Genomic DNA, 72,089 nt, shown 5'->3' with positions numbered 1-72,089 from the left:
GGGTGTAGGCTGTTTCAAAGACACCTTTCAGGGGCTTCATTTCCATAGGGTCAGCACTCTCTACCAATCAGGCTCCTTTCTGCTGTCTCTAGTGGGGGGCTCCCGAAATCACCAGTAACTTCTGTGAAAATGCACCTCGTTCATCATATCTGTGCTCTGCCTTCCTCCTTCCGGCACTGGGGGCCTGGGGTAAATAGTCCTGCTCCAGAGGTTTAATACTTCCCATAGGTTTATTGACAGGGTAGGCCCTAGAGTTGGGTTTCTTTAAAGAAATATATTTCTTAACTCCTACCAGAGTCCTGCCTCTTCTTATACTGGCTACTAATCACCAGCCACCCTCTCTAACCTATTCCGGGCCCAGCTAGCTAGGAACCCAGGCCCTCTCCCCAAATGGAACTAACCATGTCATTCCCCTTTTCCAATCAAATCAGGTCTTCTTCCCCTTGCTGCACACAATCCCTCTGCAGTTTGCTTCTACCCTCCCTCCTCCCATTGCAAGAGGATTTTTAAAGCAGTGGATCTCAATTCTGGGTACATAGAGGTCTCCCAGGAGGTACCTCAGCTCATTTAGATATCTAGTTTTACAACAGAAAAAGCATTAGCGAAGTCAGTACCAACTAAAATTTCATATGGATAATGACTTGTTTATGCTGCTCTATATACTATCCACTGAAATCTAAGTGCAATATTTCTATTCCAATGGATTTATCTTATAATTATATGGTAAAAAGGAGAAAGTCAGCCATTTGTCAGTACTAGTGGGCTGTGACACTTCTGTATTTTTATGTCTGATTTTGTAAGCAAGCTCTAAAGTGAGGTGAAACTTAGGGGTACGCAAGACAAATCAGACTCCTGAAAGGGGGACAGTCATGTGGAAAGGTTGAGAGGCACTGTTTTTTAAAGGGCAGCTTGTGACCTTTAGACTTGGGTGTCCTAATTAACCTGCAGTAACTTCTCTCCGTTTATAGGGGCCTTTAACCATTTTCAGACTGATACACCTGCCTTCAGCCACCCTTCTACAAGTGTCAGGTCTGAGGAGCTGCGACACACTTAGATCTGCCCTTCTTGAGAAAATACAGCTCATCCTCGTTCTTCTTTCACAGAGCTGATGGGTCTAAGCGCAGCACGCAAATTGTTGCTCCTGGAGCAGACACTTCACTACGTGTCCCATGAAATTCTGCACAAGGCAGTTTTGCATCTGAGTAGCAAAAGCTAAACAGCAGGTGAGACAGGTTAATCATCTGGGCATGGATGTGTCTAAAGCAATGTCCAGGGAGTTCTGAACACAAACGCCATTAGCAATAACGGGTTTAACGCCCCGCACTGCACTGAAAGCCTCAGCCCCCAGAGTCAAGTATTCTAAAGCTTATTCAGTGATCCGATTCACTCTTGAACAGGCATGTGTGACCTAAGGAACTAGGAATCCTTTATTGTTTTGAAATCTAACTTTTTAAATCTCCTCCCCCTTATATCCTTCCCCTGATACCCACTTTTGACCAGAACAAACTACTTTTAAGCATGCTATAACCCTGGGTTTACACATGTATGGAGCCGGTGTGTTTCCTGCCTGTGTCAATTTGAGCAATGTACTGCCACATTCACCCACAGATGCTGGATGACCTGACAGGGTTAATGATTTACTGCCTCCAATAGCTCTCAGCTTCCCAGTTAAGGGAACAAGATGTATCTAAACTCCAGGCTCATTGTAAGACACGTGAGGAGGGGGTTGGAAGGGAGTTAAATATAGATCGGACCAAAAAAGCCTTTTGAGTTTAAAAACGAGGAGGGCAAAATGTGTTGCACAAGCTGTTTTCCCACAACGGTGGCTGCCGACATTCTTGGGGGTTATAATCTAGCAATTTTACTGCTGCAAAATGGATTGATTCCTGAGCACAGTAGTCTGCACAGCCTAGCGCTTCCACGTTGGAGCTGTACTGATGCAGACCGATGCTTTACATACTTTCCAACTGGGACTAAGGCACATTGGGAAATTTGCATTTTCCAGTACTGAGCCAGGGAACTCCAGGAGTTAATTGCAACCCAAGTCCCAGCCCTGCAAACGGAATAACTTTACATACACAGTTCAATGGGACACTGCGCATATGTCAAGTCATTCATAATGTCAATGTTTGATCTTGCCCTGGTTAGGTCCCAGGCCTACAAATGTGGGGCATTCCTCAGATGCACAAGGGGCCAGCACCACAACATATTTGGCAGGTGCATTGGCAGAGGCCTGGCTGATGGGAGAGACATTCTATCAGCATGCACCAGAATCATAGAATCATAGAATATCAGGTTGGAAGGGACCTCAGGAGGTCATCTAGTCCAACCCCCTGACAAAGCAGGACCAATCCCCAACTAAAAGAGAGGGTGTGGGTTGTGGCGGAATTCGCAACACCATGGCATGGGAGACAGAAGAGAATAGTGGGAGTAACAAAGTACTTCCTACTGCCAGCCCTCTGCGTGCACCCAGGAGGCAAACCAGAGTCAGAGTTTCTGACCGTTAGAGAAAGAAAGGTTTTGGCTCCGTGTGCTGAGTTGCAGCAACATCATGCGATGGGAAATTTTGTGCTGCCTGGGGCTTTAAGTCCACTGGCATGCAAAGCAGGCCAATGGACTCAGTACCAGCTTTGCAACCTGTCAAGTGCCAGTTACCCTAACAATGGTATCGGATCATTCTGGACTTTCTAATAAAAAACCATAACAGGCCATGGTCTTGTTGTAAACCACAAGGGAAGTGAAAGTGAGACTGGAGTCAGACATAGCACTTAGCGGGAGGAAGTGCAGTCTAATATTAGAGTACAAAATGGAGTGTCAGGCATTGGGAATCCATTTTAGGCTCTGCCACTGACTGTGTGACTATGGTCAAGTTACCTAATGGGGGCCTCCCCTCGCCCATCGGTGTGAAAAGTCACATTTATGTGAAATTGTACCCAGGAGGAATACAAGGAACACTTGCAATGATTAGAACTGGAAAGCCAATGGAAAAATATCTCTGACCATTTGGTTTCCTTGGTGCATGTGACAGCATTTTGTGTAAAGGCACTCACTATGTCTTCAGGGTAGTCTGTTTCCTCCGTAAACCAGAAAGCAGACAAAAAATCCTCGGATAGAAGTTAATGGAGTTGAACAATTGCTATTTAAAGAGATCTCTGTTAAAAGCCAGCTCACTCTAGATAGGAAGGTAATCAATTTGAGAAAAATTCATGTTGACAGACTCCCCCTCTGTAAAATGGAGCTAATGACACTTCCTGCTCTTACAGACCTGTACGGAGGAGCCATTACTTAGGACTTGTCCAAGTGCAGAAGTTGCACCCGTTCAATTAAAAATCTAATTACCAGTGTAGCAACACCAATGCAAACCTTTGTTTGGGCACTCCTGGATTAAACCTGGATCATATTGCATTTGCTTAACTCAGTAAGGCAGTCTACACACAGATTTACTGCTCTAACACGGAATCATAGATTTCACAGCCAGCATGGGACCATTGTGATGTCATTATCTGACCTTCTGTATCACACGAGCCAGAGAACTTCCCCAAAATAATTTCTTTTGAACAATAATGTATTTTTTGAGAAAAAAAGTCTTGATTTTAAAATTGCCTGTGATGGAGAATCCACCATGACCCTTGGTAAATTATTCCAGCAGTTAATTCTCTCATTATTAAAAATGTGTGCCTTGCGCTAGCCAGGTGTAACTTCATGTTTCACTCAGGTCTTTGACCAACACTTCATAACTGGGTACCTAAAGTTAGGCTCTTAAATACAAGCAGGTTTCAGAGGTGCTGAGTAGAGCCAGCTTTCAGTGAAATCACTGGGAACTCCAGGTGCCAGGGCCTTTGTAAGAGAGGTCATTTCCATTTAGATAGCTAAATATGGATTTGAACCTAGTTTACCATAGACACGCAGATTTGAAAATGTTGTCCTTTATGCTTTGACTTATGTCTGAGTTATTGAAGTCCTCAAATCATGGTTTAAAGGCCTCAAGGTGCAGAGAATCCTCCAGCAAGTGACCTGAGCCCCACGCTGCAGTTATTCCATAATCACCTCCTGCACCTCTCTGAAGCAGCTGGTACTCGTCACTGAGGGAGACAAGATATTGGACACACAGATGATCAAATCTGGCAGTTGCTGTTAGAGCTGTTCTGGAACCAGAGTTTTTGTTTCAGAGGGAGTTTTGCAATTTCAAAATTCCTTCCATTCTGGAACAGAGCAAAACCCCAACATTTCAAATTTTCCTGCAAATTGAAATTCTTACGGCGTTGGGTGGAGGCAGTGTTTTGGGTCCATTACAGGATTTCACTGTCCCTTTAAGAATGGATGAGGCCGGTGCACCTGTGCCTGGTCATCTGACTTCAGCTGGGCTTGAAAGAGGGCACTTGGGCCCTAGAGGGGAGAGAGATCTGGTGAGTTAGTCAGGAGAAGGGCAGGTGAGAACTGCCTGGGAGTAGGAGATTAGTAGGAGAGAAAAGCTGCCAAAGCCACAAGATGTTTCCTGAGGGAAAGCTGACTGCAGGGACAGCACCAGATCTCCAAAGCCAAAGAGCCAGAGGGATGAAGGCAGGAGAGAGCAGAGGGGCTTACTCATGAAAAGATTTATATACTGTTATTGCTTGTTATCTTGCTGATGTCTCTGCTCTGGAGAGCTGGAGCTAGGGCTGGAGAGGGTTGAGGAAAAGATAGGCAGGGGGCTGGGGACAGACTTCTGCTGAAATGAGTGTGGTTGCATTTCAGCTGGAAGGACGGGGGTGTCTGTCCTGGCAGAAGGACAGGTAGGGAGTGAAGAGGAGTCCACGTGCGGTGGGAGATACCAGAATGCGATATGTGTTCTCAACAGGTGAGATGTCTCGGGATCTTAAGGACTACTTGCACTGGAATGATACATGTTTGGGACTCTTGGGACAGAATATCTGTACTATGTTTTCTTAATAAGCTGGCCCCAAGAGAGGGTATTATTTGGACAAAAGAGCCTGAGTGAAGTTACTGAGGTCTCAGAAGGCAGGAAACAGTGGCAGGTGTGTGTCCACTTGAGAGAGGTTCCAGGTGAGCTCACCCTGTCATGAGGTCAATTGAAACGTTTTGTTCTGATTTTGACTTTTTTAATTTCCTATTACATTTGATCTTATAAATAAATACGCCCTCAAATTCATTTTCCAAAACCAAAACGAAATGCTGTTTTTCCTTTAGTTTTGAAACAACATTTCATCAAAGGTGGCACGTTTCCCCTAAATGTGTCATTTTCAATGAATCAGCATTTTCAGATTATTGGGGAAAAAAACATTCCAACCAGCTCAAATTCCTAACTTCCTAGGAAGAAAAGCAAAGGAACAATTGCCTCCACTCGGTGTGACACTGACACAATAACAGTATAAAATCTTTTCATCTTCAAAGGTGCCATCACATAAACCAACATGTTCTTTGAAAGAAAGGTATGGAAGTCAAGAAGAGCTGTACGTTTGTTGATTGTCTGGGTGCTTGTTGATAAAGGCACTTGATGCTTCCTACAAATCAATGCTGCAATGGAGACAGCTAGAAAAAGGTGCCTGTTACTACTGAGAAGGCTAATTCTCCCATCCGGGTGGACAAATAGCTGGAAAAAAGCAGTTGGCACCACAATCTCCACTTTTAGCAGTGCAGTGTCAAAAAAAAGATTAATGATCTGGCTGGGGACTTGGAGACATGGAGACCATGGTAGAAACAACTATTGCTCTTGAGTAGCCTGTGATGGTACCACCCTACTTATCAGGTTTCAAAAGATGCTTATCTGGCTTGTTTAAGCTGATGGCCTTTGCGTATTTTGATAATGAAGCTTGTTCCTTAAAGATATGTATTACAGAGAGGGAGGATGGTATTGTGGTTAATGCCCTGGATTTGGACTCGGAAGACCTGGCTTCCATTATGCAAGGGGAGGCAAGATTTTTGGAAGCATGCAGGTCTTGCACATGATTCAGATCCCAGGTATGCAAGTGGTGCTAGGGAAATAGGGCAGGGCCTGCAGATCTTCTGGCCCTCAGCCTAGAGAAACTGGCACTAGGGCTTCCCTGGCTCAGACTACATTCCATTCCATTCTTTTGGGACCTGCAGATTTGGAGCTATGGGGGGAAGAGAATCAGAAGAAATTCAGTAGTCTTTTCTGCGATCACAGCCTATCGTCCATGAAAGGGCATGGAAGCATATCTGCTTAGGCACTCAGAGCCTTGGGACTTCAGCAGCACCACGGAGGTCATGGCTGAAGATGCCGGGCTGCCAGAGTAACAACAAGCAGAACAGTCAGCCAGACCCTTGGCTATGACTAGCACTGCATGTTCCCTGACACTGTTCTGGTCTGATGTGCTCTGTTACCCATTATTGGTGGGAAAGGGCCCATCACACAAAGGCACTGGAGCTCACAGAGGAGAATGCCAAGTCAATGGAAATTGGAGGCTGTCAGTACTGTATTGGATCAGGGTTGAAAGTAGTAATGTCTAGCTCCCAGCAATTTTTCCTGTGATACTGACTGTGCTGTATATGGCATGTCTATTTTTAGAATCTAGGTTGCCATGACAACCCAGTGTACTTTTTGGTTAAATATAGCAGCTGTTTCAGACCACTCTTGTCCTTCTGGATTCAAGAAGCATGTTCTGCCCTCTGACGGAGCACGGGGTATTCAATGCAGATGGAAGAGGATAATTAAGTGTAAGCCCAGCAGAAACGTCAAATCGTCAGTTAGAAAGAGGAGTTTCAAGATGAAAACAGGAATGTTTTCTTTTCACAACCAGTCCTTCTGCAATAGAAACTGAGGTGGTCACAAGGAACTGTCCCTTCAGTCTGATCGTACGTGGGCTTGGTCATGTACCCAATTAAGTCAACAACAAGACTCAGTGGGTAGGTCCACACTGCAATAAAAAATCCGCAGCCCCGAGGCTCAGAGCCCAGGTCAGCTGACTCAGGCTCATGGGGTTTGAACTGCAGGGCTGTCAAATTGCAGTGTAGGTTTTTGGGCCCAAGCTGGAGCCTGGGCTCTCAGACCCTCCCCCGTCATGGAGTCTCAGAGTGATCCCAGACATCTACACTGCGCCCCACAAGCCCAACTCAATTGACCCTGGGCAGCCGCAGCCATGCTGCAGGTCTTGTATCGCAGTGTTGACATATCCACAGATGCAATGGTGAAGGATCAGTTCCTCACAGCCTGCTGCACCTCAGTGCTCCCTGCAGCCAGTGGGAGTTGAGGGCACAGTTAGCAAGATTTTATTGCAAGTCTTGCAATAGTAGGTGTTCTGCTTAAAGCCACAGCTGCTGGAGTCCGGTGATTACAAGAGACCTGAGCAGTCCCCAGCAGTGTGGAGGAAACGTGACCTCTGAAGTCAGACGGTGAATACAAAGAACCCACCATTCATTATTTGTCAAAATCTCATGATCTGGGGGGCCTGACTCATGATTTTGGAAACCTGGGTGGTTGGCAGTAGTGCAAAGTTAAAACTCCAGCAGGCAGAGAGATGCCCACTGTCAGCTTTGTTGGATGATCACATGTGCCGATTTTAAAGAGAAATACAGGTCTGAAGGGGTGACTCAGTCTCATGAATTAGGGGTCTGAAGCTGCCACCTAGATTCACATCAAGTAGCCCCTTATTCTGCAAGTGATCCCGTTGACTTCAGTAGGTGAGAAGATACAGAGTTCCTACCCAGCGCCTGGTTCCCTCGGGTATGTGCAGAATGAGATATTAACAGAGTGACAAAGGGTGATACAATCAGGCCCTGTAAAGCTGGTTGGTTTGTTGATTCCACACAATTGAAATGTTTTGTGAGAACACAGCAATATAGTTGAAATTTTTCAATGGAAAATTATTAAAGTGCTTCAGTTCCGTAGGGTGCAAGCACTTCATTTTGAATATAATGTTCTATAGTCAAAACAATAAAGACAAACTGGAGCACTTTTGCCTTATCAAAATGAAACTCCTGGACAAAATAATTTCAGGATTTCCTCCATTACATTTTTCAGAATTTTCATTTAATAGAAAATTTCAGAAATTCTGCTTTTCATTCCAATTCAGGATGAAAGGAAACTGAAATGTTGGACTTTTGACCAACTCTAATGCTGTTTTTAAGGCTCTATCTGACTTCCTCGTGTTTTGAGTAGGGTGACCAGACATCTCGATATTTGGGTGGCTGTCCCAATTTGTCCCGATATTTCGCTCTGCCGACAGCACTGGGTTTTTTTATTTTTTGCTCCGCTGGCAGCACTCGGCTTTTTTTTTTTTTTTTTGCTCTGCCGGCGAACCCCCACCCCCATGTGTCCCGATATTTTCTTCACCTCATCTGGTTACCCTATATTCTGAGTTTGCATCCATCTTGCTGTCCTTTTGTATTTCACTCAAATGGCTGAAGCACCTGCTCTATGGAGGGAAATAATGTAGCTTAGTGGTTCTCAAACTGTGAGTTGGGTCCCCAAAGTGGGTTGCTACCCCATTTTAATAGGGTCACCGGGGCTGGCTTAGACTTGCTGGAACTCAGAGCTGAAGCCTGAGCCCTACTGCCTGTGGTCAAAGAAAAAGCCTGAGGACTTCAGCCCTGGGCAGCAGGGCTCAAGTTACAGGCCCCTTGCCTGGGGCTGACGCTCTTGGCCTTCAGCTTTCTCCCCCACCCCCAACTGGAGGGTGGGGGGGTCTAGCAGGCTTAGGCCTCGGTCCCCATTCCTGGGGTCGTGTAGTAATTTTTGTTGTCAGAATGGGGTCATGGTGCAATGAAGTTTGAGAGCCCCTGATGTAGCTGGAACACAGAGTGTAATGATGGGTTTTTTAATCAGCTGGCTTTTACCTACTTACATATAAAAGAAACATGACCAACCTCCAGAGCCAGAGCAGGGCTTTGCGAGTCACTGACAACTCTTTTTATTTTGTTTTTTTTTAAGTTAAACATCATGATTTAAAATATCCATAGAGGTCATTGTGACCAAGGCTTTAACAGGAAGAAAATGTCTCCTGGATTCTTTTCCTCTCCCTGTGGGATCTATTGCATTGGACCTTATTGCTTTGGAGAGCACAAACATTAAATACACACACTGAGCTCTACATTCTTTTGGCAGGGAAGTGCATTACCCCTCCTACATTGTGAAGCCTTCCCTAACCTACACCATGGACACCTGGGTCTGAGTCTGCAGCTGCTGTACCATGTTGTAGCTCTATACAAGTCCTTTGCTCGAGCTCAGGGTCTGGCCCTCTTGTGATGTTCCCCATCCCACTGTGCAGTGGGACATTAAGGATCCATAACCAATGGAGTGGGAAGGCGCTGTAAACATCTGGCTTCACTGCAAGTAGCCATTATCTCTTCTTGAACCCTCTCATGTTCTTGTCCGACATGATCATTCCTGGCCCTTCTGCAGAGCAGGCCTCATCTCTCCATGCAGCAGGGAGTCTTCTGCTAGTCAAGAGCAAAACATGGCGGTCTCCCCCTGAGGAAGCCACTGCTTGTATCAAATTGAAGGCCGGAGATTTCATGCATCTCATCAAAACCTCATCCGTGCAGTTTAGGGAGTAAACTGCAGGGTTCCTCTGATCTTGAAAATATAGGGCGCTCAGTTCTTAGTAATGCAGTTTTATCCAGAACTTCTTTATAGATCAGCCTCTTTAGAGTCATATGAACATATACCTGATCCAGGCAGCCAATCCTTCCAATAGAGGGCAGCAGCATGTGCATGCCTCCATGCAGGTGTGTGCACACACATATGCACATTTCCCACTCAGCTGGGCTTGTAGCAGCCGCTGTTAGTAAGTCACACATCTCTCTCCACCTGTAACTGAGAGCCTCCCTCGCACCACGCGATTAGTCACCTCTCGTCACACTTAACCAGAGGCTCTGAGCAGAAGGTCACCCCCTGCCCTACGTTACTCTGAGAAAATCCTTTTAGGGAGGGACTGTTCATCACCTGTAGCTCTAACTCTTGTCCAGTGGTGCAGGAGGCACTGCACTTCTGGTTCCAAGCCTATCAGTGACTCTGCGAAACCATGGCAACTGCCAGCTGCAGTCACTCCCAAACCAGGACTAATCCCTCACCTAAGGAATCAAGGGGAACGTCCTACAACAGGAAGGGTTGCTACTACTGCCCTGCTCGCGACATCACTCCACCAGCAGGAACAGTCAAATGCAGAGTGTCTCCAGCAGTTAGCTGGAACTCTCTGGCACACGGCGTCGCTTGTGTGACTTTTAGCAGGGTTCAAATCCTGCTGAATGGCAGCAGATAATAACTGTGCAGTGCTGCGGTGATCACAGTCTGTGCTCATCAGCTGGGAAGTGGGGTGAGGCATTCCCCACCTGCCTGCGCACTGCCCTTCACGAGGATTAGATAGTGTGTTCCATCTTCCTCAGATGTCAGCCACTGCTAAATGCAGGATATCCAACTAAAGGGTGTAGGGATCTGATCTGGAATGACAAATAATATTAGATTTTCTGCTGTGCAGCTTTGATTCCTTTTTGTGCTTTAATGTGTCAAGCAAAACATGCGACTTTTGCAAGTACTCTATGCACCGTCTTGTGCCCGACCCCAGAGAGCCCTGTGCTAGGAATCTTATTTACCAAGAAATTGGGTTTCAATAGGCATGTGTATTTATTAAAACCCTGTGCCATTGCTTATCTTTCCATTTCCCTTTGTATTCATTGGCCCTTTCAACGTGTGGGCACCCTGCCTTCCCTCACTGATTTATGGGTTTATTGTAATCCCTGCATCATGCCAGTTCCCTCCCCCGAGCAGCGCTGAGTGTTCCGCATTTTTCCTCCCTTTCCCAACCTTTTGTAGCAATTTGTGTGATGAACTGCCATCACCGACATACTTTTTGCTGCAGAACATCATCCACCCTATCAAATATTGATACTTTGGAGTTTTCAACATGGAAGCTGTCAAAGCCAATGAAGTTTCTCAAGCAGCAGTGAAGCTAATTGGGAATGATAGAATACTTTTCCCCTACATAGGAATCAGTGGTGCTGCTAGCTGGTGACCAGCTGACTCTGCACAGGCATCAGCATACTTAGGGTGCCTCTGACAGCCTCAGTGCAGCCACAGGGTATCACCATATCACTCCCACCTTCCTTCTTTATGCAGGGTACTTACCAGAATATCTGAACCACTCCCAGGCATTAATAGATTTATCCTCACACCCAGGCTGTGAGGCCTCTTCCTCTGCAACTCTGGGAACAGCCTCCCCATTGGGCTGGTGCAGAGGGGGAGGTGGCTTCACACACTGTTCTCGGAGCCTCTGGAGGCCAGTTCAGTCACTGAGAACTTTGTACCCAATAGCCTGAAGCCCCTGTGGACCTTGCAGCACCAGGAATAACCAGGGTGCAGAACTCGCTCTTCCACCACTGAATGTGCCTGACACCTCAGAATGCTCTCTACACACCCACTTCCCTCAGTGGGTTTTTGCTCCTCTCTGAGCCCATGCAGTTTGTCAATCACTTTCCAATGATGCAGTGCCTGGAACTGAGCACGGTATCCCTACTGTGGTTACACCAGCGCAGAGAGAAGGTGGCCCTTGTGCCTGACATGGGACATGACCCGTGAGGGAAGATTGAAAATAAATTGGGTTGGTTTAGTCTGGAGAAGAGAAGACGAAGGGGGGACGTGATACTTGTCTTTAAAAAAGTAAAAGGTGGTTGTAAAGAGGTGAGTGATAAATTATTCTCCTTAACCACCAAGGACAGCACAAGAAGTTATGGGGTTAAATTCCAGCAAGGGAGATATAGGTTAGAATGGTCAAATGGTTCAAGTAATAGCTGAGGCCTTGGGAGACCTGGCTTCAGTTCCCTCTTCTGCCACAGACTTCTCACGAGGTGGCCTTTGAGCTCTACCAATAAAAGTGCCATTGAGAAAGAGTTACCATTATTTCACTGTAAAACTCCTGCAGTGCAGCACCAGTGGCGGGAAATTAATGGGAGGCCACAGCCTTGGCTGAATGCATCAGCTGACAGTTGAGAAATGCAGGTAACTTCATGCAAACTTTGCTGCAGTGATAACGTACACAGTGAATCTAGACGAATTCTGAGCTCTATTGTGCCGAGGGATAGCTCAGTGGTTTGAGCATTGGCCTTCTAAACCCAGCGTTGTGAGCTCAATCCTTGAGGGGGCTGTTTAGGGATCTGGGGCAAAAATCCGTCTGGAGATTTGTCCTGCTTTGAGCAGGGGGTTGGACTAGATGACCTCCTCAGGTCCCTTTCAACCCTGATATTCTATGATGCTGAGCCTCAGCCAGCAGTGGGGAGTCTCTGAACTGCAAGTGCTTTCTCTGGGCCCTGCCGCTGGCCTAAAGACTCTTACTTCAGAGCCACATATGAGCCTTGTGGATCCGTCTGTGAGCATCTTAGACTGACTTACTGCACAGGATCATCTCCTGTCCCCACAACTGCTAGGGAACTTGGGGCATCTCTTCCCAGAAGTAGCAGCTTCTTTGAGTGTCACCTGACCTCAGCCACCATTCTCTCTCTCCCATTAAGGAAAATGCATGCCGTGGCTCCACAAACTTTGATGAGAGCACCGGAGAGGAGCCTCCCATGAAGATCATGCACTCTCCAAGAGGAGCAATACACAGTCTGCTGCTGCTGGAACAGGGCACCGGAATACTGCCCACATTCTCTTGAGTGTGTGTAATGCAGGTTAAGATTGAGGGCAGTTTACCAGGTTACAAAAAACAAGCTGCTACAGGTCATTTCGCATAGCTGTATGGTGATTTGACTGCTAGCGTTAGGAGGCCCAGGCTGACTGGAGAGATGATGGTGGACTCAGACCATCTTTTCAAGAGTTGTGCTCTGAGTTAGTCACTGAACTAAGGGCCAGATCAATGGGAACAGCTGGGAGCTGAGTTCTTAGGAAAATCTAGACACTTTATTGAGGTGGCTACGGGGGAGTTGTTAAATGCTGAGCTTTTCTGGAAATCTGTCCCCATGGGAGCCACTAGCCCCTAATTAGACTCAAGAAGGAACTCCAGGGAGCTGTTTAGCAACAATTTAGGGGGAGAGATAGCTCAGTGGTTTGAGCATTGACCTGCTAAACCCAACATTGTGAGTCAGGGCTGCCCAGAGGATTCAGGGGGCCTGGGGCAAAGCAATTTCGGGGGCCCCTTCCATAAAAAAATTGCAATACTATATTCTCGTGGGGGCCCCTGTGGGGCCCAGGGCAAATTGCCCCACTTGCTCCCCTCCACGGGCAGACCTGGGAAAAATAAACATTCCACATCTCAGCGCAAACCCAGTTTTGAGAAAACTTCTTTACAAGATATCACTGCTTCTCAGCATCAGCTAGCGCTAAAAGGCACGAAAGCTCATTGAAAGGGTTGGACAAATATTTTCCATCAAAACTTTTTTTGGATTGAAAATTAGGCATTTTTAAAAAGCAGGAAAAAATCATGGACAATGTCTGCTTTTCATCAAAATTTGTTGTGTTGTTTTTTTTTAATTGAAAAGCTGAAATTCGTCTGCCAAAACCTGAATGTGGTTTGAGGTTTCAGAACTGTGTGGCCAAATTTTTGCTGCTTGCTGTGTTTGATTGTTTAAAGAAACAATAAAAAAATTCTGTTTAAAAAAATTCCAAAACTTTTTTTGAACACCTCAGCTTGGACCAAATGCCTTGAGGCCCATCCAGTCAGAGATTTTCCAGGTTCGATACACTGCTGGTCTTCCTGACTCATTCATAGAACTTTGGCTTCGTTAGGTTAGAAACATAAGAAGATGCTATTGAGTGTCAAAACCAAAGGTCCATCCGCACGTATCTTCTACTGACAATGCCATGCCGAAGTGGACCCAAGGAGTGAACCTAACAGAGTTGATCAAGTGATCCTCTCCTGCCATCCATCATTACCTCAATGGACAGAACAAGGGCTGGACACCATTCCCTACACCACCGGTATGCCTGGCTAATAGCCTAATGGACTTAACCCCTGCATTTTATCGTCCGTAGAACGGGTCCATTGGGGTCCCGTCGAAAAACTCGAGATGTTACTGTGATTTGTTTCCTTAGCATAGCTAGCACGATACTCCCATGAACTGAGCATTACTTGTTCCGGATCTGGGTAGACCTATGTTCTGAAAACCTGAAATGCTCAAAATAGCAAGCAGGGAATGGAACACACAGGTGCTAAATAAATAAACCCATGGGTTCTCAACGGAAGTTGGATCCCTTCAGGGGGTCATGAGCAAGTATACTGTGGGGTCGCGAGCTGTCGAGCTCCACCATCAACCCCGCTCTTGCCTCCAGCATTTAAATAGTTTAAATAATAAAAGTTTGTTTTCAATTATAAGGGAGAGGGTCGCACTCAGATGTTGCTATGTGAAAGGGTCACCACAGGACAAAGTTATCTGAAACCATTGATAACCGCCTCTGAGCCTCAGGGAGCAGGGGAGGGGGTCTCCATTGAGTAAGGTTGGGAAGGATTATTGCTTCTTCTCATTGTTATCCTCCTCCGTGTAATGTTAAATGAAAGTACCTCCCCTGAATGAAGACTCCCTATTGGTACTGAAATTGAATATTGACTATAAATTGCATTTGAAAGTGAGAGGGATGGTAGGCCTAATGGATAAACTAACACTTGGCTCTTCTGGCAGCCCAACTGCTGAATGAGCTTTAGGCAGAAGGCTGTGCCCTCCCAAACAGCCTGGCCCTGCCCCTATCCGACCCCACCCACTTCCTGCCCTTTCCCCGACTGCCTCTCCGAATCCCCGGAACCCATCCTGCTCTGGTCCCCTCACTGTCCCTAGAAACCCCACCCAACCACCACCCTGGGACCCACCCTGCTTCCCCTGTCCCCTGACTGCCTGGACCTCTAATCCACCCCACCCCCACTGGTCCTGACAAACCCCTGAAATGCCCACAATCCAACCCCCCGTTCCCTGTCCCCTGACCGCCCCGCCCCAACCTCTGCCCCCCTCACTGACTGCCCAAGATTCCTGGCCCCGGCTCACTCAGAGCTCACCGCGCCCCCAAAGATCTGCACGAGCCTCCTGCCAGCCTTCTTGAGCTCCTTCCACTCAGCCCGGAGCGTCGCAGTCCCGCCCCCTGACACGCGGCTGCTGGCGGTGCCGGAGCTCAGGAGGCCGCCGGGAAATGGGACGCGCCGCCTGCGGGAGTGCTGCTTTGTTGCGCTGAGGCTCCGGGAGAGGGGCGGAGGTGGGAGCTCGGGTGTTCTCTTGGGGCCCTTGTGGAGCCCGGGGCCTGGGGCCAAATTTGCCCCCTTCCCCCCTCTGGGCGGGCCTGTTGTGAGGGTTCATCATTGAGGGGGCCATTTAGGGATCTGCGGCAAAAAATCTGCCCAGATTTTGGTTCTTGCTTGAGCAGTGGGGTGGACTAGGTGACCTCTGATGTCCTTTCAACCCTGGTATTCTATGTGAAATTTACTCCTCAAGGTAAAAGCAGAGTCCTTTACCCTGTCTCACACTAGACTTAAGTTCATGTCCTACAGCAACCTCAAGTGATACAATTAGATTCTTGTGTGGTTCTAACTGGATTATAATTAATCCTTAGCAAAGCAGAGAGAAAGAGGACCTGCAGAAAGGGGAAACTGAAAAAGCTTTTACTAGGAGACTCAGTGGATTCAACCCAACACTGCTTTTGTCCTGGCTTAGCCCTGCTGATCTACAGCCTGAATTCTGCTCTCTTCAGCTTAATGATCCAACCGTGGCCCACATCAGTGATGAATCCTGGTCACGTGTCACCTGAGTTCACGTTGCATGCACTATGAAGATTTTATCCTCTTCCCCTTAACTCTAAGAGCAAGACTTTTCAAAGACATGCATGAATATCAGGATAGTAATTAAAGTTCTCAGCAGAGAACTCCAAATTAATTGTAAAAAGTGCTTTTCATATGGTCATAATAAATAATAACATTTTATGTGGCACTTGACTATCAGAGTTAACAGAACCTCAGTACTAGCCAGAGAAACATTATATGCTGATTGAGTTAGTGAATGGTAGTTGTGGCACCACCTTAATATTAAGGTTGCTTGGACTCTTTCCATTATAAGACCTTGTTTCAGTTTGCTTATAACTTAGGCAAACTTCTACTGTTTGCGGCTAAAATTTTCCAGCCGAGAATCTGCCCAGAGTACATCTATTTTTATTTCAGTCAAAACAGGTGCAGGCCAACTTCTTGTCTGTGTAACAACCTGTGCATTAGCCAAGTTATAAGCCTCAGAAAATAAGCTTTCTAATAGGTTCAGTAAAACTTCTTTGATTTTAGCAGCTACCTTCCACAACCAATTCTGTGCCCTGGATGCTTCAGCCTGGGCTGAGCAGGACTTCCTGCAACTGGCAGCTCTGGACTGCTCTGGGCTGGGTTGGTCTGGGCACCTGAACTGAAGAGGGAGCCCGTCTCTCTGTGGGCTGAGGCGTGAGGAGGCAGGAAGCTGCTATGCTTCGATGCAGAGGGGGACCGGTCGACTGCTGGTTGTGAAAAGTGGGTTGGAAATATTGGACAAAAAGCCCTGGAGGGGAGGAACTGGGGCCTAAAAGGCTGTTGAGGGAAACTGGAACTGGGATGGTGGAGGCGAATGGAGACAAGTCACTGGCTGGACAAAAAGTCCTGCCAACGGGGACTTGAAACTGAGGGTAGACACTGGGCTGGCTGGGCAAAGACACCTCATTGCGAAACTTGTATGTGCTATGTAATTAAGACTGTATAATATGGCCCCAGGCCTGAAAATCTCTCTCCTTTTTATGGTGGCACTAGCAATTGTACTTCTGCCATTTCCTAACTTTTCATAGAATCATAGAATATCAGGGTTGAAAGAGACCTCAGGAGGTCATCTAGTCCAACCCCCTGCTCAAAGCAGGAACAATCCCCAACTAAATCATCCCAGCCAGGGCTTTGTCAAGCCTGACCTTAAAAACCTCTAAGGCTGGAGATGCCACCATTTCCCTAGGTAACCCATTCCAGTGCTTCACCACCCTTCTAGTGAAATAGTTTTTCCTAATATCCAACGTAGACCTCCCCCACTGCAACTTGAGACCATTACTCCTTGTTCTGTCATCTGCCGCCACTGAAAACGGCCGAGCTCCATCTTCTATGGAATCCCCCTTCACGTAGCTGAAGGCTGCTATCAAATCTCTCCTCACTCTTCTCTTCTGCAGACTAAATAACCCCAGTTCCCTGAGCCTCTCCTCATAAGTTATGTGCCCCATCCCACTAATCATTTTTGTTGCCATCCGCTGGACTCTCTCAAAACTGGATGCAATACTCCAGGTGTGGCCTCACCAGTGTCAAATAAAGGGGAATAATCAATTCCCTCAACCTGCTGGCAATGCTTCTACTAATGCAGCCCAATATGCCGTTGGCCTTCTTGGCAATTAGGGCACACTGCTGACTCATATCCAGCTTCTCATCCACTGTAATCCCCAGGTCCTTTTCTGCAGAACTGCTGCTTAGCAAGTCGGTCCCAAAACTATAGCAATGCATGGGATTCTTCCATCCAAAGTGAAGGAATCTGCACTTGTCCATGTTGAACCTCATCAGATTTCTTTTAGCCCAATCCTCCAATTTGTCTAGATCACTCTAGACCCTATCCCTACCCTCCACTATATCTACCTCTCCCCCTAGTTTAGTGTCATCTGCAAATTTGCTGAGGGTGCAATTAATCTCATCATCCAGATCATTAATAAAGACGTTGAACAAAACTGGGTCCAGGACCAACCTCTGGGACAATCCGCTTGACTCTGGCTGCCAACTAGACATCGAGCTGTTGATCACTACCCTTTGAACCCAACAATCTAGCCAGCTTTCTATCCACCTTATAGTCCATTCATCCAATCCATATTTTTTTAACTTGCTGACAAGAATACTGTGGGAGACCATATCAAAAGCTTTGCTAAAGTCAAGATATACTTTGACTGTTTGACTTTGCAATCTGTTTTTTTAAACATAGATTTGTGTGTGCGTAATATGTTAGACCACTAGATCTGTATAATGATCTTTGAGAAGGCTGATTACACTGCCACACTGCACCTATCTGGGGGAGACCACGAACAATCTAGGGCAAAAGTGTTTGCAAACGCACCCCAAAAACACTGGGAAGCACAATATGCAACTTAGTCCCTGCTAGCCCTTTGGAGGGGCTGAGGTTGGGGGAATGCCTCTTTTCCCAGCATCCCTTGCTGACATTAGCTCTTTTGGGGAAGCAGTTAAAAATACAATTAACCCCTGACTGCCTGTCTCTAGTATTACCAAATGCCTGGTTGACAGATTTAGAGTGGGAGAATCTCTGCTCAGGGCCCAGATGATGGGTCACACAATTAACATAGCTGCCAATAGGGTTATGCACAAAGTGTTCCCAGTCTGGCCTAAACAATGGCTATGAATCAGTATAAAATTTGCTTGAGGGGGAAATCTGGCATGCAAGACTCACAGTCTGCTCTAGAGGAGGCTTAGAGCCGATAAGCCTCAAACGCCAAGTGTGAAAAGAAGGAATTTCTGTTTTGATTTGTATTTGACTTTTAGTTTTTAGTTCGAACCGACAGCACTTGTTTATGTCATCATCTCATAGCACTTGACACCATCACTAGTCAAGTCTCACAATAGTTTACCAGCTGCAGTAGGTAAGAGTTCTGCCCGTATTACAAGATACTGAGGTGCAGAGAAATTAAATGTCTTTGTTAGGATCTCACAGTGAGTGTGGTGCAAACCTGGCAACAGAGCAGGCTGTGGGAGTATCATTCATTTAACTTCAAATGCTTCTTGATCCATTTTTTGATGGGTTTGCTGTGGAGCTTTGAGTTTCGTGAATTCCATCTTGAGCTTTGGGTTTATCCAAACAGGAAAGCCAAAGCTGACATTCAGATATGACTCTGTAAAACTGTCGAGTTTGATCTCCGTTGGGGTACAAAAACAAATAGGAGCAACACAACGACAGGAAGTATATTATGCAGAGAAAGCATCTCTTGACATTTGCATTCTCAATTTCGCTCATGGCTTTTTAAGGGGAGAAGGTGCAGTTGCAGCTGACAAAGAGAACAGAATGGAAGATGCCCTTAGGTTTGTTTCTATTTAGGGTTGCCAGGAATCCATTTTTTGACTGGAACACCCATCGAAAAGGAACCCTGGCAGCTCCGTTCAGCACCACTGACTGGGCCATGAAAAGTTTGGTTGGTGGCACAGCCGGGCTGGCAGCCTCCCTGCCTGGCAACACACAGCCCCCAGGAAGCAGACGACATGTCCCTCCGGCTCAGGGGCAGCCACAGGGGTTCTGTGCACTGTGTCCATCCTGAGCACCAGCTCAACAGCTTCTATTGGCCAGGAACCACAGCCAATGGGAGATGCAGGGATAGCTGGCAGAGTCCCCTGGCCGTCCCTCCACCTAGGAGCTGGAGACACAAGACGCTGCTTCCCATGGCTGCCTAAGGTAAGTGCTGCCTGGACCCTGCACCCCAACTCCCTCTCCTGCACCCTCTCCTGCACCCCAACTCCCTTCCCCAGACTGGAGCTGCCTCCTGCCCTCGGAACCCTTTGGCCCCAGCCTGGAGCCCCCTCCTGTACCCCAAATCCCTCATTCCTGGCCCCACCCCAGAGCCTGCACCACCAACTGGAACCCTCTCCCTCTTTTTACATCCTTCCTTTTAATGCCTTTATTTATTTTTCATTTGGGGCCTCTCGGAAGAAGTGACTCATTAGGCAGGGTGTAACTGAGGAGTTGAATGAGGCTGAGAGATTGCTGTGTGCACGAGAGCCGGCATGTGAGATGGCATGGAGAAAGCAGCAGGAGAAGGAAATGAAGGGGGTATTGAAGGTCGGCCTCAATAGTAGAGCCAGGTGGGGTGAGATGGAGATGGCAGCAGCCATGACCTGGGTGGTGCAGAGTCCTGAAGGTGACGCCCCGCTTGGCACAGTGGGCAAGAGGGAGCCAATGAGTTATTCATAGAGATAAATGACTTAGTGCATTATCATCCTGCAAATCGGAGTATTAACGCCCCCATGCAGCTCAGCATGACTGCACTGAGTAAGCTGGGCATGGAGAACTGTGCTCAGCCTGGCCAGAGCCATTCTGCAAGGGCAATGAGTCGGTGCAAGTTCCCCATTGTCCCTGTATGCTGAGCCATAGCCAGTGGAATAGGGGGTTCATGATTTTCTACACAGTGTTTGGGGAACAAAAGAGGTGAGATGGCTGCTTTTGGAACCCTTCCATCCACTCCTGTTTCCCTCAAGCTGAGTGGAGGGCATCTCGTTAGAGATAATTACTGAGCTGATCGTTGTGCTCAGTGACATTAAGCAGGAAGTGTGCTGACTCACATCTGCACCTGTTATGCTAACGAGGTTCTGCTTTCCCAGCAGCAGGGAGGAGATGCACCTCTTTCCAGAAGCCATGTCGCAGACTTGCCTCTGTTGTTGTTGGTTTTTAACGCAGCTGTGATAAACAGCTCTTTCTGTTTTTCGAGAGGATTCATTCTGGCTGGAGCCTGCCTCTAGTACTCTTCCTTTACCACTTATTTGATTCTATATACAGCACATGGCACTATATCAGGGTTCTGTATTTATTAATTTATCATTAATTGTAATGATGGTGATAATAGAGAAAAACCAACTCTCATTACATTATCAGGGCCTTCTAAAATCCAACCATCTGTCCATAATAATTAGCACTGAGCAGGAACTTTTTGGAGAACCAGTTTTCCATGAAAAATGCCAATTTGTCCAAACCAAAACTGTTCATGGAGGATCAGTTTTGACAGAACTTTCATCAGGAAGGTTTCTCAGGTCTGGGATGGAAGCTTGAGCTCTTGATCCCAGACTAGCCAAGAGCCCCAGCACTGACCTCACATATAGGAGACCCTGATTCAAGTCTCTGAATCAGGCAGCAGATTGTTTATACTGTTCTGCTACCCTGATATTCCTCCTTAATTTCCCCCCTCCCCTCACACTGTAGTTTATAGAAACAGGTTACTATTACTTAAAATAGTTTGGGAGCCCTCCATGGGCACATCGTGTTCCAGAACAGGGTTAGCTAGGCCTTCCATGTGGTATATATTAGTAAACATGGTTATTTGGACCCTGTTGTGCCTCTGCGGTTACTTCATATTATGTTGTGTAAGGAGCAAAAGCCACAATACCCCTCCCATGTACAACATTTTAGAAATTGTTTATATAAGAGACAAGAGGGGAGCCATTAAATAACCAATATGTGCCCCACAGTGGGTGACATGGGAAATGAATTTACAGCTGCATCTGAAATTATTTATGGCCTGGTTTGGGAAAGCCTTAGTGAGTGAGTGTAGATAGGTATATTGAAGTCTAATGCTGCCTTATGCATAAACTCGCAGGGCCAAATTCAGAGCTTATGTCAGAGTAGGTTTAACCATGGCCAGTTAAATCTGGGAGCACTGGTCTTCCAAGAACACTGAGACTTTAATCCCTAATTCAGACTTTTTGTCATGGATTCAAACAAGCTTTGCTAGGGTGAGTCTTATTGTAATATCCAGGAGCTTCACTTTAATAGGATCTCGGCACTCAGTCCTAATGACTCTGCTAATCTATTTAATGCAAACTGCAGTCAACCTGCGGCATGTCCGCATGAGAGATGGATGCAGCATATGTATTACCTTGATGACACTGTAACTGCAACAAGGAAGGACTTTGCTACAATTTATTACAGGACAAGACAGGGTGTGACTCTAGAGTGCTCTGCTTGCTGTGCAGTAACACCACCTGTGGACTGTGCTACAGTACTGTCAGGAGTGTGACCCCAGGACTTTCAGTGCACGCTAGTAGCGTCCACACTGCACATTGCTGCATAGCAAGCTCGTGTAGAATGCTCACACTCTGGCTTCCCAAGTAGTAACTTGCCAAATAGCCAAGTTACCAAGCCACTCCAGTTTATTGCTGGTAGGAGTGAGGAGAAGGAGAATGTCAAATCTATTAACCAGATACTTGTACAATTTTGTGGGAATAGGGAAGTTTTATAGAATAGAGAATGATAATTTCCATAGGAAAAAAATAAATACTACACATTCATTCCGAGACTTTTTGAAGAATTAAATTGACTTCTGTCCAGGCTAACGGCTGGAATTGTGACCAATAGGAGTAGGAGAACTAATTCAGAAAAAAAAAAAACCCTGAATCAAACATGACTGTATAATAATATATATGTGGGCTGGGAACGCCTTGAAGAGACAGTGAGCTGATTGTCTTCATGCTTTTGTAGGGTTTTCCAAGATATATCTGTCCCCAGTCCATCCCCCTTACATCCACCAAGGGAAGAGACAAAGACTGAGGAAAGGATGCCACTGTATTTGATCACACAAAGCTTGTTGTTCATGAGTTAATTTTAGACGTTCTTCCCTGTGGTGTCTGCTATGTGGTGAAGTGAGGTCATTAGTCTCTCACTGGCCATTTGGCCTTGTTCTCATTGGGGGTTACTCCTAGCCAAACCTGGACGCCTCAAGCCCATTAGTTATTTTGCAAAGATATGAGATGGGGAGAAGAATCAGCTTTTCCACAGAGATAACATTCCACACAGTGTGCAGTTTGGGCTAATTATTGTTGGCCATTCCCATAGGTGGCATGAGCTAGAAGATAACACTGATCCCCAGTTGCACAGGCAACAAAGAGGTATGAATGGCACCCTTGAGAGGGCCTGTTAGAAAAAGGCAGTCAGCTGCGAACCAGAAGAGCGGCAAACAGCAGAGGGGCTAACAGAGGGAGTTTGACTGGGTGTTTGCCTGGGGAGAGTCCACTGAGGCTTTCATCTTGCAGGTGTCTCTGAGTAGCTATTGCAACACCTGAGGCAGCTCTTAGAAGGAAGGTAATATGGATGGTGAGCGATCAGCTGTTGTGACCTGCACAGGATGTGCCACTTTTGTCTTTCTTCCACAGGACAGAAGCGACTTTGTCTGTACAAAGTGCAAGCCCATCTCCATATTGAAAGAGAAAGTTCAAGGTATGGAGAAACAAGTATCAAGCCTGCGTTGCATAAGAGAAAATGAAGATTTCCTGGACAGACATCAGGATACGCTTCTATGGGCACAACATTCTGAAGAATCAGAGCAGGCTGCACAGTAGGGACAGGACAGTGAAGAAATCTGGCAACATGTGACCTCCAGAAGAAAAAAGAGGAGCATCCATGTACCAGCAATGGAGATACAGGTGAGGAACCATTTTCATATTCTCTCCACAGGTACTAATGTGGAGAGTGGACTAGATGATACATCTGAGGGAAGGGAGCCGAAGGAGACTCCACCGACTGGATGGCATGACATGCACTGTCCTAGGGATGGGGGTTCCACAACCACCACTCCCAAGAGAAGGAGGCAGGTGGTGGTGGTTGGGGACTCCCTCCTCAGGGGGACTGAGTCATCTATCTGCTGTCCCGACCGAGAAAACCGAGAGGTCTGCTGCTTGCCAGGAGCTAGGATTCACGATGTGACGGAGAGACTGCCAAGACTCATCAAGCCCTCAGATCACTACCCCTTCATGCTTCTCCACGTGGGCACCAATGATACTGCCAAGAATGACCTTGAGCAGATCACTGCAGTCTACGTGATGCAAGTGGTGTTCTTGTCCATCCTCCCTGTGGAAGGAAAAGGCCCAAGTAGAGAGCATTCGTGGAAGTCAACGACTGGCTATGAAGGTGGTGTTGGAGAGAAGGCTTTGGATTCTTCAACCATGGGGTGGTGTTCCAAGAAGGAGGAGAGCTAGGCAGAGACAGGCTTCACCTAATGAAGAGAGGGAAGATCATCTCCGCAAGCAGGCTGGCTAACCTAGTGAGGAGGGCTTTAAACTAGGTTCACCGGGGGAAGGAGACCAAAGCCCTGAGGTAAATGGGGAAGTGGAATAACAGGAGGAAGTACAAGCAGGGAAGTGCAAGAGAGGAGGACTCCTGCCTCATACTGAGAAAGCGGGACAATCAGCGAGTTATCTTAAGTGCCTATACACAAATGCAAGAAGCCTGGGAAACAAACAGGGAGAACTGGAAGTGCTGGCACAGTCAAGGAACTATGATGTGATTGGAATAACAGAGACTTGGTGGGATAACTCACATGACTGGAGTACTGTCATGGACAGATATAAACTGTTCAGGAAGGACAGGCCGGGTAGAAAAGGTCAGGAGTTGCATTGTATGTAAGAGAGCAGTATGACTGCTCAGAGCTCCGGTATGAAACTGCAGAAAAACCTGAGAATCTCTGGATTAAGTTTACAAGTGTGAGCAACAAGATTGACATCATGGTGGGACTCTGCTATAGACCACCAGACCCGGGGGATGAGATGGACGAGGCTTTCTTCCAGCAATTAACAGAAATTACTAGATCACAGGCTCTGGTTCTCATGGGAGACTTCAATCACCCTGACATCTGCTGGAAGAGCAATACAGAGGTGCGCAGACAATCCAGGAAGTTTTTGGAAAGTGTAGGGGACAATTTCCTGGTGCAAGTGCTGGGGAAACCAACTAGGGGCAGAGCTCTTCTCGACCTGCTGCTCACAAATAGGGAAGAATTAGTGGAGGAAGTAAAAGTGGATGGGAACCTGGGAGGCAGTGACCGTGAGATGGTTGAGTTCAGGATCCTGATACAAGGAAGAAAGGAGAGCAGCAAAATACAGACCCTGTACTTCAGAAAAGCAGACTTTGACTCCCTCAGGTAACTGATGGGCAGGATCCCCTGGGAGAATAACATGAGGGGGAAAGGAGTCCAGGAGAGCTGGCTGTATTTTAAAGAATCTTTATTGAGGTTGCAGGAAAAAAACATCCCGATGTGTAGAAAGAATAGGGTCAAGGAAAATGTGAGCCCCTTACTTAATGAGGGAGGCAACCTAGTGACAGAGGATGTGGAAAAAGCTAATATACTCAATGCTTTTTTCGCCTCTGTCTTCATGAACAAGGTCAGCTCCCAAACTACTGCACTGGGCAGCACAGCATGGAGAGGAGGTGACCAGCCCTCTCTGGAGAAAGAAGTGGTTCAGGACCATTTATAAAAGCTGGACGAGCACAAGTCCATGGAGGCAGATGCACTGCATCCAAGGGCACTAAAGGAGTTGGTGGATGTGATTGCAGAGCCATTGGCCATTATCTTTGAAAACTCATGGTGATCGGGGGAGGTCCCGGATGACTGGAAAAAGGCTAATATAGTGCCCATCTTTAAACTACAGGCCAGTCAGCCTCACCTCAGTCCTGGAAAAATCATGAAGCAGGTCCTCAAGTAGTCAATTCTGAAGCACTTAGAGGAGAGGAAAGTGATCAGGAACAGTCAGCAGGGATTCACCAATGGCAAGTCATGCCTGACTAACCTAATTGCCTTCTATGAGGAGACAATTGGCTCTGTGCATGTGCTATTCCTTGACTTTAGCAAAGCTTTTGATACCGTCTCCCACAGCATTCTTGCCGGCAAGTTAAAGAAGTATGGGCTGGATGAATGGACTATAAGGTGGATAGAAAGCTGGCTAGATCATCAGGCTCAGCACATAGTGATCAACAGCTCCATGTCTAGTTGGCAGCCGGTTTCAAGTGGAATGCCCCAGGGGTCGGTTCTGGGGCCGGTTTTGTTCAATATCTTCATTAATGATCTGGAGGATGGCATGGACTGCACTCTCAGCAACTTTGCAGGTGACACTAAACTGGGAGCAGTGGTAGATACGCTGGAGGGTAGGGATTGGATACAGAGGGACCTAGACAAATTGGAGGATTGAGCCAAAAGAAATCTGATGAGGTTCAAAAAGGACGAGTGCAAAGTCCTGCACTTAGGACGGAAGAGTCACATGCACTGCTATAGACTCAGGACTAAGTGGCTAAGCAGCAGTTCTGCAGAAAAGGACCTAGGAGTTACAGTAGATGAGAAACTGGATATGAGTCAATAGTGTGCCCTTGTTGCCAAGAAAGCTAACAGCATTTTGGGCTGTATAAGTAGGGGCATTGCCAGGAGATTGAGGGACGTTGTCATTCCCCTCTATTCGACATTGGTGAGGCCTCATCTGGAATACTGTGTCCAGTTTTGGGCCCCACACTGCAAGAAAAATGTGGAAAAATTGGAAAGAGTTCAGCGGAGGGCATAAAAAATGATTAGGGGACTGGGATTGTTTAGTCTGCAGAAGAGAAGAATGAGGGGTGATTTGATAGCTGCTCTCAATTACCTGAAAGGGGGTTCCAAAGAGGATGGATCTAGACTGTTCTCAGTGGTACCTGATGACAGAACAAGGAGTAATGATCTCAAGTTGCAGTGGGGGAGGTTTAGGTTGGATATTAGGAAAAACTATTTCACTAGGACGGTGGTGAAGCACTTGAATGGGTTACCTAGGGAGGTGGTGGAATCTCCATCCCTAGAGGTTTTTAAGGCCTGGCTTGACAAAGCCCTGGCTAGGATGATTTAGTTGGGAATTGGACCCGCTTTGAGCAGGGGGTTGGACTGGATGACCTCCTGAGGTCCCTTCCAACCCTGATATCCTATGATTCTATGATTACAGAGTGCCCCCCATCCCACTCTTCCTAAATATCCTGGGATAGAATTTTTGTTTTAAACCCCCAAGGAACTTTTGACATAGTTTCTTTTGGGGAGGTCAGAAACCTTCATGGCTGTAGAAAAATCACTTGATTTTGCTGGAATGTCTTGCAGCATTCTGGTGACATGTCCAAAAAGCGTAAGGTGCTGTCTGCAGGCAATGGACCCAGCAGTCTGTAGATTGAAGCAACCATAAGCATCTGCGTTATGAATGAAGTCATTCCACTTTATGTCTGATCTACAACATTGGCATTTTGTGTGGAAAACCTCCAGCTTTGCCCAGTCCGAGAGGCACAGTTTCCATGTTTCACAACCATACAGAGAGAATACAGCTCAAACAGATCCTGAATGCGGCTGTCATGCCGAGATGATGCTGACTCCATATTTGTCGTAAATGACCCATGGCAGATGCTGCAATGCCAATCCAGTGAAGACCCTCTGTGTGAGGGCTGGAGGAACTGGTGAGTATAGAACCCGAGTAGCAAAAGCTGGAGGCTGCTTTGGTAGTTTCATTATTCAAAGAGATTGGAGTCACACGGGGACCCCAACAAATTAATATTTATTATTTATATTGCCATAGTGCCTAGTAGCTCCAGTCCTGGACCCAGAGTCCTTTATGCTAGGCATTGTACAGACACAGTACGCAAAGACAGTCCCTGCCCCCAAGAAACTTGCAGTGTAATGCAAGAGACAGCAAACAGACATGGAGTACACCCGGTGTGGCCATGGGGAGAGACATGGGGAGGGGAAGGGCCGCAAGGAAACAGTGAGACAATATTGTTCAGCACCACAGGCTGTGGTCTCAGCACATCAGCCGCGTAGCTGTTCTCAAGTTTTTTTGTAGGCCTCACAGCAAAGGAGAGCTTGAAGGAAGGTAAGGAAGTATTTTTGTGGAGGTTCACAGGGAACGCCTCCCACGCTTGAGGCTCAGCATGAGAGACAACAGAAAGGTGCTTCTTTGAAAATTGAACAATTATGTCCTAGTTACTGGTTTTTTTGCACAAGCTGGGCTCTCTTAGGCACCGTCAGAATACATGCAGTACCATCAGCCCCAGGCACTCACAAATCAGGAGTCAGACGTCAAAAATCATGAGAGAGGCTTAAACCTCAGTAAAATAAGAGATGTGGGGTCTTATTTGTCTTCCAGGTTCTGAGTCTTTTAGGGTGCATGCACATCACATTTCCAAACTTTTCTTCACAACCAGGAGGGATAGAAACCTAGTGAGTTTGTGTGTATTTCTGTGTGTGTGTGTGTTGTTGTTGTTGTTTTATTTTGTTTTTAACACAAGCTGAGCTTCTCATGCAATCTCTTGATTCCATCAGCTGGGGCTTTAAGACGAACCCCCCACAGCGAGAGACTTGTGATAAAATTATGAGCATTGGTATCACTGCTTTGCCCAGGGTCAAATTGTGAGTCTGGAAGCAGCACATATGTTAGGACCCTTCCACCACAGATCTAATTTCTTCCCAGGGATAAGAGAGGTCAGAGCCTCTGTTTCTCAAATAGCAATTTACCAGTGTCTAAGGGTCACCTGGCCACTGCCTTTCACCAAGGACAGACTGGAAGACGAAAAGAAAAGTGAGTCTTTCTGGCTCTATTTTGAATCCGTAGCATGTCTAATCTGAGTGTACAATGAAAGGCAGCCAGCTGTCTATTATTTTTTTTCTAATTTCTGCAGATAATAAACATAGGTAGGAAGCAGAACAAAGGGATGCCCCTTTTTGGCATGAATAGCCTTTCCTCTGCCATGTGACCCATGGGATGGCATGGAGAGGCTATCATAGAGACCTTCAGGAGAAAGACTGAGCCCAAGCAAGAGTCCCTGGGGTATGGGGAAGTCCAGACTGAGGAGCTGGGCAGGGATGGCCTTTATTATTATTGATTTGTATTATAATCCTGGCTCAGGATCCCATTGTGCTAGGTGCTGTACGAACACAGGGTAAAATGCCAGGCCTTGCCACAGAGAGCTTCCACGCGGGGAGCAGGGAAGATATGCTGCTAGCAACCAGGCACTGCAGGAGCATCTCCTGCCATCGCTGCCCTGCTGGTGTCAGACTGTGCTCCTTGCCATTGGCTTATTTTTAATAAGAGAAGCCTCTAGGGCCCCCTTCCAATCCCAGCAAAGCACAGTGGGAGTAGGGGAGGGGAAAGGAACAAAACCAGGAGGCTTTTTAAAAGCCTTTGATGAGCTCTCATTAGCTAGATGGCCCACACGGTGTGATGTTGATGCAGTCTCTGATCTCACCCACTCAGTGCGCACCACACTAATTTAAGACAGAAACTAGAACATTATCTCCCCCTGAAATCTGAAGCCAAAATCAATAGCAGGCCTTCTCCTGTCAGATCTGATCCCGTCAGTATCCCAGTGTATTAATGATTTTGAGCGTAGAGGTCATTACAGCAGGGAGAGAGCTCAAGGGGGAGGGAAAACATAAGCAACAGAAAATCAGAGTGAAATTCTCTTCACCTTATTTATCCACTTGGTGGTAGAAACATTGTGGAAAGGAGCACAGTAAAATCCCAGCTGATCCCCCGGGGGGAGCCTACGGGAGGGTGAGGATTAGGGAGGTCAGAGTCAGGCCCACTGTCCAGAAAGCCACAAGGAGATGGGATCAAGGTTTTTTGAGTGCTGGCTGTCTGAAATATTCGCCGGCTGCCTTTTCAGGAGAGACTTGGTCAGTTCTTGATTGCAGGCAGCTGATCTCCTGCCCACAGCAACGGGAAGTCTCTCTGCGACTGCAGTTAAACAGGGGAATTGTGCAGGGGAAGGGGGACCGTGAAAGCAGATTTCCCTCTTCCTGCTGAAATGGGAACTGGCAGAGGGCTGGGATTGAGGCCTCTGGGCTGCTACACAAGAGGTGGAGGGAGTTTGCTCTTTAGTCGCTGATTTCCCAGTCAGAAATGAGCCCTGAAATGGAAGTCTTGGGCTCCTCTAACAAAGAAGAAGAGACTCTTGAAGGTGTTTTCCCCCCTTCTAATGTTTAAAGACATCATTGTGGGTTCAAAGGTTCCAAGCCCAGAAAGGACCATCTAGTGTGACCTCCTGTATAAAACAGGCCAGAGACCTTCCACTCAGTGATTCTTGCATAATGCACAAAGCATCTGAGTTGAAAGGGTGCAAGCCCAACTATTAGCCACTGCATAGCCACATAATGAGAGAGAGTCCTGCCCCAAAAGCTATGCACTCTACATAGACAATTTACAGTGTTGCTTCGCTGCTGACTTTGCCCCACTGGCTCAGAACTTGGTGCTCGTGAATTTAGAGCTGGATTCAGTGGAGGCTGGGGGCATGCCGGAGGGATTAGAGCAGTGGGGAGTGATAGCAATCTTTGATGGATACGTTTGTTTAGCCCTGCAGTAGTTTTCCCAAAACACGGCTAGAAACAATAACTAGATCGATGCAGGCTCCAGGGTTTCTACCTAGGTTATAACCTGGCTCCCATCACCTTTACTGGACTTACTCCACAACTTCCCTGGGGGGAAAGGGACATTATACTCACCTTATACCTGGCAGTGGAGGCACAGCAAGGAAGTCACACAGGAAGTCTCTGGTTGAGCCAGAAACTGAACCGAGATCTCGTACAACTCAGCCTAGTTCCTTAATCACAAGACCATGCTTCTTTCCTTCCCACTGTGCTTTTCTCACACCTCCTCTCCTGTACAGGCACATGGTCTGCTGCATGACAGACAGAGGTTGCTGGTTGACTGTCATGTGCTCAGACTGACACCACTTTGCATCGCAGCAGTGGATAAAAACAGTAGCACTTGGCAGCCATTTGTCTTATTTTAAAGAGACCATCTGCTCCCACCAGCCAACAGATCAACTATTCCAGCAAAACGTAGCCAGCATTAAAACAGAGGCTGGCAATGAGAGCCCCAGTTAAATACCAAGTGACCACAGATGGACAAGCTGGAGACGGGTAACATGAGAACTTCCAGTTGTCTAAATGACTCCTGCTTTTGCTGCTTACAGACCTTGCAATGACAGAACTGAAAGGAAACAGTAACCCCTGCTGTAATTCTCAGCACTGAACTATTCCTGAAGGTACCTTTTATTTACTGAACAAAGCCAGAGTGATTTATAGAGAATTTCTCCTGCACCGCTCACTCAGTTGTCATATGGAAATTAAGTCTATTAAGCAGCTTTGGGCTGCAGCCAGTGCACCATCCATTAATGAAAACTTTCATCCAATTATTACTATGATGTCTCTCCCCATCTGCAATAAACAATAAGGGATCCTTTTTCCAGGCCTCATGTTGGCATAGGGAGGATGAGAATCAGTGCTCAGAATTATGCAGAGAATCCTACTGTCATGCCGATCATCTTCTATTTGCCTGCAGGGGCTCTAGAAATACAGTGCTATCACAGCAGTAGGACAGGGATGGGCGGGGAAAGGTTCAGGGGACAAGTACCACACAGCCCTTACTCCCCAGACTGTGATGGAGCCCTTATTCCCCAGAGATGTGAGATGCTAGCTGAACGGGAAGAGAGAGGGCTTCCCGCAAATGGACCAATGGTCACTCCAGATTTTCTCCCTTCTTTAAGGCTGTGATGTGTGCCAGGGCTCCCCAGGTCACAGGACAATTGAGGTAGAATTGGAAACAGCTGATGATACCCCCTCTTTCTTTTGTACAGAGCATCCTGATAAGTCATGTAGGAACTCAGGCTACAGCTACGTTGTCTAATACGTATTCTCATGCAGTTTGACCACAGCTAGGCCTCCTAGTGAAATCTTTGATAAGTTTCAAGCTGCATTCTGATAGTAAAAGGAGAAAGCCTAAGATCTCTTAGACTTAGCATCTTACATCTTTTAATCAAGCCTAGTTTGGGCAAAGATGGAGCTGTAACGTTGGCAGGATTGGTAACCACTGGGTCCGTAGGCAGCTGAGGTCACTTGGCAATGCTGCTCAGCTGCACAGAGTAGCGGCCCTCTCCAGTGCATCTTCAGAGTTCCACACCTGAAGGAATTGTCTTTTCAGGCAACAGCCTCATTTCCCATCTCTTATTATGTTAGAGGTTGCAAATTCAAATGGATTTTCATTAGAAGCCAAAATCCTTCATGTTATTTGTAGCTCAGTAGGAAAGGCCAACCAGACTGTTACAGCCCGAAAAATCAGCTAATACAAGAATTGGCTCCAGTTGCTCAGTTTAACTAATAAAATTACTGAAACCCGGGAATTTTGAAATAAATATTAAACTCTCCTTCTTCATGGCACACACTCTCTTCCAAATAATGGGGGTCAGGAAGAGATGTTCCCCAGGGCAAGTAATCCCATAACTACTTATTGCAGACTTTCTTGCACCTACTGGCTAATGTCAGACACAGAATTATAGGGCTAAAATGGGTCTGATCTAGTCTGGCAGTTCTTTGTTCCTAACCTTCTTTCCTCCTCCAACCATCTTTACAAAGCAAGCCTATTTAGGATTAGGGAGTTTGGGGCATTATTCATCTCAGTTACCTGACTGTTTCAAAAAAGGAGTAAACACCCATCCTGCTGACTTTGCAAGAAAACTGGTGCATCTGGAAGAGACAAGTCAGGCCCCAATGCACAACTTGTTCTTCCAAGATATTGCCAATCCCTTTTTCTCTTGCCCCTAGGTTTCTTTCACTGTGTTCCTTATGTGTTAAAGACATCACCAGAAGATATTCTTTCTGTACGGAAAAAGTCACATGCCAAGTTCTCTCCCTTGGGCTTGGCTGAAAGGGTCCCGTTTTGTAAGGAAGTGGGAGAGAAGTGTCTGGGATACTATCCTGACCCCAGAGCCTTTAGGAGAGGAATCCAGCCTGCCAGGAGGCCTGTTTCTACTAGCATAAATTGGACAGGTGAGTGGCAAGAGGTGCGGGCCTCAATCATCTCCTCAGTGAAATGAACAGAAGCCCAGCTAGAATGCAGGAGGGAAACCGGCACCCTGACACACCTTAGCGGAAGTGTCACATGGAGATGCTCCTGACCCTCAGAATATCAGCTAGAGACATTGCAACTGTAGGGCTCTCAGCCTGAAACAGTCAGTAGTGGCAAAGTCTTCAAGCGCTAGCCCCTAACTGGTGTTTTCAAAATGGCAGCCACTGATGCCAAGAGCCAGCAACACACTGCCACTGGAGTACAGCCATTTTGGGGATATCGGCACCATTTCTGCTACGTTTTTCTGCATCATAGTCTAGGGGCTCAGTTTTCCTTCTGGCTGCTCTGAGGGAGAGTGTATGCACATTAGATGCATGAAGGCTCTCAGAAGAAAGTGTCACTCCTTTCCTCGCAAGGTTCTCTCCTTGCAATCCCACCTGACCAGAACAGTTAGAATGAACATAGGCACCTCTGTAGAGATCTAAAAGTGCCCTCTCAACTTTTTGTTTAGACTGGGGCAGAACAGCATTGCCAAGCACATGCTCACTCATGAATAATCTATGTGGCAAACAGAGAGCTGAGGCATTGTATAAGATCTGATGATCCTTGCATGTAAACACTGGGAATAGTGAGTCAGAGCAGGGAGGTGAGTTTACCTCTGTACCCATCCTTGATGAGACTAGCAGTGGAAGAGTTCACACCGTTTTGGTGGCCACGGTTTAAAGAGGGTGTTCAAAAACTGGAGGAGATACACAAAAGTGCTGCAGAAATGATTTGAGGGCTGGGAAAATGCCTTACAATGAGCGATGTAAAGAGCTTGATCTGTTTAGCTTATCGCAAAGAAGATCAAGAGCTGACTTGATAACAGTGTACTAATTCGTCACAGGAAGAAAATACCGTGTACTAAAAGTCTTTTAATCTGGCAGAGAAAGGCAAAACAAGAACCAAGGGCTGGAAAGTGAAGCCAGGCATTAGCAATGTAGCACACAGTTTTATCACTGAGGGTGATTTACGATTGGAACAAACTACCAATGGGAAGTAGTGGATTCTCCAACTCTTGAGGTCTTCAAGTCAAGACTGGATGCCTTTCTGGAAGATGGCCTGTGTTATACAGGAGGTCAAACCAGAGGAGCTAATGGTGCTTTCTGGCCTTTCAGTCTAAGCATCCAGGATGCAGCCATGCAAATAGCCCCATAAAAGCTGCCATGAAAATCCCTTTCAAGAGCTGCATAAATGACTGTCCAGGAAGTCTGGGGCTCTGTGCAGGAGACCAGGCAACACTGAAGGAGGGCAATAAAAAAATGTAGGCATCCAGGAGGAGACGTCTAGGGAAGGGATTTTTCCTGCAGAACCTCTACTCTGGTGGCACGTAAGAACTCCTCAGAGTCGGTGCCTCGTCCATCGACTGGACGAGGCACCAACTCTGTAATGCACTGGGAGAGGAAATCCATCCTGTACAGCTTAGGAGTTCAGCCAGAACAGAAGAAGGGTGAGCTGGCTGGGGATGTGAACGAGGCATGCTGGCCTCTCTCATGCACCCTGCAGCAGCTCTGCCCTGGAGGACATACCTGCCCTTTTGAGTTCCTACGCATGATAAGCATGGGCTCCACATGACACACAGGGCAAGCACTTCCCTCTGTGAGCCTCATGGCCCTGCCCAGCTGTGTCCCCTAGTGGCTGCTGTTGCTGCCTATCCCCTGGAAAGGAGGGGAGCTTGAAGCAGCAGTTTGGGATGACATCCTAAGCTGGGCAAGGAGGAAGCTTGTGGCAGGAGGCTGGTGAGAATGGGGTTCTCCATTGTGCCAAGCCTAGCCATGTAATTGCTGCACAACTCAGCTCCAATGTGCCGCACAGTCCAAGATGCTCACGTACCCTTGGCATGAATCAGCACTCCACATTCACACCATGTCTGAATTTGGCACAGGAGTGACACTGGCCTTTGAGGGAGGCCGCAGTGGTCTGAATATTCACGTGTTCAGCATAACGGCAGGCAAGTTACAGCTGGTCCTGGTTACAAACTGCTATCCAAACTGCTTACATCCATAAACTAGGGAAACAAATAAACAAACAGATGCTTGCTAATTGATTTAATTATCCACTAGAAAACAGGAGACCTGGTGCACATCAATACCAGGGTTTTTTTTAAAAGCAACTCATAGTAATTCTTTTCTGTCTGTGAACCACACTGTTCTGTTCTGTTCTGTTCCCTAAAAGTAAGAAACTGGTTTTCAGTAAGGAGGAAGGAGGATTTGAAGATTTTTTTGAGAGAGTGGAAATTAGATTTGAACCAAAGGCAAATCCCCAGAAGTCAGGGCTGTTTAAAATCCAGGGTCAGCTCAGAACTGAACTGCTCCATCACTCCAGCATTTATTAAAACTTCCGAAAGGAGGGAAACTGCAGACGTGAAGGGTAATTTTTTAAGCCCTGGAAAGGTAGCAACTGAAATGGAGCCAGAGGAGAGAGCACAATGTGGGCTTTCAAAGGTTTGTATTAGACTTTTAGTTTTTTAGAAGATGCTCAAGCAAAAGCAACAAAAAAAATCAGTCTCCCTGACAGCGACTAGAACAGGGGTTAGCAACCTATGGCACATGTTCCAAAGACGGCACACGAGCCGATTTTTAATGGCACACTGCTGCCTACTGGAGCCCTGGCATGCAGCAGCATGCCATTAAAAATCCAGCCTGGCCCAGACCGCTTTTCTGCGCCCTCTGTGCCCCCACCCCCTCCCGCGGGGGCAGGGGGCAGAAGCTTGGTCCTGCCAGCTCCCCTGCCTTTTCCCATAGTGTGCTGGGTTCCTGCCCCTCCTCCTCCTCTCTGTCCCTCCCTCCCTGCCGGCTGATCAGCTGATGCCCTTGCGAGGGAGGGGGTCCGGAAGGACCAGAGTCAGCATGCTGGCTGCTCCCAGCGGAGGCAGAGAAGAAGCGGGGGCAGGGCCTTGGGGAAGGGGTGGATTAGGCGCATATCCCCTCCAGCCCCCTTCCGTGAGCACCCCATGACTCCAGCCCTCTGCCCTGACCCCCCCTCACACACACCCAGCCCTCTGCCCTGATCTCTGTGCCCCACACACACCCCAGGTCCCTACCCTGAGCCCTGTACTCTCCTCACACATACCCAGCCCTCTGCTTGATTCCTTCACCCTCCATGACCCCAGCCCTGACTCTGGCCCCCCTCACATGCCCCCAGCCCTCTGCCCTGACTCTTGCACCCCCCTACATCCCAGACCCTGTACCCCCCATGCACCTCCCCACATCCTGACTCTTGCACCCCCCACATCCCCACCCCCACCCTGAGCACCAAACAGGAGCTCCGCACCCCCCCACACACACATTCTCACCTGCACCCCTTGCACCAAATGGGAGCTGCTCAGGTAAGCGCTCCACACCCAAACCTCCTGCCCTAACCCTGAGCACCCTCCCTCATTCTAGCTCCTGGCCAGACCCTTCACCCCAACCCTGAGCCTGTCCTTCACCTCCAGCCCTGTGCTCAGTGCAGACAGAGAGGAAAAGGATGGGCCAGAACCAGGGAGAAGGTAGGTATCGACTCTATGTGGGCAGGGCTGGGACCCCAGACCGGCAGCAGGCTGAGTGGGTCCGGCAGCTGGGATCCAGGCTGGCAGGAGTCGGCGGATGGAACCCCTGAGCAGCAGTGGGCTGAGCCGCTCAGCCCACTGCTGGTCTGGGGTCCCGGCTGCTGGCCTCACAGAGCCCACTGCTGGTCTGGGGTCCTGGCTGCCGGACCCTTCTCAGCCAGGGTTCCACTGCCAGCCTAGGTGAACAGAACCCCAGACCAGCAGTGGGCTGAGTGGGCCAGTGGCATAAGATCAACATTTTAATTTAATATTAAATGAAGATTCTTAAGCATTTTGAAAACCTTGTTTATTTTACAATACAACACTAGTTTAGTTATATAATATAGAGACTTATAGAGAGAGACCTTCTAAAAACATTATAATGTATCACCGGCACGCGAAACCTTAAATTAAAGTGAATACATGAAGACTTGGCACACCGCTTCTGAAAGGTTGCCAACCCCTGGACTAGAACAACTCCAAGCTTGACACCGTGGGTAAAAAAAGCTGACAGTGACAGCCAGCCAGTGCTGTCAGGGAGCAGGGAACATGCTGCCTCAATACAAACACTTCTGCTGAGGACCTGAATTGTCAACCACTTGCTACTTCTGCTTTTAAACGTCACCCTGGATTTTCTTCCCCCTCCTGAAAGCCAAATATTGCAATCTTACCCTCCAGTGCTCATGTCAAAAGGCAAAATTCTATTCTCTGGCCTGGCCTATGCTACGAATTACCCATGAGTGTGAATGTGGTCCTTGCCCATTGTGTTAGCTGACCCAGTGCTGCACAGGATCAGTGTAAACAACCATTGTGGCAGCTAACACAACAGTTTGGACAAGGTAAAAAACTGAAGCATAAACTTGATCACAATTGTGATATTCAGCTTTTCTTCCCTGCTAGAGCATTCTGGGAGTTCTGGGCCTCTTGGGACAGTAGAATGTTGGTGTAAATCCAGAGTAATGCCATTCATGTCAACTGAGTTATTCCAGCATTACCCTGGTGTAACTGAGAGAAGAATTGGGCCTGAGATTCGCTTTGTGGATCTGAAGCAAGATCCCATACCTGGCCTGCATCTGGTGCCCCTTAGGAAAGAGCTTGATTAGGCTTTCCTGTTAGTGGTCAGAGGCACAGAAGAGTCCACATTACAGCTAGGTGGTAAATGGCTTTCCCATCCTTGGAAACTCTGAGATTTCAAATATTCCCCCTGCTACATATCAGGGAAGGTATTTTTTGCAAAAAATAGATGAAAACCCTGTCTGCAATGGGGGAAGGAGCACCCTAGCCATCAGACTATCAGGCATTCTCCTGCCTGCTTGCTCTGGTTTTGCCCAGAAAATTCCACCCTGGGCCTGAGAAAAGTTTCCTGTCCAAACTGATACCTTGCCATGAAAAGTTTGGCTTCAACGAAACAGCATTTTCTGAAAAAAATCCATTTTGTTAAAAAAATGCCTGCCCATCTCTAGTCCCCACCCAGTCAATGTGAATCTTGCCTGAGTTCATCAGGACTGGTCTCTGGGTCTCCAATCCAGGTGCAGCCTGAAGAGGAGCCGCAAAGAAGAACCTCGGATCAGTCCATATTTTACATGCTAGTTTACAAAAAAAAAAAAAAATACTGTGAAAACTGAAAGAAAAGGTTCAAAAGACTCAGATACCTTGGCAAGTCCTTGTTTCATCTGTCAGTTTTCCATTGTCTAATGAAAGAAAACAAAAAATTTCCTGACTGGCTGTATCCTATCTGTTCTGTAGGGCCCGTGAGTGGGCACACGAAAGCTGGTGCTGAGAGTGGTTTCCCTGGCTGTCCCATATGATTCAGAACTAGTGACCCGTGCCTGCAGCATGATTTGTGCAGCATGTCACATCACACCCTTGCCTCAACAAAACAATGGAATAACGGGCATTTTTAAAGCGTTGTTTTTTAAAAGTGCCTGATCACTTCCTGTTTTGGCAAATAAGCTGCACTGACACAACAGTAAAGGTTCCCTGGGCACTGTTCTGAATCGGCGTTCAGTGCCATTACTTGCCTCATACCCTCCAAACATTTACCTAGAGCCCCAGGGCAGGCTGGTTATGAAAGGCTTCCCATTGGCATGCCCCTTGCTGCCTCGCTGGTGCACTGTAATCAGAAGACAATGCAGAGCGGGATGTGAGGCGCTCGCTAGTTCGGGGTGTTCTCTGGATGCTTGGGAGTGAAGAAAAAGATAAAGGTGTGAACAGAAGAGCTAAGGGCAGTAAAACACAGAGCTGTGACATCTCCTTCTGCGAAGGGCAGCGAGGGGCTGGCTGAGCCAGGAGTCCAACTGACCTTCCCCAACAGTACAGATCCTGCTTTACAGATGACAGGATGTTTCTGCAGCTATCTCCGTGTACCTCATTGCCATACAAATCCTCCTAAGGCTTTGCCTGCTGTAGCCAATAGAACCTGTGTTGGTCAGTTATCATTCAGGGCTCTCAGTGATCTCTTCAGGTGCTTATTCATGGTCTGTTCCAATAAGAGCAAGAGCGTCACAGTCACTCTGTGACTGGGAAATTCAGCCCTTAGACACTAGTCTCAACACCACAGAACCCCTCCAGCATATCTGTTGTCTGCCCTTGGGTTAGCTGCACTGATGCTGACCACAGTGGAGGTGGAGGTGTAAATTAGGAGGGACTGTTGAAGCCAATGGGATTATTTCAGTGCAAGGGAGATAGGAAACCTGCTGTGTAAATATCTAATCTGGTATCAAAATGATAATCCAAGAGAGAGGACATATTGACTGAGGCTTTCAAAGTTACCTATGCGATTTAGATATCAAATTGCCATTTATTTTAATGTGAACTGGCCAGTTGGATTCCTTACACGGCTTTGAAAATCTCAGGACTTGTCTACACACAGCTTCTGATCTGCTTTAACTGTGTGGTTTGAAGCCAGTATAGTTAAGAGGCGCAACCTGCTACTGCAGACATGGTTATATCATTACAAAGGTGCTTACACTGGAGCATCTTATTCCTGTAAATGTAAGGAGTATGTAGGGTATTGAAAACTTTGTTAAATTATAAACTACCACTTTAAATGTAAGGGGTTTCCAGCGTTCCTGGTCTTGCTTGCAAGATAGGTGGCTCTATAGGGAAGTATGTGATCTGGGACTTCAGCAATCAGTCTGCAAAGAACCAGTCTAGAGCAGCCTGCTTTGTCTCTCTCTGGTTTTGTTTCTGGTGTGTTAAGGGTCTAGATTTGAAGAAATAGGGTGGTGTTATATTGCAAACTGTCAGAAAGATATTTGATGTTTTTATCTTACTTCTCTGAGTGCATGCCATGAACATAACACAATATGATGCACTTTTCTACTGATATAACTGAGTCCACAGTAAAGGTAGTATCACTTTAACTAATATAGTAAAAAAAATCACATCCCTAAGCAAAATAGATTGGGACAAAACTGTGTATAAATGAAGCCTCAGTCATTAGATACCAAAGTAATAAGGATATTACTGGTGTTTTTCTTAAGATTTTTCACTCTCCATTCTCTTCACTTTCACTTTCCTTAAATTAAGCTCTGGAACACATTCAATCATTTTCAGTGGACTTGACATGTAGGTGAAGACTGATCTAATGCTTTTGAAGAAGCTAGACTGAAATCTCCAAGTGTGCAGTTTGCAATTCTGTAAGCAAAAGAAAAGTAATTAGAAGAGTGAGGATTGTCTCAATTGATCAAATATTGGATCGCCACTGAGCAAATACTGCTGTCCGTTTGAAGGTGTTCAATTCTCTCTGCTATCTGAGTCTGATTCATGTCTGAAGCTACTGTAATTCAAATGAGAAGAGACTGGACTAGCAACTTCCATGCAGTGTGAAAGACCTCTGAGCGATAATCAGGAGGAATGCTTTTCTTCATTCAATGTCTCCATTTTTCCAATGAGTCTCATGTCAGAGACTTCAGCTGATTATCATGATTTTGGATGGATGAAAAGGTGTTAGGGCTTCTCAGCAGGGAGTTAAGACTCTGTACATTCCAGGCCACAATTTCAATTTTGCCTCTCATATGTTTAAACGAAGACTTGGCAGTTAAGGCGTACTTATCCAGCAGTGCCATCACATTGTGTAGCTATTGATATCTAGATCTGGGAAGATTGGTGATTAGAGATGGGCAATTTTTTTTGGAAAATACTTAGTCCTTCCATGAATGCAGGGGACTGGACTAGATGACCTCTTCCAGTCCAATGATTCTATGAAATAATAAATTCACCCAAAAAAAATGGTTTTGTGGTCACCTAAACCATTTGCGAATTGAATTTGTTGAATAGTTTTGGCCATAAAAAAATTGCACACGTATTCTCTTGAAAAATTCTAAACGTTTTGTTCAGACCATTTTGAAAAGAAACATTTCAATTTTTTTGCTCTGAAATGGCATTTTGTTAAGCAATTTGCCAAGTTTAAAAAACCAAACAAGCTAAGATGAAAAACATGCACAAATGACCTGAAACACAATGAAAAGCTAAAAAGAAGTTTCTGATTTTTTTTCGCCCAGAATTTTCAGTTTAGCTCCCAAACCATAAAATCAATTATTCTCTAAGCTCTACTTCTGATGATGCACCAAAGGCCCTGATCCTGCAATTGGATTCCCTGCCTGCTGTTATAGTCAAAAAGGCTCTGCATAGGCTTAAGGCTTGCCCACGCAGATCTCACTGCAGGATCCGAGCCAAGGTGCCAGCACTCAAGCTATATATTAATTAATTTTAAACTTATTTGAACAAGGAAATGTTTTGTCTCTTCATTGTCTTTTATTTTCCCTGAGAGGGAATAATGGTTCAGACAGTTCTGTTGGCTTCAAGATCAGCAAGAACAAACAAACTAATTAAGTCATTCATTCATTAAATTAATGAATAATTAATTGACTCCTTTCTTTTAGTATTTAGCTAACAACCAGTGCGGGATTTTGGATTAGTTTGTTAATGTACCCAGGTTTCTTTCGCCTCATCCCATCTTCCCTCTCATGTAGCAGCATAACCCGCATGCTTTATATTGTAGTGTGTTAGTTTGGGCAGTTCTACCCTTAAAATGCTGCATCAGCACTGCAGAGATGCAGCTGTCCTGCAGTAGCACTTTAATGAAGATTCTCTGCACCAATGGAAGACTGCTCTGCCATCAGGTAAGTTAATACACCGCCATGAGAGGTGGTAGCTTCGTCGGTGGGAGAAACTCTCCTGCCAACATAGCAATGTCTATGTTGATGCTTAGGTTGGGATAACTATGTCACTCAGGGGGCATGGATTTTTCACATCGCTGAGCACCATAATTATACCAAAGTAATTCTGTAGTTTCGACCTGCCCTTTGTTTCTGCAGGGGAGGGGGAGAGAAGCAGTGGGGAGGAGTATCTTAGCTAGATGCTCTGTAACTCAGAAAGATACACAGATTCCAAGGCCAGAAGGGACCATTGTGATAATCTAGCATGACATCATACGTGGGGGCAGGGATAGCTCAGTGGTTTGAGCATTGGCCTGCTAAACCCATAGTTGTGAGCTCAATCCTTGAGGGGGCCATTTAGGGAACTGGGTGAAAATCTGTCTGGAGATTAGTCCTGCTCTGAGCAGTGGGTTAGACTCAATGATCTCCTAAGGTCCCTTCTGACCCTGATATTCTATGATAGTACAGGCCAGAGAACTTCTCCACACTAATTCCTAGAGCAGATCCTTTAGAAACAATTTACAAGTGGTCAGTGATAGAGAATCCACTATGACCCTTGGTAAATTGTTCTAATGGTTAATCACTCTCACTGTTAAAAATTTACACCTGGTGTCCAGTCAGAATGTGTCTAGCTTCAACATCCATTAGACCATGTTAGAACTTTCTCTGCTAGATTGAGAAGCCCATTATTAAATATTTGTTCTCTAGGTAGATACTTACATGCCTGTGATCAAGTCACCCTTTGACCTTCTCTTTGTTAGCTAAAGACCCAGAAAATTCTCAGAACAGGGGGTGTTAGTTACCAGACATGCTTGGTAGCTGTTTCTGAAGCTGTGCAGGAAGTTTGCATTGTGGGCAATGAGAGCTGAGCCAATCAGAGAGCAAAGGGAGGGGTGGTTATTAACAGGGTTGTTAAAAACAGCCAAGGTAGGACCAAGTATTGATCTGCTGTGAGGCTGGGTCCCAATCCCTGAACCACTTTGGATCCAGTGAGTGTTATTGCAGCCCTGCTGAGGAGGGAAGCCCTCCATTAGGATAGTGTGTGGTCCTCTGCTGTGTTTTATGGCCCTAGAGAGAGAGCTGGGGGGGAGCATTTGTCATCCCTTGAGGCTGCAGAGCCTGATTTTATCAAAAGTCTTGCGATATTTAGTGATTTTTCTTGAGGCTCCAGGAGTCATGTGACTACAACAGAATTTTAGCTTGCCTTAAAATAAAAGTATTTAGGTGCCTAACTCCCATGATTTCAATAGAAGTCAAGTGCAATATCAGCACAGTTTGCTCCTTGAATAGCCCAAGGGAGGAGGGGATACGGAGTAGCTGACCCAACCCCAGGGAGAATCCCAGCAGACAGGTGCTGGGAATCAGCTGGCCAGAACCTCATGACTGGCCCACACTCAGCTGGAATATAAAGGAGAGGTCAGCCATAGGGGAGTGTGTATTTTCTGACAGGCTTATCCAGTGGTTTTTCCCAGGAGTCAGAAAGGGTCCTATCCAGTAGCTGCCAGAGGACACCAGTTAGATCTCCTAACCAGAGTGTTTAGTATTTCTTTTTATATACATTTTTGCTTTGTTTGGGAAGAGAATAAACAGAGCCCTGAAGAATGAGACAGAAAGCTAACTGGAGCCTGTCTGTCTATCAACTGATAATTAGGGGAACCAGCCTACAGGTGCCTAAATGTCTTTTGGGAACAGAGCAGAAGTTTCTAACATTTTGGTTCGTGAGAAAAGCTTGAAATTGGAACCTTTGTGGCTAAAAGACTAGAAGGCAAATTAAAAGACTCCACATGTATTTATTAAAATCTCATGATTTCTTAAACCAATATCATGATTTTTGTGGGGCCTGACTCCTTTTTTTCATGCTGGGGAGGGTTGGCAATATTGAAACCATCTCTCTGGGAACAGTGCAGGTTTTCAAAATTATTCACTGATGCCACTGCAGTGAGGCAAAGCAGCTGTGAACTAGCCCAGTTATATATTTATAGTGCCTTGCATTGCCAGGTGTACCCTAGGGGTGAATCTGGCCTCAAATGTGTAGATTATCAGGGATGTCTCAGATTTGAAAAGACAGGGACCTAAAGCAAGATATTTCTTACAGCTGGTTTGTGACAGCTGAAATTTTGTTTAGCCCCAATATTGTTCTTTGGAGACTTTGAGCCTGACCCTCAGTGGCCCCTTGCACTAAGTGAAAGGCACAGCAGGGCAACATGGCTGAGTGAATCTCTAGGTAGCCCAGAAATGGCATCAGCTCAGCATCATCCCTCGGGGCTGAAAGCATGGGCAAAGTGTGCTGTTCTCTTAATAACCCCATCTGCCGGTATGGTTCCTGGAGACTATCACGAGCCAGACACAAATTACAGCAGCCCTGGGGTGTCCCCTCATGGCCCTGTGTCCCCAGCCAACCCCAAAATCAGGGATGGAAAAGATGGTGGAAAGCACCTTTGTTCGTCCATCCTGCTCTCATGCTGAGTGCAGCTTTGCCAGATGCAGGAACTGAGCTGCTGATTTTCCATGGAAGCTGAGGGTTAACAGCTCTCCTGAGGCAGGAATTTTTCTGAACTTTTAAGCAGCTGTTGAAGAAATACTTTGCCTGTCCTGATATGTTTAAATGTTATCTGAGCCATCTTTGAGCCTGGCAGGTGATAGGAGGTAAGCAGTGGTACTGTAATTTCTCCTGGTCCTGCAAGATCACAGTCCTGCTGGCTTGTACAGAATTCTTCATAAGCTCAGGAAAAATGAATATGTGTCCTCACTGTGGATGATTTTTATAAGTTTTCCATGAAAAATCCAGTCGCTGCTCTGCTTTTCTGTTTTAATAGTTTTGCTGTTGTCAATGGCAGCTTTATTTCTGGACTAGAATAGGGAAGGTAGGGGTATCCTCTAGTTAAGGCATTGGACTGGGACAGAGGAGAGCATAAGAACAGCCATATTGGGTCAGACCAGTGGTCCATCCTCTTTTCTGACAGTGGCCAATGCAAGAAAATTCAGAGGGAATTAACAGAATAGGGCAATTTTGAGTCCCCTGTCATCAGTCCCAGCTTCTGGCATTCAGCAGTTTAGGGACACCCAGGGCATGGGTTGCAGCCATGACCATCTTGGCAAATTGCCACTGATGGCCATATTCTCCATGAATTTATATAATTCCTTTTTGAACCAGTTATACTTCTAACTTTCGCAACATCCCATGGCAATTAATTCCACAAGTTGATCAGGTGCTGTGTGAAGAAGTACTTCCTCCTGTTTTAAACCTGCTGCATATTAATTTCATTAGGTTCTTGTGTTATGTGAAGGGGTAAATAACTCTTCCCTATTCACTTTCTCCACACCCCATTCATGATTTTATAGACCGCTATCACATCCCCCTTAGTTGTCTTTTTTTTCTAAGTTGACTAGCCCCAGCCTTTCTCTCTCCTCATATGGAAGCTGTTCCATAACCCTAATCAGTTTTGGTGTCCTTCTCTGTACCTTTTCCAATTCTAATGTATCTTTTTTGAGAAGGGGTGATCAAACCAGCAGGCAGGATTCAAAGTGTGGGCGTACTATGGATTTATCTAGTGGCATTATATTTTCTATCTTCTTATCTTTTCCTTTCCTCACGCTTCCTAACATTGTTTGCTTTTTTCACTGCTGCTGCACATTGAGTGGATGTTTTCAGAGAATTATTCACGATGATTCCAAGATCGTTTGAGAGGTAACAGCTAATTTAGACCCATCACTTTGTATGTAGAGTTAGGATTATTTTTTCCAGTGTCCATTACTTTGCATTTATCAACACTGAATTTCATCTGCCACTTTTTTGCCAAGTCATCCAGTTTTGTGAGAGTCCTTTGTAACTCTTCGCAGTCAGCTTTGTACTTAACTATCTTCAGTGATTTTGCATCATCTACAAATTTTGCCACCTCACTGTTCACCCCCTTTTCTAGATCATTTGTGAATATATCGAACAGCACAGGTCCCAGCACAGATCACTGGGTGACCCTGCTATTTACCTCTGTCCGTTGTGAAAACTAACCCTTTATTCCTACTCTGTTTCCTATAACCATTTACCGATCCATGAGAGGACCTTCCCTCTTATCCCGTGACTGCTTACTTGCTTAAGAACCTTTAGTGAGGTTCCTTGTCAAAAGCTTCCAGAAAGTCCAAGTACACTGTGTCCACTGGATCACCCTTGTCCATGTTTGTTTGTCACTCTGTGACAGAGCACTATCTGTAGAACTCTTGTTAATTTGGTAATGAAGAAGATTACAGACTTAATTGGAACCAATTAACCTGTTGTGGTGGGGATTTTTGACACTTGGGAACAATGGTTGGGCTAATGAAGTAATTGCCTCAGTAAGGGTGAGATATATAATTGGCAGGACCAGGAAGTAAAAGGAGTTGAGAGAGAGCTGGACATGGTAAAGAAAGCTGGTGGAAGGCTCCTGCTGGCATATGCCTGCACTGTTATGCAAAGCTTGGAATCGATAGATTATAGGTCCACATGGGGAAAAGAAATGGCCTGTTGGATGCTGTGAATAAGAGACCACGCAAAGGGGCCAGCCAGCGCAGCACACTCTGTAGCACAGGGAATGCCCTGTGACACACTCTCAAAGAACTTTAATAGAGTGGTGAGACTTGGCTTCACTTTCTTGGGAAGCCCACACCCTTCTGTGTGATCTTGCGCCGGTCACTATATTGCTCTGTGCCTTAGTTCTCCGTCTACAAAAAGGGGATAATGCCCCTTCCCTACCGCACAGGGGTGTTGTGAGGATAAATCCAGTTGTGACTGTGAGAACCTCAGACACGACGATGGTAGGGGACATCTAATTATCTAACTGGGTTGTGGTGCTCGCTGGGCGTGGTCAATTGTTTTGGAAGAAGAAAACAACCTCCTCTTTAAGGATCATTAAAAGAAATTCAGGTCGGCTCCCTCTAAACCATGTAGCATTCCCACTAGCCTCACAGGACCTGGTCGAGACCATTGACAATATCTCCACATCTTTCAGCAAGACGTGTGACTTTTCCCACCACCTGTTCCTTCCAGCCTCTTTCTGCATATTATTTATCTGTTTGTTTTGATTTCTGAAATGTGCCCATCCTGTGCTCTGGTTTCCAACATGCTGCTGCTTGTTCAGATCACGTTGGTTTTGGAAAGCATCCATTTCACCATCTATTTTTGGAATGGTTGCATTCAGTTCCTTTTGTAATTCATGCTGGTTGGTATTCACACTTCTCTAAAGTATCTGACCATCTTATGACATTTAGTGTGTTTATCCTCACACCCCTTCTCCCCTCCCTCCCCCCGGTGAGGCAGGGCAGTGCTCTTATCACCATCATCCAGATTGGAAACTGAGGCACAGAGACTAACGACTTACCCAAGGTCAGACAGGAAGTCTGTGGCAGAGTAGGGAGTTGAATGAAGTATCCTATGTCCTAAGCTAATACCTTAACCCCTGGACAATCCTTCCTTTTAGCTGTCAAGAGCTGCATAGTTTTCCTCATGTGATGGCTGGGGTGGGAAAGCCAGACTACTGTTTTCCAAGTTCTGTACCTCAAACCTGGTGAGACTCGGTGTTAATACCCAAGAAGTGACCTTCCTTTCATTTTACCAGAGGTGCTGGGGTTCCTTTTCCTGCCAATTTGCTCTTGTCTCTTCCACAAAGCTAGTCAGCAATTTTCAAATTAGTCGGTGTCCATCTGCTTTGATGACTCTCTGGCCCATATCCCTTCTAACTAGAATTCTTGCATAAGACTTTGTTTCTCTGCAGCCTGGCAGAGTGAATACCTTCCATCCTTTGCACATGCTTTAGTCTCTCTGTGCCCATGCATCGCTGCTTGGAGCGTAGTCAATCAGCATATGCTTTAGTGGAGTCACCAGCTGAACTGCAAATGCAAACACCACTTTGCAACAATGGAAACAAACTGAGCTGGAGACTAGTTCCCCACCATGTGTTCATCTCACTGAAAACCAAGCTGCAGCTCCTCAATAGTGACTGTTCCACTGATCTGCCTTCAGAAGTTAGAAGTTTCCTGCAATCTATTTACGTTTGGACAGATGATACACTTGTGCAGCTTCTCCCTTAGGCCTACTACCAGGTTCTAAATGCCCACTTCTTCCCAGGCTCCCCTGCCCACTTGGCCCATGTTGTCTCTGCAAAACAGTGCCTCCTATAAACCACACCCTTTAGGCCCATACCTTGTGGGTCTATTGGTCCTGCCTTTCTGGTACTATGGGCTCGCTCACTCCTTGTTTCAGTAGGTGAATATGCTGGTATAAAGACTGCGTCTGGTATTCAAATGTTTCCACTTTAGCCTGTGATCTTTGAGTCACTCTGTGCCCAGCCATGCAAAAGAGAATCTTCCCAGACTCTAGTGTCACAAGAACTGGAACTAAAACTCCACTTTCTTCATGACTGTCTGTCTCTCGCTCTGTACTAGGGAAGAAAATAAACCCCAGCCGCTGGTACTTGCTGACATTGTACAGCGCTTTCAGACGGGCAAATGAGGATCTTTATAACAAGGAGAGAGCAGCAAGTTCATCTCATTAAAATCTGTTCTCTGACTTCTCTAAAGCTATTCCTTTCACCACAGACCTTCCTCGCAGAGTCACAGAGTCTCTAAAAACCACTGCTGCTCACAGAGGAGCCACGGTTTTTAATAGGCAGGTTTTGAATCGGTCAAATTTTAAATTCTGAGTTAAGTAAAAATGTACCAACTTTTCATCTCCATCCATTAGTTTCTGCTTACAGTGGGCAAAAACGAGGTGGTGTCGCATTCCTTGTGCCTCGCTGTTGGGTTCAAACCTCACTGATACAATCTACCTGCCTAGGTTCTGCTAGGGCTTCACTCGCTGATAGGCTCTGCCAGCCTGACTGGTGCTAGATAGCAGGAATAGCTAAACTTCGTTTATCAGAGTACATTTCAGCCCATGGATTTCACTCCGGCTTCATCTTGCGCGAAAAGAGACAGTCAGGGCTGGGCCTGGCTGGGAGTGAGGAGACCTGCATTTCACTCCCTGCTCTTCCCCAGATCTGCTGGGTGACCTTGTGCAAGTCACTTCGCCTCCCCGTGCCTCTGCGTCCACCCCTAGATTATCTTTGTCTGGTCCATGTAGATTGTGAACTCTCCAGGGTATAGAACTATGTGGGGATAGAGCTCGGCTGGGGTTTACGTGCTGCTGTAATACAGATAATGGTAGTAGGTCTGCACTATGAAATCTTTTCTGAGATGCTAGCGAAGGCTGTGGTGTGATGACGACACCTGTAGAATATAAGTCCTATCATTATTCTAGGGCTATAGGCCAGAGCCCTGAGTACAGCCAACAGACACTGTTTTCTATGCCCAGCAGAAGAAGAGGTTTCAGCTTTTGGAAGAGCTAGCCTGTTAACCTGGAGCACTTGTGAAAGCGTCTCCTTTTGCGCCATGTGGTTTACAGCGAAATATGGAGCAGTGGTTCATTAGCATATTTTATTATTTGCCTACTAGGAGACTATGGCGATCAAAGCTCTTTGATGGGAAATCCAGCTGGTATAGAGACAAGGATTAAGTGGCAGTACAAACAGAGGCAGAGCACAGACCCCTGCAATGACGAGTGCCACCTTCTGAGGACGACCTGTTGCTAGGAGACCATTACCACAAAGTGTCAGGATAATAGCTGTGTTTATTGTACGTAAGAGCCACTAACTAATGAACAGACTTAACAGACCTTGAACAGAGGTTTCAGTGGCATTTTAAAGGCTGGGTGAAACATTCAGGGCGAGATTATCCCCTAAAGGGGGCAAGGCTGAGAGCTCTCAAGACCACCGAGGAGAGGACTGAAGTCTGGCCAATGGAACCTACAGACCAGGACCAGGATGCACTAGTAAGTGCACCCCAGCTATAGGGCCCCAGCAGCCCAATGGGATGAAGATACCTTTGTACCCCTATACTGGACTGCCCTGTAGAGCAGTGGCTCTCAACCCAGGAGCTGCTTGTGGCCCAATCAGCACGCAGCTGCGGCCCAAGTGACATCCTCAGGACCATACAGGTAGTATATATATTGTGTGGTCCACATAACACAGAGAGCTGCATATGCAGCCCACAATGGTAAATCGGTTGAGAACCACTGCCATAGAGGTTGAGTTAGGAACTGCTCATGGTGATTGATAAAGCCATTGCACCGCAGATAAGAGTCTACCACAGCTAGTTGCTAGAGGAGTTGTTCTTTTAGCTGAGGACGGTAAAGGGTCATGGTCAGAGTGCTGCAGGTCCAGTATGCAAACCCCGGTGTCTGCCCCAGGGAGCCACTATAAACAATCCTTCCCTCCTAGCCATGCATATGAGTGTTTGCTGGGAACTCATCAGTGACCAGACCCCAGAGGACCTATAGTGCTAAGTAATATGCCAGGTATACTATGAGCTTGGACCCCATTATCTGCACAGGTGTAACACACTACAGCACTCACAGTGAGTCCATTGGGTGGGCTCGTGCACATTCAGGTATAAGTTTAGTAGCCAAATTGAGGCATTTGGCCCTACTTCACGAGTGGCTTTTTTGCACACACAAAAAAGTTACTCCCATTACTAAATCCCATAGAAAATACATACTGGGTCATGGGCTGGACTGTGACATTGTTCAGAGTAGAAAAGACAGGGGGGGAACCCATTCGTGGTGCAACAAAGGACTGAGCATGGTAGAAAGGGCCTGCTTAAAATCTCTCATTTCTTTCCAGAGCAACTTTAATTTACAGAGAATTAACAACCTGTTTAGGGACTATGGGAAATCAGGCCTTTCAATGCAAACATACCCTGCAGTACTGTGCTCTCCTACCACCTGTTAATATTATCACAGATTTAAAGTTTGTGTTATGATGTGTTTTGGGAGTCAGGTAAACTAAGGACAATTTCCTTCAATAGATATGTGCTTTCAATGTGTATATTGAAAGTATATTTCAATGTAAATTAATAAGTGCCATCTGCTTACCTCTGATGGAATGAGAATGTTGTCTTGTAACAGGCTATAAACAAGACTAAATTTTAAAAGGTAACACCTGCTAGTATGTATTACTGTAATTTATTTCCAAACATCAGAAGCTTATTTTGGGTGGGGGGGAATAAAGCTTATGTATAATCTCCTCTTGACACGGATGCTAATTGGAGTAATATGGGTGCATTAACAGAATATATCATAAAGGGAGACGCATTGATGTGAGCAAGTCTGAGATCTAATGAGAAAGAAACTGAACTTGAGACCCATAGCTTAAGCACAGTGTGACAGGGTGTATAGACACCACATTGTCAAGGATGGTGCCAGGGAGGCCTTGACACCCTCCCCTCCAGCCTCTCAATAATGTATGGTAGGGAGGAGGCCTTTAAAAGGGAGTATCTTTCATCTGACGAAGTGGGTATTCACCCACGAAAGCTCATGATCCAAAACGTCTGTTAGTCTATAAGGTGCCACAGGATTCTTTGCTGCTTTTAAAAGGGAGGAAACTGTAGTTAGCTGGGGGGGCTGAGGGGGGCAGGGCTACCCTAAGCAGGAGATTGCTGGAGTGACTCCTGGAGCAGCAGAGAGAACTCCCAGCCAGGAGACCTCCACTCTGACCCTATGGAGAGTGCAGTAAACTCCCAGGATGAACCAGACAGACTAAGCCCAGTTCAGCAGCCCAGGCAGAAGGATTTCTCAAAACCCACAATGCACGTGCTGTATTGAGAGTACCATGGACTTCCCCACCCTGCTTTGAGGGGCCCCGGGAAGGGAGAACCCTCAAGTGCATTTGGACATTTGACTTCCCTTTCAATCCCCCATCTGGAGAGACTTAAAAAGGCCCACAAAGGGTAAGGCCCCATGGTAAATAGTAAGGAAGTGTGCTGGAGCCATCCAGTGTGGATAACTGGGTGCGGTCGGGTTCTCCTGCCATCTGGGAGAAAGACCTCAGGGGCCACTTTTACACATACCCTTTCTCAGAGCTCCATCCGGGTGGGCACTCTGGGTTTACAGTTCACTTCTGTGGGGCATGTGATAGTGAAGCAAACAGACACATGGACTTTGCATAGGGTTGAGACAAGGGGGGTGAGGTAATATCTCTGAATGGACCAACTTCTGTTGGTGGACGGGACAAGCTTCCAAGCTACACAGAGCTCTTCTTCAGGTCTGGGGAAAGTAATCCGAGCGTCACAGCTAAATACAAGGTGGGACAGATTAAGAAGGGATTAAACACACACCGCAAAGCATCAGTTAAAGTGAAGTGGGCAATAACACCACTGAAGTCAGAGGACAAGAGGAGGGTTAGTAGGCTACAAATTGAAATGAGCTATAAAACCAGGTGAGCCCATGAATTTTGATGTATAGGGACTTGTCTACACTTAAAATACTACAGCTGTAGCGCTTCAGTGTACACACTACCTACCCTGATTGGAAGGATTCTCACATCAGCATAGGTTATCCACCTCCACAAGAGGCAGTAGCTAGGTCAGCAGAAGAATTCATCTGTTCACCTAGCACTGTCTATGCTATCCAGTTAAGTCAACCTATGTTAGACAGACATACACCGACCACAGTATTTACTGCAGTTTTTCATGTCCAAACGATCCTCCTCCTGCTGGCAGTGCACATCCTCACCAGGAGCTCATGCAGGGACTTGAGTGAGGCAGTGTGGGAGCCTGGCTGTCAGCTCCACATGGAGCTCTCAGGCAACGTAAGTAACACAGTATCTACACAGACACTGCATCACCCTAGGTAAGAGCTATGCCTCTTGTAGACATGCAGTTATTAGGTCAGTATAGTGGGGGACTTACTCTGGTGGGAGCAACACTGTAGTGTAGACACTTACAGACCTAGGTCAAAATAAACTGCCTTACGTCAACCTAACCCTAGTGTAGACCTAGCCTTAGGTTGGCTTAACTACGCTGCTCAGGGGTGTGGATTCTTCACACCCCTGAATGATGTAGTTATGCCACATAGTTTTCCAGTGTAGACCCAGCCTAGCACGGTTATGAATTTAAGTTCCCAGGCTTGTCTTTTGAAGGTGTTGTGCAGTTTCCTTTGAGGGCAAGGGCAGAGAGGTCAGATATAGAGTGATTGCTTTGGGGAAAGCATTCTCCCACCTATGAAAGGGTGTTTTTTGTCTTCATTTTTCTGTGTGAGTTCATTTGATGCACTGGATGAGGTTCACCAATATGATAGGCATGTGTATGACCCATGGATCTTGAAAGGTGCGTAGTGGGGGTGCTGATCATTATAGCAGTGGAGCTATGTCTGCTGGTGGTTCTGTTGTTTTGGCAGAGTCTGGTGCCCCTTTGAGTTGGTGTGTCCTGGTTCATGGGGAGCTTGGTAAGGCTGGGGGTGGGGTAATTTGAAGACCAGAAGAGGGGCAGGGCCGGCACTTCCATTTAGGAGACCTAGGCGGTCGCCTAAGGCACCAGGATTTGGGGGGGGCGGCATTTTGCCGATCTTGGCGGCAATTCGGCGGCGGGGGGTCCTTCCGCGCTCTGGGTCTTCGGCGGCAATTCTGCGGTGGGTCTTTCACTCACTCCGGGACCCACTGCTGAAGTGCCCCGAAGACTGGGAGAGCGGAAGAACCCCCCTGCCGCAGAATTGCCGCCGCCGCCCGGCAGTGCAGAAGGACCCCTGCCTAGGGCACCAAAAACCCTGGCCCCACTCCTGAAGAGGGGGTTCAGGAAAAAATTCTTTCAGGATGTGGTCTCCATTAAGCATGGTTTTTAATTCTTTAATGATACTCTGTATGGATTCCACTGTAGGGGTAGGTGACAATTAAGGGTGTGGAGTTATAGAAGTGGGTGGTTTGTAGTTTTTTTTTTTGTTTTTTTTTTTTTACACTGAAGCAAGTATTCAGGATATTTGTGTGGCCCATTCCTGCTGTCATCTACTTCTCTGGTGGAATTTCCTTGTTTGATGAAGGCAGTTTTAAGTGTGCTAAGGATCCCAGACATCCTCCTCTGAGCATATTCTGTGGTTTCTGAGTGCCTGGCTGTTGACAACAGATTTCACAGTGTGTCTGGGGTGGTCACTGGATCCATGGAGTTAAGTGTGGTAATTTGTGGTTTTCTTGTATATTGTCATTTGTATAGTTCCAGTGTTGAAGCTGATCATGGTGCCCAGAAAGTTGGTGCTAGAGTGGGAGTGTTCTAGAGAGAGCTTGATGGGTGGGTGGTGGTTTGTTGAAGGGGTGGTGGAAATCTATGAGGCAGTTTAGGTCATCTGTCCAGAGAATGAAAATATCATCGATGTATGTCAGGGATATCATTGATTGTGTAGTGCATTTTTCATAGACAAAATAATAAACATATCTATAAGCATTTCCCTGCCTCATTTTCCTCATCACTCTGGAGAGTTCTTTGGGTTTAGGGCAGAGTCCAGGGTCCCTCTCTCCTACACATGGCTTCTCCTCTGTGTTATGGAGTCTCTTTTTCATCTAGCTTCCTTTCCCTTGGCTGGTCTGCAGTTAAACAGGATACTTTTCTACAAAAGCATGCCCTCTCTCCTGCCCAAAGCTTCCTGTTCCCGCTCAAGTTTATATGGCCCATCACCATCATCTGGCTCCTTTTGTCTGCTGTTAGAGATTTTCCATTCTTCAAACTACAGCCCACTGTAGAGGAGATGGAGGCAACTGTTTTTTCTAGCTTCAGCCAACCGATATCTCAAGGTGTTTCTACCTGAATAGGAAACCATTAAAGTCAAATACTGATCATTGTCCCTGGTCTGGAAGGGATGTGCTACAGCCCTGACAGCAGATGGGTGCGTCTACATTCATGAGCTGTTCCTTAATACAACAATTTCAGAACATCAATCAGGATTCATAAGCTGTATGAGTACAGATTCTCCAGATGATCCCACCTAGTGATGACTCACATTCCCAGACTAGGAGTCCCTGGATAGGAATAGCAGGATGTGCTGCAGGTCAGGATTCTAATCCACTGGTAAAACTCTGCGGGACTTTATAGACGCTCATAGGAAAGGATGGTAATGGTCATGCATAGGGGGCACTGACAGACCTATGTGGGGCAAGACTGCACGGCCGCTGCCATCGCAGTACATGACTCAAATAGCGCTATGAATCTTTCACCTGCATCAGCACTAATATAAAATAAAGGGATATAGCCATTAAAGTGTTGGTGGGTATTTTTTTCCTATCTGGCCTCCTAATCTGGAGGATGTTAACATCAACGCATTAGATCAATCAATGAGCTAGTATGTAAGTGTCCTTTGTTTATCATTTTCAAGTACTGTCAGAGAACTCTATCATCCATATGAAATTTTAAGATCGGGAGGAAAAAAAGGAAAAGAGGGGATCCTAGGCACAAGGTGTCACCTTAGACTAAATATTCAGTGAATTTTCCAAAAAAGAGGAGGAGGTTTTGTAACTGCAGCAGCAACAGCTCACCCAATTGGCAATCCAGCCAAGAACAGACCACCTTACTCCTGACCTGAAAGCTGGCAAAGGTCCCTGTGCTCCCCACAGAGCAAGAGGCGCACATGAGCTTTAAGGGGCTAGGCTGCTGGTGTGTTTGTACAGCGCCTAGCACAATGAGGTCATGGTCCGTGTGTGCAGATCCTAGGAACTACACTACGAATAATAGCTGTAGGGTCCCCTCTGTGGCCATTTGATTGGGCTACTCTGTCTGCAAGTGCTGAGGTAGAGCACATTCACACCAAGGCACTGCTGCTGAGACCTGCCTACAGCTACAAACAAGAAGCCAGGCAAGACCACCATCCATTTGCCAGGCACTCCACACCAGTTCCTCCACAGCACAAAGCACAGCGAACCGCCCCACCCAGCTGCATCAGTCTATCCTAGCCCTCTCCAGAGGATAGCACAGTTTGGTCTCCTACCCTGTTAGATGGATGTCATCTCAGTACTGACTTTGTTTGATCATTATTGCTGCCATCTTACAGCACATCGAGGGCCATCTTGTTTAATAGGGTGTCTATAGCACCTGTGATGTCCCGGGTCTTGAAGCCAGGCTTGGGAGTTCCCCAAGAGCTGCCACATCCTGGCCTCCACCCAATGGCCACTGAAACTGGGTGCGCTGAGAAGCGACTAGGGCTATAGCCCCAGCCAAGGCACCGCCCACGGGAGCTCCGATTTGGAGGATCGCCCAGCTCTACAGTTGATCCAGCTACACTATTTGAGCCAGGAGGTGGAACAGGAAGTTTGTCTGACCAATAAGGCGGTTTCCTGTTGTGGCTGCATTGGACCCAGCCTGTGCCTGCCTCCAGCATCCAGCCCTGTTCCTGGTTCTCGCTCAGCTCATGCCTTTCCTCCTCTTCCCACCATGCTTGATCCTTGCCTCTCCTCCTGCCCGTACGCCTCGCCTCCCATCCTCAGGGACCAGTCCTGGCTCCGACCCCAGCTCTGACTTCCGACCCTGACTCCTATTTGACCCTTGGCTCTGGCGTTGATATTTGACCCTGCCTCTGACCCTCAGCTTTGATTCCTGGTTCTGATTCTGGCTTGGCCCCTGGTTCTGGTCACTGGCGGTTGACTCTGCTGCTGACCCTTGGCTTCATTCCTGAGCCTGTATGCCTGCTGTACCTACTAGACCTGTCCCAGTCCATAACAGCACCCCGAGCCTTTGCACTCTCACTCGCTCCAGTTTAAAACCTACCCGAGACTCTAAATGACTCTTGATTTCTAGTGTTTTACAACCAACCTCATGCCTCTTGGCTTCCCTCCACCCCTTTCCTCCCCCCGCAAAATCCTGGGTGATGCAATTAGGCCTTAATGAAACATTACCGGTGACTCAGGCCTACTGGCTGTTGTGAATGGCAGTGGCCCAGCACAGGATTGCTATGGCAGGCAGCTGTAATGGAAATAGCTGGCGTGGGAAGGGCCTATAACTGACGCACAGCACTGTTTTCCTTCGGCAGGCAGGGAGCCAAGCGATAGCCTAGTTTGCAATACTGTCTAAATTTGGGGTGGAGGGAGTGGGCAGACAGCTCAGAAGAGTGATAGCGAGCCAGTCCTATTACACGAAAGCTGGCACTCCCCTGATTGGCGGAGACTCTCTGGAATGCAGTGGGTTATCTCGTGCTACTCATCCCAGGGGCCAGGCAGCTGCAACAAGATGTCGATCTCAGCTAGATTTCCTGGCAAAAATATTTTTACGATGTTCAGACCATAAACTTGGTTGGTGGTGGGAAGGGAATGGCTGCTGCAAGTCAGACCACATCAGAGTGCTGTACCACGAAAGCTGCCTGGACTGGTTTGAATCAGAGCAAGAGGACGGGGTGCGGGGAGGAAATATCATAGTCTGAAGCTGGCAAGACCCAGAGTGGAAAGCTTGTTTGGGATGAAAGGTAAATAAATACTGGGATAAACTGACTCACTTGGGAACTTCAGGCTCTCGCTCACCATGTGCTGTTTATTTAAAAGCAGCAGAAGATGGTCAAAAGAAGACAGAACAAAAAAAGCAGGAGGGAAGGAGCCTGGATTTGTTTGCAAAACAGGAGAAATTTTAGCCTCTCTTTAAAATTAGGTCAGATGCTGCCTGAAGGCCCATCCCTGACTTCGCCCCTTAGTAGCCCTGAGGGGTGTTTTTCTATCTCCCCACAAGAAGGTCTGGGTTTATCCTTTGCACCAAGAAGTGAAATTATCCTTCTCTGTGCCTTGAAAACAAGGGGCAGAAGTGCTGCCCCATGGAAGCTAGAGGGAGTTCCAAAGACCCAGGTTTCACTCAAGGTTCCTAGGCCAGGTCATGAGCCCTGGACTCTCAGTGGTGGGCAATCGCTGTCAGGAGCCGCTCCAACTGATGAACAATCGCTCACACAAAAGTCCAATTGCCATCAGTGGGCCAACAGGGTTCACAATCTGGCCCTCAGACCAGAGCTTTCTTTTCATCAAGTTTGCAAAGGCTTCTTCCTGCCTCTCCTCAAGTGCACACAATTAAGTGGGAAGGACGCTCCAGGGGTGTTGATGCCCAGTGGGGACCTGGGTTTGATTCTCAGCACAGCCACAAACTCCCTGGGTGACCTTAGACAAGTAATTTAATCAGCCTTATGCCTCAGTTCCACCTCTGTAAAATTGGGGTCATGCTCCTTTTCTTGCAGGGATGCTGTGGAGTAAGATCTCTTGGGGACTGAGATGCTAAGATGCCACAGTGATGAAGGTCATATAAGCGCCTATCTAAAGTGACTATAGGACATTGGCAGAGCTATTATTTAAGCACCATGTAAGCAAACAGGGCCAGGTGCAAGGCATTTTTCTGTGTTGGGGACAAACTATGGTGTGGGGGAGTTTGTTGTGACCATGAGCAAACCGTATGATCTTTCTATTCTACACAGTTTCCATCTGCCATGAGAGGACAATGCTGCACTGCTAACCCTGCTGTGGAATAAGGATAATACTGTTCTCTTGCCCACAGAGTGTTATAAGGCTTAAATAATTGCTGGGAAGGTCCTTTGAGATTAAAGGAACTGCCTAAGAGCAAAGAGAGAGTTTCATATTATTACCATCAGTCTCCATGCCACTGCAGATGTAAACTATGATTTGAACCCAGCTCTCCAAATGTGATGGGCTAATGCACTACACCAACCATGCAGGGTATCCCTAATCAACTCCTCCTCCCCTCCACAGCCTGGTCACATTGCTTGTTCATTATTAAAAATGCTGCAGCTTATTTACTGGGTAGAGCCAGGAGGAGATGCCAGTAATTTTTCACTCCCCCTTGTTAAAGCAGAGAACAAGTATTCAAAACTTGGCTCATATCCACTGTAGGTTCACACCTATTGCTTTTGCAAGGCGTGTGAGGACGATAATCCCAGAAGGCAAAGAAAGGCCATTGCTCTGATTCACATAGCATGCTGCAAGCTGCCTCCCTTTGTTCACATCGTTTTAGGTTCCCTGGCTGACTTTTAGCAGGGAAGGTAATTTTAATGAGATGCACGTCAGCTCTTCAGGTAATCATGTCTAGTCCCTTCCCCTTTTCTCCTCCAGAGCCTACAGCATGTACAAGATCTAAAAAATCTTTTTGCATGTGGGCTGTGGCATTTCCTCATTGTTCAAGATGGATCATTTCAGAAAAAATCTTCCATATGGTTGGCAGGATTTTTTCTTAATTTCTTTTTTTTTTTTTGCTTCTACAACTGTTACAGGAAAAGATATTTCCCTCTCCATTTGACATATATAATCTTCCAGTAATACACAACTTCCAGATGGCACTGCAAAAAGGATAATAAATATGTCAGCAGCCTTCTACAGTTAAGTTTGAACTTTGAAGATGACTACAGAGGAGAGGCAAGGAGTTGGAGTTGATTTGAGTTTCAAATGTAATATTTCATCAAAGGGAGTGAGGTGACTTGGGAAGCAATCTCTGTCTGCCCAGATCCCGAGCAGTTGGATTTGGGAGTGCAGTTGTGCCAAACTACTCTACCTTCACATTCATCTTCCTTTCACTTGGATGCACCAAGCCCTACCTCCTGGCAATTTTTGCTTCAAAAATACAATTTTCCAGGAAATATTCAAACTGGCAACGTTATAGAGAGTGTGAAATTTGTGTGATTTCTTATCTGGCTGGATTGTAACATTGCTGTCTGCTTTGAATGAGGGGCAGCACACAGGAGCTGCATTGCCCCAAGAGTGTAGACCAGAGAATGAACTGGCACTCAGTCCAACCTCTTTCTCTGCTTCTCCTTGCTTTGAAGAGTAAAGTCCTTCACCCCCAGCAAGCTACTTTGGCCCTTGAGCGGGGCAAAGCCAGAACTGCTCCAACACCAGCCAGCTTAGCTTCTCACAATGGGATATGTCTGCCCACCAGACAGGGGAGCAGGAAGTGCTCACCAGAGTTGCAATGGGAGCAGGGAAGCACAGGGGTTGGCAGGTTATTTCTGCCATCTTCCTCATTGCAGCTGACTAATGGCTGAGACAGCTAAAGCTGATCAGGAAAGATTTCAATTTTTTTCCTGTCCCCAATAGAAATCATGGTGAAATCTCAAATTTTTGCATACTCACAATACGGAAAAACAATGGTTTGAATCAACTGAAACATTTTGGTTGAGGTCAATCAAAACCATTCCATTGTGATTTTTTTACTATTTTTCCTTTTAACCTTTTTTTCTAGTGTAAATTTACTAAAAATTTTAAATTAAAAATCATTTTGACTCAGAACTGAAACCTTCTTATCTAACAATCACTAAACTTTTTTAAACAACAATTTTTCAAGTCAGTTATGTCATCGAACCTGATGCTGTTTTGCAAATGGTTTCAACTAATCAAATTTTCCAATGAAAAAATGTTTATGAAGAAGGTTCCCGGCTAACTTTAATGACAACCTTGCTCTCAGCTTGTATTACATGTGACAAATTCTCACAGACTGTATATTTGCTTCTGCCATCTTTGTTGGTGAATCCTGTTTCTGTGCAGACTACAAATGGAAGTGGAGAGCTCAGACACAAAAAGCAGCTGGGTGTTTTGTGGGTGTAAAAAGCCACCTGCTGGTAGACTGGAAAATACAAAACATTTGATAAAACCATGTCCCATTCTTTAGGGTACTTTGCTGGTTTCTCCAGTGGGAGGCATGGTCTGAGGGCCCTTGCTAGGGTTCTCATAGACTAAGGCCAGATCATCTTCATCTGACATCCTGCACAGCTCAAGCCATAGAACCTCACCCACCCACTCCTGTAATAGCCTGATAACCTCTGGCTGAGTTACTGGCATCCTCAAATCTTGATTTAAAGACTTTAAGTAGCCACCCTTCACTCTACTTCAAACAAGCAACTTAGTATGCTTTGCCTCACACTGCAGAGGAAGATGGAAACCCCCAGGACATCTGCCAATCTGACCTGAGGGAAAATTCCTTCCCAACCCCAAATATGGCGATCAATCAGTTAGACCCTGAGTATGTGGGTGAGACCCACCAGACAGACAGCTGGGAAAGAATTCTCTGTAGTAACTCAGATCCCACCCCATCTAGTGCCACATCTCCAGCCATGGTCATTTGGGGTTGACAGATGAAAAAAACCCTTTAAGGTTTTTCCCTCACCTCAGGCAGAAATGGGAGTAGCTGGGCCCTGCCTTCAGTATGGCTGGAAGGAAAAGGGAAATCTGAACTGCAATAGGCTGCAGCTGTGCATAAAACCAACCCTCAGAAGAGGCACCAAGCTTTAATAAACAACAATGGAAACAAAACTTTAGGAACCTGACACAATACAGCCCATCGCAGTCAATGGAAGTCTCTCCACGTATTTCAGTGGGCTTCGACCAGGCCCTAAGGCAGTATTTAGATCCCTGTAACTACCACCAGTAACACCAAAGTTGTGCTGCCTATTTAAGACAGGAGAAACAAGATGGCCTTTAATTCAGTTAGGAGCACTGTCACATGACTATATTAGTCTATGTAAATATTGCTTCATGTTAACCTGCCAATACAATTTCTGTAATTATGGGAATGAGCAATTACTGCCTGTTCTCCTTGTGCCCCAGGATATCCTTGGAAATGAGATTTTTATAGCAATGAGGAATTTTCTAGTGAAATATTTGTCTAATAAACATATACTATAGAATTAGCCAACACAGTTGTTTTCCAGGAAAAGCACAAATGGGTTTTTTTAGAAAGCATTTTTCTATCTTAACTCGTTCAACTCCTTGACACACAACAATGCACACCCCCATGGTCAGTCAAATGAGGTTCAGTCCTGTTTGCAAACAGTTTACACTCTTTACTCAAGAAATTGCTTGTCTTGAGGAAGTCAAAACACGTTACGTGCTCAAGTATAAAATATGGGAGAGGTTTTCACCTACAGATCACTCTGGCTGGATTGCACATCCCTCCCTCTGAATTTCAGAGTCTTTTCCCTTCTCCTGCAGAGACCATGTCGACAATGAGGGACTGGAAAGATATCAGGAGCATTCTCCACTGTGTATTCAATTACTTACTTCTCATCCTCCTATCTAACCACTGTCAGTCATTAACTTATCTCCAACAAGCACCTTTCAGGGTATTTGCCTATGAGCCAGTCTTTGCCCATCAGCTCCACGTGGTATCTTATTGTTTTCACAAGCAATCCCAATTTTTAGGGGAGAAAAAAGTCTGAAATTTTGTTGCGTATTTATTTTTATATATTATATACACGGGGTAGCATATCTATAGTTCTACTACATACGTTGTAGTGATGGCAACATGATAAACTGTGGGACCAGTAAGGATACCCCTACTCTTCACTCTACAGCATTCACTCTTTAGCGCCATAAAGGATGTTCCTGCAGCCTCTATGCAGATCAGTTGTATCATTATCCACCTATTAGCTGCTGCCCTGCATTTCAAGTAGTAGAATGGGATCCCAGCAGTTTTTAACAGCCATACTGTAACAGAGCTTTAAGGGAGGATGAAATGCAGACTGGCCAGGCAGAGTTTGTCAGAACATCTTGCCACATGGCTGGACTTGACTGGCTGGAGAAAACCAGAGGGTCAGTGTCAGCGTCAAAGGGTTGCATGACAGACACAGTATCCACTGTGATAGACAAGAGACAGTAGATGCATTCCCACAAAGAGGCGACTTTATTTAGGGAGCTAGCACCCACACCCCCTGCCTGGCAGCTGGAGAGGCTGAGCTTGTGGTGCCTAGTGTGACTGCACAGAGGCTGTCTGCAGGGGTGAAAATAACTTAAAGGACTTGCTGGCGGTACGCAGGGTGGCTGGGGTTCTGGGCAAGATGGGGGAGTGGCTCTGGGCCCCCAGAAGGGGTAGGGCTGATGCCAGACTCCTCCAGCCAGCCCTTCAGCACTGCCTGGCCTGAGCCACCTGAGGCTCCAGCGGCGATTTAAAGGGCCGGGGGCTCCAGCTGTTGGCACGGTGGCAGCAGCAGCCAGGAGTCCCAGGGGTAGGTACCCCTTTTGCCCCGCCCCCCCCTCCCCATCAGCGGCCCTGCCAGTACGGCTGGCTGCGTACTGGGGGACATATTCTTACTGGTACACTGTACTGGACCGGACCAGCTTACTTTCATCTGTTTGTCTGAGTCCTGCCTGGATCATGGAGTAGATTAATGGGGGAGGGATGGAGTCTGATCAGCAAATTGAAACCAACCATAACAAATTCAAATCACATTCCTGGTTCGGAGCAGTTAGAACACAGGGAGCTGAACATACTATTTACACAAGCCAAGTGGTTCTTTTGGGCATCTTCACAACCTGATAAACCATAACATCCAGCACATGGTCTCTCTGGAGCTGCAGATCAGACTTCATCAATCAGTTGTTGCAAGAGGTCTGAGGTTAATCCTGTGGAGAGGAGTCAGCGCTGGAGCAGACTCTGGGGCAGTTTCTCTAGACGTGGCGGGTTAACATTTTCTAAAGCACCTGCGTGACTTAGGAACTTAAATCCCAGTTTCAAAGGTGACTAAGGGCTTGTCTACCCACACATGTTGACTGTACCTGTTAACTGTACCAGTGTAGTTCATGTGATAGAACCCCCTCTTCCTCTAACGTGGACACAGCTATACTGGTATAAGGATAGTACATTGCACTATATCAGCTTATAACATCAAGCATGTTTCTGCTAAAATGTTCATCACTGAAGTAACTGAGCAGTTAAATATCATCTTATTTTTGGGCTTCACAGTTAATAACCCACTAAGATGAACACAGTGGATCACACCTCTCAGAGCTATTGTTTCAGGCTCTTTGCAGACTCAGGAAGACAACAGTGCATCAGTTACCCTCGTGTGAGATTTTCAAGGTTCTCTTCACTACCATGACAGCTAATAGCATTTTGTAAACATGAAAGCTGAGATGCTGGAGCACAATTCTCTGACAAATATAAATTCTGCGGTACAGCGCCTGCCATGAAATTGCACCATACGTGGATCTCTGATTATAAGATGTTGGTTTGTATTGCACAGACATATCCCATTTCTACCAAAAGCTCAGCTGCCATTTGTCAGTCACAAAATAGGAATGAGGTTCACAGCCAGAGGTAAAGTTTGCTTCCAATGACAGCTAGTGGTTGAGAGGAATGCGAGCATCTTCTAATCCTTATCATGGATTGTTTGCTTTAGCCCTCAGCTGTGGGGGATCAAATGTGATCATCCTTGCCAGTTAGCGTTTAAAATTAAAATCTCCCTAGCCCAACTGAAACCATATTAACACACTACTCAAATTTCCCTCATTTTAGTCACAAAGTTCCACACAACTTTGGTGTCCCTCACTTTTATTGAGGTAAATTATTTACCTCAGACAGAAAAGATCATAAAATGGAGATTACAGAAAGAGTGATTTACACCAAAGGAAAGAATCCCATAGTATTTTCTATCCAGGGACCTAGGATAGTCAGCTAGCCACTATATATATGTGACCTTGATTATAATGAATGTACTTTAGTCTACAATGGCCATGGATGGTTGGGACGTTTCACATGAAGAATTATTTTGGGTCCTTCAATTTGGGTCCCTGTCACACATTCTGTCCCATTGTCGGGCCATGGCAGGTTAAGAGGCATTGCTACTGACAGAACATTGTAACTCCTCCTCCCCTTCACCTCCCTTTCTCAAAGGCAGCTCCTCCATTGGTCCATCAAGTACCACCAGTAGGATCAATGAGTAACCCAGGAAATGGCAACAGAGCATAAGTAAAGATGGCACTCACTCACCCACTAAAAGCTGAATGCAAGCTACTTGGGTTGTAGCAAAGGCCCAAGTTCACAGACAAATGTTCCACTGTGATTAGAGAGTCCCCCTTCCCCCCCTCATTTTTTCAGACGAGGCACTGAGGTGTTGTAGAGCCATGCTAGTGGTAATGGCTTATATCACCACAGTGACATCCTGAGAGCACATTTATTTCCTGTGTGGACTAACAGTCCCGCTACAACGAGAGGCTCTGCCTGTGAAGATCTCACTACCACACGCTTAATCTTGGCTAAAGGAAGTACTCAGCCACTACCCACTTTACCTGCTAAGTCCAGCTCCTATTTATCAAGGGACTTGGGTCTCAAACTGCAGTCTGCACAGGGCTTAGGCACCAATATGGTCCAACCTGCCACCCACTAACCCTTAAAACGCAGCTCTACCAGAGAACTCATTCCCCTCTATTTGACATTGGTGAGGCCTCATCTGGAGTACTGTGTCCAGTTTTGGGCCCCACACTACAGGAAAGATGTGGAAAAATTGGCAAGAGTTGCCAGCAGAAGGCAACAAAAATGATTAGGTGGTTGGAGCACATGACTTATGAGGAAAGGCTGAGGGAACTGGGATTGTTTAGTCTGCAGAAGAGAAGAATGAGGGGGGATTTGATAGCTGCTTTCAACTACCTGAAAGGGGGACCCAAAGAGGATGGATCTAGACTGTTCTCAGTGGTACCTGATGACAGAACAAAGAGTAATGGTCTTCAATTGGAAGTGCGGGGACGGTGTTAGGTTGAATATTAGGAAAAAACTTTCAACTAGGAGGGTCGTGAAGCACTTGAATGGGTTCCCTAGGGAGGTGGTGGAATCTCCTTCCTTAGAGGTTTTTAAGGTTAGGCTTGACGAAGCCCTGGCTGGGATGATTTAGTTGGGTATTGGTCCTGCTTTGAGCAGGGGGTTGGACTAGATGACCTCCTGAGGTAACTTCCAACCCTGGTATTCTATGAACTCCGGTCCTGGGATCTGATTGGTGGCACTCTGGGGGGGCCTGATTGGTTTCCACTTTTTATTTAAACTAAACAGAGGAAGAGGAATTTGTCTGTGCCAGTGAGTTTCCCCAGCCTGGGGCTACCTTCCCTGTTCTATCTGCTCCTGGTGCCTGACTCTGCTGGCCTCCTGACACCTGGCTTGCCCTCTGGCCTGTCTCCTGAGCTGGCTTGCTTTCTGACTGCTGTTCTGACGACCCACATCCCAGGCCTGACGCTGTTCCAGCCAATCCCTTAGCTTCTCCCATTCTCTTCCCTTCTGATATAGCATGACGTTTATTTCTTCCATGTAAAGCCTCACACTAGCTTCCACATCTGGGGCTAACAGGGTAAACACAGTGTCCCTGAGACTGTGTTTCTGGTGCTCACATTTCTAATGTCAGGACTGTGCTTTATAAGCTATGAATATTGCATTCCCATCTCACTGACTGACATGCCTTCAGGACTTGCCTGACCCCTATCCTCGCGTGAGTCATGTGAGCTACCAGCATGACTTTGCTGCTGGCCACCTCCTTAGATTAACAATGATACTTTTTGTCCTTCAGACCTTCCCTCTGCCTCTATGAGATCCCTTTGAGATCAGTCCTGTCACATCAAAACATCAGAGAAATGATTGGATTGCTGGCCACACCAAGGTATGTTAGAAGAACGGTATCCTAGCAGACGTACCATCATACTAGTCTGAGAAGGCTGGAAAGCTCCATACTTGCTGTACTATCATGGGACAGTACGTAAGAGCCAGGGCTGGTTTACGCTGGTGGACTTTTACCCCTCTGTAACCCAGACCTTTTTGCTGTTCTTCGCACTGCAAAGAGTTTCTCCGATACAGAATCACACCACAGCAGTGTCCACAACCCACACTGTTCCAAATGTTCCCCAGGGCAAAAGAAGAAAACACAAAATTATTAAGTAGTTCATTCATCAAGACCCAGGAATCCTGCTGGGGCAAATTGTTCTCTTCTGTTCTCGATGCCTCAGAGCTGGAGTTCTACATGGCAACGTGGTGAGGAAGATAATATCCCTTCCCCATCGCTCATGAAGGGATTAAAGAACTCTGAGGTCACACTCAGCCCCAATCCACCACACCTTAGTGGCTTGTCAAGCCTGAGGGTGGACCCTTAAAAGGGAGGAACCAAAGTAGAGCAACAGCTTCCAGATTGGGATCACGGAGGAATGGCTTGAAGCTACCACTAACCTGAGCCTTCTGGGAGAGAGGACTGGCTGGTTTGTTCTGTTCGCTGGAATCCTCAGGACGAGCTCTTGGCTTTTAACCAAGGGAAAGGACAGGAGCTGTGGCTGCCTGCAGAGCCTGACAAATACTTCCCTTCCTTTGTCTGATGGAGGCTGCCTGGCCCCTTGTGAGCTTTGAACCATTTTCCTTTCTATCTAGACTGGTTTACATGTACACCTCTGGAAGGGGATGCACTTCTCAGGAGGTACAGCCAGAGACCTATACTTCATACCCCAGCACCAGATCACAGTACTGCAGTAGCCCAAGGACAGATGTCTGAGGTATGTGAGGCTCCTGCCTTTGCCCCAAGACAGAGACCTGAGACATAACCTTTGCAAGGCAGCAATAAAGGTGAGCTAACTCAGTGGCCATCCTAACAGTGTTCTGTAGCCTTTCCCTAGCAATGCTGTGCTGTCAGAACTGCTCTGCAAGGGTTTGCTGAGCCTGTGGCTGAAGAATTCCAAACGCTTTTTTTGGCGTGGCAGCTTTTTGGTGCTCACAGATGGATGTAAGTGTGTCCAGTACAGATCCTGGGGGCGGGGTGGGGGGAACAAATACTGAGGCTCACACTAAAAGATTACAGAGTATTTAGGGTTTTCAGGTGTCTGTTTTTTAACCAGAACGCCCTGTCAAAAAGGGACCCTAATGGCTCTGGTCAGCCCCGTTAAAAGTCTGGTTGGTGGTGCAGCAGAGCTAAGGCAGGCTCCCTACCTTCCCTCGCTCCGCGTGGCTCACAGAAGCAGCCAGATTCCCTCCCAGAGCCCACACCCCACACCCCTTCCGGCACTCCAACCCCCTGCCCCAGCTTGGAGCCCCCTCCCACACCCCAACCCTCTGCCCCAGCCTAGAGCCCCCTACCTCACCCTGAACCTCTCATTTCTGGCCCTGCCCCAGAGCCCGTGTCCCCAGCCGGAGTTCTCAACCTCTCCCACACCCCAACCCCGTGCCCCAGCCTGGTGGGAGAGAGCAAGCGACGGAGGATGGGGGGGATGGAGTGATCAGGGCGGAACCTCAGAGAAGGGGCAGAGCAGGGGGAGGTGCAAGGGTGTTTGGTTTTGTGTGATTAGAAAATTGGCAACCCTAAGCATAATATAAACTAATGACAAATGGAACATAACTGGTGTCTAAGTCTAGAGGATGATTCTGTGCAGAGAACTGAACTTCAACACTAATTTGTGAACCCCGTTAGGGCCAGTTACAAGCAACAATTATGGGAACGCTTTGGGAGTGACATTAATTATACAGAAACTCAAGGCTACGAGACGCCGAGAAGGCCTTTTCAATGTGCTGCTTCAATGCTATGTTGTTCTGGTGAGAGGGAAAACCTAATGCATTTGATGAGTGTGATGTGAGATCACTGAGTTGATCAGAAGCTTGGATGGGAGAGTCCAAACCTCTAATGCCACTTCAAACAATTGTGTGCCTTGGTATATAGAATTTACAGTGATACATAATTACATTGGGGCTAAAAATTGGAGCGCTTGTTGTTGTCAGGTAGTCTTTCTTCACTAGACAGATGTCTTGACACCATAATGGGTGTGAACAGCTGTTCCCTGGGGTAACCCTACCACCAGCCCATGGGCATGGAGAAAGCACTCTTTATCTTTACCTACAAAATGTTGGTGCTGTGGGTGGCTTCATGCACAGCCAGAATCTTGGCTGGTTTAAATCTGCAGGTTCATGGACTGCAAGAACGTTCTGCGTGCTTACACTAGTTGAGCATCTACCCATGATGTTGAATATCCTACACCGTGATTAGCACAAAGGGCCTTGTTTGCCAGGGTGCCACTTCCCTCCTAGGGGAAAAGGAAAAGCGAGAGGGGTTGTTTTCAGCAATTCCTGATGTCTGGTAGTGGCATTGCTGTTCTAGAGCATCTGGTCTGGCTGGGAGTGACCAATCACTGACAGCACATGACTGCCTGTGTGAAATGAGCTGGCACTTAGATACCACGGCAGATAGGCAGAGACTTCAGATCCACATGGGCAGGAACAGACATAACAAAGAAAGCAAAGCCCAGGGCAGCTTTGCTGTCAGTCTCAGCAGAGAAAGGGAGACAAGCAGCTTGGGCAGGCATGTGGGGCTGCATGCTCTGTGCACTACTGACCAGACGTGATGGGAAATATTTCCACAGGGGCACTGCGTGCACTGGGTTGCATGACATGCTACAGCTGATCATAATGATGTAACAATTGAGATAACCACTTCAGCCTACAGCATTACTGCTGCTGGGCCTAATTCCATGTAATTACACAAGTGCAGCAGGAAAGCAATTCAAGGGACTGCCTTGCCAGCTAAGAAATCCATCGTGCGCTACAGTCCAATTGCAAAAGTAAGTACATGATCAGTCTGAAATGACACAGGGATATTGGTTCATTTCAGAATATGGTTCACTTTCAAGGGAGCTACACGATGGCTATATAGGGGGAGACACATCACTACACAGGAGATTGAAGCATCTACCTATAATTCTATATATGCAGCACTTAGCACAACTGAGTCCTACCTAGCCCATGACTGTGGCTCAGAGATGTGACTGTTATACAGATAATAATGTGATTGCATGAGAGAAGAGTGCAAGGTAACTTAAAGGCTCTCCACAAACCAAGTTCAGCCTTGTAGTTAAACTTCTGATTGTATGATTTTGTAGTAAATGACATAAATCAAAGAATAACTTCACGGTTATTGTAGTGTAATTACCTTTTAATATATCAGGATTCTATAAAATACATGTGTTAAGTATGAGACTAAAGGGATTATATTAAGTAGGTAATTAGTGGTAATCAGTGTGTATCCAGAACCATTCTGTAATTACAGTGTAATTACACTGCAATGAATACACTTCTTAATGTGAGTATATCCTATTGCTATTTCACTTCCTTTTTAAAAAAAATTCACAATAGAGATGGGTTTAACTAGATTTGTGTGTATGGGAAATTGATAGGGCCATATCCTGCACTCCTACACTGAGTTGCACTGTAACGGGTCAGGACTCACCACCTGGCGCCTCCTGCTGGTCACTCCTGGGAATTAGCTCATTTCCAGTGGAGCGCCCCCTCCTGGTGGTGTCCCGTCCGTTATTCTGCCCTCGGTCGGCGTCTCTGGACCCGAGTCGCTCCCTGCTCGGTGGCGTCCTCTTCGAGGCCGCTGCCCTCCAGCAGTGCCCCTCCGTCCATCTGCGTCCCCTTCCGGGGATCGATCGTCAGCAGTCTCACATTCCAGCCTTTATAAGCAACCACCCGCCCTTCAAGTCTAATCCCTCTTGGCAGGGATCTGGTGTGGTCTCTACGGCTTGTGGCTGGATGTACTGCCAGGAGGCGGGGGCGGGACCCAGGCCCGCCCTCTACTATGGGTCCTGACCCAGGGACCCTCTGGCGTTAGCCTTGCTGTCCTCCTCCTTTTCCTCCTCCATCTGTTTCCCTGGGCCGCTTCCCCTACGGCCCCTTGCACCCGCTAGGCCCTTTCTTTCAAGGCCTGCAGCCTGGCGGTTAGGGGCTAGAGCTTTCTAGCCTCCTTTAGCCTGCCCAGCACTGCACTGTCCGCGGTGCTAGTCTCCCCCCTGGAGACTGACCTTCTCCCTTCAAAGGCCTGGGACAGACTGACTGCTCCTGCTCTGGGCAGCCTTTATATACCCCTGAGCCTGGCCCTGATTGGCTGTCTGCAATCTGGGCCCTGATTGGCTCCCTATAAGCCCTTCTTTGATTGGCTCCTGGACTGCGCAGGCTCCCTGACCTGCCCCAGCCCACTCTCCCAAGGAGTGGGGCAATCCGCCCCACTACACACACCTTAGTGAAAAGTGTCATGATTTAACCCTTAACTGAACACTTCAGAAAAACTGGGTTGTGTCCTGTTCTGCAAAGGGGCACAGGTCAGGAAGTTCCAATTTTCTCTTGAACTGGTTCACTGGTCCCAGTTACAGACATGATATGATACTGGATTCATCAATATTGAGGCTGCTTCCCTCTGAGCGGTGCCGGCATGCTCACAGTCAGAGTCACTTTCTTTCCCACCTCACTTTCTCTCACTGAACATGCCGATCACCATCAGAAACTTGCTTTCGAGGGTAACTGACATTCCTGATTCAGCCGGAGAGAGATTTCTCCAGCTACCCTGTAGACACCTGCCACCACCAAATAGGCCCAGAACTGTTTTCAAGTTTTATTTTTGAACATAATGGTAGGAGATCTCCACAATTAGCATTTTCCCTGCCTCTGGCCACTGAAGCTGAGCAGGAATATCAGCTTGCTGGCAGAATCTCAGACTTGCGTCGTCAAGTATGTGAACTCTCCCAGTGGCTGCTGATGAGGCTTTGCCAATAGGAGCTCAGGCAAAAGTGTTTCTAATTCAAATAACGTCCAACTATGGGCATTTTATGGGCTGTACAGAGTTGAATAATCCCAGTGGTTCTGAACATGTGGAGCAAAACTCAGCCCTACCACACATTGATTCATGGGGTCATGGACATTAGCAAGGGAAACATCCTATTAAATCACCTGGCCATCCCCTGCCAATGCTAGGCTGTTACCACACTCCAATCCTCAGTGCTATGTCCAGTCTAGTTCTACATGACCCATGCAAAGGGGCTTCCACCTCTTTCCCATTGATCCTCATGTGCTGATACATCAGTTGGGGAAGTTCTGTCTCTTGTGACATGGACCTGCCCAGAATAACGATCCATTGCAAGCCAGTCAGCATTTCTAGAGTTAAATGTCCTCTCAGGAAGTACCACATGATGCAGCCTCTCCAAGAAACAGCCTGGCCCAGAGCAGGAAGAAGCTGTGCTAAGACAGCAACAAAATGCCCATCCCCACCAATGGCCCAGCTGGACATTTGGAAGAACTAAAACATTTTGGAGTTGATAACTCACATCCAGCCCTGTGGGCATTACAGCTCCCACTGACTCAAATGGGAGAGCAGCCTCATGCCGGGGGTCTCCTAAGTATGAACAAAAACTAAACCCCTTTATTTGTAATAAAATGTGTATGTGTCCCACCCAAGGATGCTCTGGATCTGTCTCCCTCCAGTGGCTGCTCCACCTAAGAATCTGGAGTTAGTTACTGCATCCTTCCAGCTAAGGAATGTAGTCTTTTAGCTCAGGCAAGAATGGGACATGGTTTTAGCTGCCTCTGTCCTGCTGGTGACCCAACAGTGGTCAACCAAAGTTTTCGGCATTGGCTCAACTCTGTCCCCATTATAATCAAGGTGAGTTTCACTGACTTCCCTTGGCAGCAGTTAGGCCAATGCTGACTGAGTGCTTTTAAAAAGCTCACCCTTAGGACCAATGTAATTCCACACCTATACTTAAAAAAAGAAGACAGAAAAGTCATTTATATCCCAAAGGTAAACTCCGTGCCATCTAGGGCCCTACTGGCACTAGAAAGAAACTGAAAAAGGGATTAAAAACTAACGAACTTCACAGCATGAAACTGTAGTGATCATTCGGCAGAGCTGGAATACTTTTTGTTCAACTGCTATTGGGGTTAAATGGAACTGAATAAAACAGCAACAAAATGTTGGCTGTTGAGAACTGCAAAGTGGTTATTAGATTCACCCCTAACACTTATTAAGTTTCTGTGTCACTGGAATCTTAGGGCTACATCTCTATATATCCTTGACATCTCAGGACAGCTAAACCAATGGGTCCCCAATTATCCTGTCACCCTCCGGATAGGTTGGTCTTGAATAGTAGTTTTAATTGCCTGGAAGAACCAAAAAAAAAATAGTTTCTGGATGATTCTGTATTTTAAATGGCCTTCAACTAAAGAATTACAATTAAATTTTTCTTAAGAAAGACAGAGGAAGAAAGAGAATATTCTGGAAAGAGAACAACGCCTTCACCACATCCCTCCTGTTCTTTTCATATTTGCCATTTCTGCTGGAGCTGTGCAAAAAGTTTTGCACACAGAGTAGAAATTGATGAATCCGTGGCTTTTCGAGCTTTATATATACATTGTGCTGAGGTTCTGACAGCGTTTTCATCACTGAAAAAAGCTACAAAACGTGACACTGCTCTGGAGACATTCTCATACGAAATGCGCCCATAAAATGCAATCAGGGAACAGTAAAGCTAAATCAGATTTGACAAGCTGCACATGGTAGGCATTTTGTGCAGAATTTCTGTAGATATCCACCCCTCCCCCCATTTTCTCTGAAAGAATCTACATGGAAAAATGAAAACGGAAAGGTTTACGCATGACTACACTGTTGTGACAGTTCTTGGGGCACCCAGCTCTGTCAATCACCTTGTTACCTCTTGCCACTAGCTAGAGGGAGCCTTGCCTGTGGCGGCTGGG

The sequence above is a fragment of the Chelonoidis abingdonii genome, chromosome 10, assembly GCF_003597395.2.
Source record: "Chelonoidis abingdonii isolate Lonesome George chromosome 10, CheloAbing_2.0, whole genome shotgun sequence".
Lineage (NCBI taxonomy): Eukaryota > Metazoa > Chordata > Testudines > Testudinidae > Chelonoidis > Chelonoidis abingdonii.
This window is presented reverse-complemented; position numbering follows the sequence as displayed.